Source organism: Desmodus rotundus, chromosome 12 (genome assembly GCF_022682495.2).
Source record: "Desmodus rotundus isolate HL8 chromosome 12, HLdesRot8A.1, whole genome shotgun sequence".
Lineage (NCBI taxonomy): Eukaryota > Metazoa > Chordata > Mammalia > Chiroptera > Phyllostomidae > Desmodus > Desmodus rotundus.
The window spans coordinates 70,467,199-70,539,287 of NC_071398.1; the positions used below are offsets into that span (position 1 = coordinate 70,467,199).

The 72,089-nt window shown below is 43.2% G+C and overlaps 1 protein-coding gene and 1 pseudogene across 1 annotated transcript; both read left to right on the top strand.

The window, feature by feature from the left end:
* Positions 1 to 27,304: 27,304 nt before the first annotated feature.
* On the top strand, positions 27,305 to 33,010 carry CRNN (cornulin). The gene is made up of 3 exons (XM_045183154.3): positions 27,305 to 27,541; positions 29,638 to 29,788; positions 31,006 to 33,010. The coding sequence occupies exons 2-3, from the start codon at positions 29,651 to 29,653 to the stop codon at positions 32,671 to 32,673; spliced, it is 1,806 nt and encodes a 601-aa protein (XP_045039089.2). The 5' UTR covers positions 27,305 to 27,541; positions 29,638 to 29,650; the 3' UTR covers positions 32,674 to 33,010.
* A 19,975-nt stretch (positions 33,011 to 52,985) lies between these two features.
* Positions 52,986 to 53,318, top strand: LOC112315343 (large ribosomal subunit protein eL33 pseudogene; annotated as a pseudogene).
* Positions 53,319 to 72,089: the final 18,771 nt, after the last annotated feature.

A 72,089-nucleotide genomic window follows, 5' to 3' on the forward strand; every position in this document is an offset into this window, starting at 1 on the left:
TGTACTACACACATCTCTACAGATCAAAGTGCAGTCTGTTTTCTATTTATTGTAGTCTGTTGCTTTCCTTCCTCCCTCCCTTTCTCTCTTTCTCTCTCTCTCTCTTTCTTTCTAAAATTACTGAGCACCTTATCATGCCCCAGTTCCTGTGTGGTCATTAGGAGTCTGAGGTAAATGATGCTAATTCTCTTCCCTCAGGTGGCTGATACACTGGGGGTGATGGACACAATAACCACAGTCAGTAGAAGTGTCACAGGGGCCACGGAGAACAGGGTGGGGGATGGAAGAGTAAAGGTGGTTTCTGAGAATGTGATTTTAGAAGTTGTGAGAGTCGAACAGGAGATGAAGGACCTCTTAGGGGTAGAGAATATTGTTCCTAATACATACCAACACAAGCAATGACAAAGGGACATTAGCATGGTATTAATATAAAGGTAATAGACATATAAAATACTTTGGGAACCCTGGAAAGGGAAGAATTAATTTGCTAGAGTCACCTGTAGGAAGGTTCAAGGCCATTTCCAGATTGACCTGGACACTGAGTGTCACTTGGTGAAACGTGGTTTGCACAGAGAACCAGCAGGTGGCACCCTCCCTTCTCCACAGTCAGCAGCCTGGCTAGGAAGCTCCCTCCCAAATTATACCACCCGAAAAGGAGCCAAATACAGGTGCCTGCCTGGGCCACCCCCCCAGTCTCCCCCCACACACACACACATGCCTCTGCATATACCCAAAGTATTCTGAAGCTATTCTGTACCCACAACCCAGAAATCAGGAAAATGGCAACAGCAGCCATGGTGAAAAAAAGCACTGTATTTGCTTTCATTTTACAGAAAAATATAGCTTCTGTGCTTTCTGTTTCAGAGAATAAAGAAATGTCTGCTGAGTGCTGAGAAAAGAGAGAACTAGAAACAGTAGGAGCACAACTAGGGGTACAGGGAAGCAGACTAAGTGTGGTGAGAAGCCCAGCATGGAGAGCCTGCGATGCCTCCCTCGGGCTCCTCTGTGACCACAGAGCCACCAGGAGAGGCTGGCCTGGAGCACGGTGGTGACACAGGCAGGGACTGCTCACCCACAGAAGAGGCAAGCATAGAGAAAGGCCATAGGCACAGAGGAGAGAACAAGGGCCACAGCCAGGACACCCGACTTACCAGCCCTATAACCATGGACAAGTCATCCACTCTCACTGAGCCTCCCTCCAATTCTCAACATATATATCGGCTCATAATGCCCCCTCCCAGAGGAGTTGACAAGATCAGCATGTGGAAGTGCTTTCTGGGGCCCAGCATGGAACAGCCATGCAGTAAATGGTGGTGTCTGAGCTGCATTACTTCCCCCCTCTCTTCCTCCCGCCAAGTCACACCGGCCTCCTTGCTGTGTCTGGAATGGGTCAGTTACTGTCTCATCTCAGGGCCTGTGCCCCAGCTTCTTCCACTGCCTAGAATGTTCTTACCCAAGATATCTCCTTGGCTCTTTCCTTAACCTCATTCGAGTATTCAGCTTCTCAACAGAGCAGATCTGACTGGTCCATTTAAATTCCCACTTACCCTTCATACCCTCCAGCCCCACCCCATGCACTCCCAGTCCTCCTAATTCTGCTCTATTTTTATAGGTGATGCCCCCTTCTAACAATTTATATCATTTACTTATTTATTAGGTTTATTGTTTACTGCCTATCCCCCCACACCCACTTTTCCACCCCCACTTTTATCTATTTTGCCCACTGCTGTATCTGTGCGGCCAACAGCATGGACGGGGAACTAGTAGAAGCGGAATGATATTTCCTGGTCCATGGATGAATGCATGCATGAAGGACCTTCCATCTCTGAGTACCAAGTCTCCTCATCTGTCAAACAGGGAAGACTGGTGCCAAGGAGAAAGGGGGCCCCTTGTAGAAAGCCCAGTGGGAAGGCAAGCACTGCACCAGGGCAGACTGGTTTCCAGGTGGCTGTCAACAGTGTTCGGAAGGAAAGGGTGGAGGGCTATCCCAGACACATACCTGGGGCCCAAGGTTCATCTCCTGTGCAGAGAGGCACAGACTTGCTGGGGTTTGGCTCTGGGGAGAAATGTCAGAGGGTGAGGGCTCAAGCAGGGCCAGGCATCTTTGGGGGTTGGTACTTTCTGAGCCTCCCTATACTCTGGGGAATCTCCCTATACTCAGAAATCAATAGAGATGGTTCCCTGCCTTGGAGGTGCCCATAGTCGACCCTGTCTTTTGGACGGGGGCAAATCTGGATTTGAAAGCCAGCTCCAACACCAGAGTTACGAGTTTTGATCTTAAACACATCACATAATCTCTCTGAACCTGAGATTACACCTCTGTCAGATAGAGATAATAGTGGCCACCAATCTAGAATACTGCTTACACAAAGTGTGCATTTGAAAAAAGTGTTTCCCTTCCCCTTCCACCTTGAAGCTCTGGAATTGGTCTCTAATAATTCCATTTTCCTGAGACAGAGCCATGCATTTCAGAACTTTCTCTGAAGAGGGCGCCAGAGCACCAAGGAATCCTACATCACTGGCTGACACTGGACTGGACAGTGCAGTTTGTGGGCAAGATAAGCCAGCCAAGATTCTTTGGGGTCCAGACCTCTTTCTCTGCTGTGGACCCAAGCCACCCCATCCCATGTCAGCCTGATGCCCATGGGCTGCCCGGCAGCTCCCCCTTCCCAGCGCCATCCAGTCAAAATGCCAATTGTATAACCGTTGTCCTGGGTAAGTGACAAAATGGTTGGACAAATCCAATTGTTCTGACATTTAGGTATATCCACTCCCAGGTAACATATGTGGATTTTCACAGGGGCTTTTTGAAGATGTATTTGGAAACACAGGGGCATTCCAGATGCCAAAATCAAGTGCTACTTGTTCAGATCTGTGCTTCATGGGGAAGACTGAGGGTTTAGTGCTTTCTCTCAGTAAGTACACATTAAACAAATGAAATTGCTTATAAACCACCATTTTTTTAATCCTCACACGAGGATATGCTTAACAATTTTAGAGAGAGAGAAAGGGGGAGAGAGAGAGAAACATTGGTTGCCTCGAGTGAGCTTCCCAACCGGGGATCAAACCTGCAACCTAGTATGTGCCCTCACCCAGGATCGAACCTACAACCTTTGGAGCTTGTGACGGCACTTCAACCAACTGAGTCACCCAGTCAGAGCTAAGCTACCATTATTTACCTACAAAGTAACAATTTCATGTGATCTGAATTAATATTTCACCCCTTCGCCTCCTATACTTTTAGGTTCTTGCCTTGGTTACACCTCACCCTATGGGGCATCTCCCTGGTGGGGCAACTACTGTGATGGGATGAGCCCCACCGGGCATCTCCAGAGTGGAGGGTGTATACCTCAGATGCAGCAGGACCTCATCCCGCCAGGGGCATGAGGGTGCCAGTGTCTCCCACACCAGATATCCTATGGGCCCTCTCTCAGGCTCCCAGCAAACTTCCTTGCCCCCAGCCCCAGACTCTGGAGGGCAAGGCCCACAGAACAACTTTCTTAAACCCACTGAGTCTAATTGTCTTCAACTGTGAAAGGTAAAAGGACGATGCCCACCACATATGGTTGTCACTAGGAACACATGGGGTAATGATTGTAGAAAGCCGAGGACTGGGCCTGGCAGATGACAGACATGGTCTAAAAAAACAACGTCTTCAAAGCAACCTAATTGTCCTGTCCACCCTTCCCTAAAGTCCATTTCACTGTCCCCGCAATTTACCATCTTGTCAAATGCGGTCGAGTCCTGCTCTCCAGGCATTCTGTAACGATTGCCTTTAAAGGCAAGAAGCCTGGGATCGCTGGGGCACGGGACAGGGCTAGGCCTGGGGACTGAATCTGCCTCACCAGATTGTCCCACTCTGTCCTGAAGCCCTGGGATCGGCCCTTCTGCACAACCAGGGTAGTGACTGTGATTCCAGATGCCTGTGACAGTGCGAGCACCCCCACATTTCCTTTTAGTAACAAAAATGCCTCATACTTTATTTCCAATGGGGACAGAGACTCCATGCACATCTCCTGCTCTGCAGATGGGGACCCCCCCTCAGAGGAGCTGTGGTTCCTCTTCCTCTTTGAGCACGTCCCTCTAGGTAGGATGGCTGGAGAAGAAGCCCTGATCAGAATGAACGACCCGGAGGAAGCGGGGCTAGTCCCTAAGAAAATAGATCTGCGTGAAGGTTAGATGAAGAGGCTCTGTGGAGGGGAGCCCAGAGGTTTTAGCCCTGGAGGGCAGGGAGGTGGTCAGGCTGGGATGCAGGGTGCTGGGAATCAGCCCTGGGGACAGGCAGCTCCCCTCTCCTGCCACCACACCGCTCTCTGTCTGTTGTTAGCATCTCACCTCCACCTCTCACTTCTCCAGCTCAGAAAAGTCTGTCAAGGCCTCTGTAAGTAGAGAGGGACCCACGCTGGCCCTGGAGGGATTAGAAATGACTGATGAACATCAGAGAAGGTGCTCAGCCTCACCAGAGACAGAAGCCAGTGTCTCGGGAGGGTTTTCAGTGAGGACACTGCATGTTTACTCAATTTGAAATTATAAAGTGATATGTAATTCTAGTTACAATTTTAGATTTTGATTTTGAAAAAGACCAGATAATAGTAAAGCTAACAAAAGTTAAAAAATGGAGACTTCCTCTTCCAATGAGAATGGAGTTACAGGGATGGATTTATCTTCCCACCTGAAACAACGACAAAATCTGACAAAATATATCAAACAGTTGTCGAAACACTGGATCTCAAGCAATAAAGGAACACGATCTGTGAGAGATGAGAAGCAAAGGCAGGGAGCCCAGCGTTACCCCAGCTGAGAGCCATGAGAGGGTTTCCAGGCTGTGGCACAGGGCGGGCAACGAGGCAGAGCCCACGCTGGCTCTGATTTGAGGAAATGGAGCCGGGCCCTGAAAGACCAAGGTTGTTGGAGTGTGCAGGACAGGAGAGGAGATCTGCTCAGAATTAGGGCTTTTTTGTGTGACTTAAGATACTGAAAGACACGGCCATCCCACTGGCCTGCCCTTCAGGGATGACCAACTCCCTAGGCCAGGTAGGACAGGGCCCTCAAACAGCAACAGAGGCATCCCTCAAGGACAAGTTATTAGGCCACCTGGGCCCTTATCCAGGTTTTCCCACTAATTTGCTGCAAAACTTTGGGGGCCTCAGATCCCTCCTTTGTGATGTGAAGAGTGAAACTAGCGGATGCCTGCGGGCCCTCCATGTCCCACACTCCGTAATCCCTTGGTCCTACCCTATTCTGAGCCAGCTGGGCCTCTCCGTGTCTGCTCTGGTGAAGCCTCCAGTGGTTAGGAAAAGCGGAGCTTTGGGGTTTGAGAGAGAAGGTTTTGAGAAATCAGAACCTGAAAATCAAGCTCAAGTCGTTCCAGTGCTTGTCAGCCGCCGCCCCCAACCCATGTGCAACCACCACTGTGCAAAGCACTTATATAATTCTCTCATGAAAAGCACTTTATATAATTCTCTCATTTCATTCTCCATTCCCACCCCCAATGCAAGGAGAGAGAAATAATTATCCCAGCTCTACGGATGAAGAAACCTGAGAGCCGAAGGTGTTAAGAGGTCGGCCTAAAAGCCAATGACTAATAAGAGGTGGGGCTGGCATCTGAGCCCAAGGCCATGCCCTGGCACCTGCTGCCATGCTCAGGGCCTCCCAGGTTCCCGAGGGCCACCAGGAGCTCTGCCCTGACCCTCCCAAAAAGGCCCTCTGCCTGCTGTGTGCTCCTCAGAACCCTCCTTTTGCCTGTGCAGAAGCTAATTCAAAAGGTTTTTAATGTGTAGAGCCTCTCACACCTGCCTGATTCTGTTCCTGTAAGAAAGCCCCTCTAAGAAGAACATGAACATGGCTTAATGATAGTTCTACCTCTTATACTGGGCCAGAAGCTCGGAGTTCACATATAACTTCCAAGTAGGATCTTAGCTCTTCATAGCAAATGTTCAAAATAGAAATGAATTTTTAAAAATATGCATTTTATAGTTCTGGATATTTCAGCACAGTTTAAGTAACTTGGTCATCACAATCACATAACCAAGAGTCCACTAAGACGACCCATAACTTTAATTTCCCAATTCCAGTCGCGTGCTCGCTATCACACCTCTTTTCTTCTAAGTCACTTTCCATCTCCAAAGCACCTGTGGTAAGTACTGTGTATATGAGGAGGTGTGTGCGTGTGTTTATTATGTTTTTGATAAGAAGAAAATGACAAGAAGAAATGCTCAACCTAAGACCAGCTGGTTGCGGTGGTGGCAGGTGGCACTATCAGCAAGTAAGGCCCTTCCTTGCCTACTGAGACCAACTCCCAGTGTCCAGGGCTTTCAGAGTCCACCACCCACCCTCGCCCTGCCCGCCTCCTCCCAGGAACTGAGCTGGGCCATCTCCTCTGTGCTCACTGAGCAGGACAGGGCTCTGCTCTGTATACAAGGTCTTCCATTCAACCACCCCAGGGCAGCCCTGTCCCAGCCCTGGAGCACTGGAGAGGGGCCAGGGAGTAGCAGGTGGGCCCCTTACACTCTCCTCATCTTTAATGATCGCAAGATAGGATTATCTCTCAGCTGCCTGGGCCTAATTAACACCTGCTTAGAGTTTCGGTTGCTAAATCAGGATGCTCCTCCCTAGCTGGTAAGGAAGTCTGTTCCAACTTGCTGCAGAGGATGGGATTGAGGTCAGTGCAGGGGCAAGGGTCCCTCCTGTTTGAAATCTTCTAACATCTTGGCACTAGATCAGGAGCAAGCCAGGCTTTAACTCCATAACAGCCCTGTTTGGAAACCCTGTCCTCCTGCATCCCTGCCTGGACCAGGAAGGGAGGCCCACCCAGCTCACCCAGTCCTCAGGGTCTCCAAACCCAAAGTGTTTCTCCAAAACCCTCTCCCACGAGTACACTTCCCTTCTCTCCAGTCATAAGAATCTCTACGACTTGAACCCAGGACTGCAAATTCAATATCCAAGGCTAGAACCTTCCCAGGTTGAACTCAGCACCTTGGGTCATGCTTCAGCTTTACAATCCCACCCCCATTTCCACCTCCTCCCCAAATTGACACCATTTGGAATCACACCAGAATTCATCTGAAGGAATAAACAAGTAAATAAACAAGATTATTACAGCATGTGATCATCAGAAGAAAACAAGCGGAACAATGTGGGAAGACTGACGGCCAGGGTGGGGCGGTGCTGCCTTGGCCACCGCAGACCGAGAAAGACCACTGGCTGGAGCAGCCCCTGCACATTCTGCAGACGGCGAGCGTTCCCAGCCACCTGCCTCCACCCACCTCGGCACTGCCTCCCTTCCTCCCTGCCTGTCCTCCACAGCTCTTGTAACTCTTTGATATGCTCTATTTATTCTTTTGCTTGCTGTTAGTGTACCCAACTATAACACAAGCTCCATGGGGGTGGGCAGTTTGTATGTTTCACTCACTGCTATATCCCTAACACCCAGAACAGTGCCCGGCACACAGCAAGTGCTCAACAAATACATGCTGGATAACCTAAGTGGCCTGCATTTCCCCCTGGCTACGTGAGCGTGAGCCAATGGCCCAAGAGGAACCAAATTCCACTCCCCCTGCCCCATGCCCGGCCATTCTCAGAAAAGGCTTGGGGAGAGTCATCTTTCTGATCTTCCCAAACAGAGAGGAGGGACACGGTTCTGCCACAGGCCGTGCTGCAGGAGCAATGACCCCACCTGGAGAGATGTCCAGAAGCCAGGACCCAAGCTTCTGAAGAGCTTACTGTCATTTTGCTCAGACCCCAAACCTAGAAGTCACCATTGATTTTCCCCTTTTCCTTAATCCACACACATCAAGTCCTCTTCAGCTAATCACCAAATACATTTTGAAGCTGCCCACCTTGTCTCTGTCTCCTTTTCCACTGCCTTAGTCCAAGCCACCCCACTCTCTGCCTGGACCACTGCAGTAGCCTCCCAGCTGGCCTCTCTGCCCTTCCTCTTAGCTATCCCAGATCAAGCTCATACAGCATCCACTTGTTTTAAAATGTACAATGAGAGTAACTTCTCTCTGCTTAGAACCCATCAGTGGCTTTTCTTTGCTCTTAGGGTTACCAGACACACCGAACATCATCTCCTACCTTGCTAGCCCTCTCTCCTCACTACACTCAGGCCCCACTTGCCTCTTCTCTCTTTTTCAAATGTACCAGGTTTCCCATTTGTTTTGAAGTTTTCCTCCTCCTATAATGCTCTTTCTCACCCTTTAGGCCTCCATTCACATGCTCCCTTCTTGGGGAGACCTGCAGGGCCTGGCTACCTGAAGTAGCATCCCTTCAACGTTTGGTATCGCCCACCACATTTACTCCCTTCCTAATCCTACCACTCTCTGTAGTGACCGTGCCTGTTAGTGTGTTTCTGCCTTCCCCACTAGTGGCAGCTCCATGAGGTAGGGGTCTTTGTCTCTTTCCTTCACCTCCCTTCTCTGCGTGCCTCGCATGTGTAGGTGCTTAATGAGTATTCTTGTGAAGGAATGGATAGAGGAGCTTCTACTCATTCACATCCTCTCAATCTTTCCCCACGGCCTTGGGGCTTGAGACTTGTCAACACACACACGCGCACACACATTCCCACACACTCAAGGTTGCACTGACTCTGGTGACAACTTTGCCATAATGCTCAGCCTTTTACATGCCTTTGCCACTTTTGATATCCCCTACATTGGAAACCTCCTCCTCCCTCAAAAGACTGGATTCCTCCATGTGCTTGTGAGCCTCTGGGACTTTGCTTTTCTCTCAAACCAGGTTGCTCTGCCGGTTCTTCTGTACCAGTTGAACCCTCACCCAAGGTTCAAACATTATTTCTTTGAAGTGTTTGCAGATCCTTGGCATCTCATCCTTTTTTCTAGGTGCCCACAGATTATCTCACAGTAAGCCAGACACTCACTATGCTGTGTTTTGTTGTCGTGGTGGTTGGTGTTTTTCTGTGCTTCTGCCTCCCAGGTAGACTGTGGCACCTTCTCAAGGACAGGTATCTGTCTTATTCACTACTTTATTCTGAAGCCTGACCAGCAAATCTACATAGCAGGTGCTCAGTATATGCGAGTGGGACTGCTTGGGGGGCCTGGCCCCTTATCACCCGATCTCTCAGCTCTGTGACTCTCTCTGGCCCCTTTAATGACGACCGCCCCTGTGACCTCCTAAATGTAACCACTTCATGAGTTTCCACTTACAAACCACTCCTGATATTTCTCCACACTCTCTCCACAGACATGTCAGGGTTTAAAGTAGCTCTTCAAACCCCGGCACACAGGAAGCCCTACCACACCGGGTCTCCCATAACCCTGAGGCCAGCCTTGTCATTGTCTTCTCCTGCCTACGCCTGGCCAGGAAGCAGCAGTGGACAGACTTTATTCTTTAAAGGGTCTCTGAAGAACCATTCTGGCACTCAGCACATACATCCAATGCAACAGAAATGGGGTACAGGAGGACACAACCTCAGCAAGTGACTGCTTGGGACTATTGGGACTGGTGCTCTTTGGGAGGCATCCTCCAAAACTAGGAAAGATTGAACGGAAGGGAATTCAGTCCAGGGGGCCCCTCTGCCTCCTCAGCCTGTGGAGCTGGACTTCAGAGAGTGACTGCAATGAGGACAGGGTTTCTGTAAAAGCATTACCAAGTCACACGAGCAGAAGACAACAGCAAACCCTCTACATTCAATGTAGCCACCAAGGACTTAGGACCATTCTCCTATAGCGCTGTTCTCAGCGCTATGTAACAGCTCTGCAGGGGTGAGCTCAGGGATGAGCCAAGCAGGGATGGTCCCAGGGTAACTACACTTAGGCCACTGAACTGCCACCCACAGCACAACATTAGCTCTTTCATGTTCGCCCTGAGCCTGAGCGGGTACTTCACTAAGCCTGAGTTCTTCATTAAAAGGTATAGCAACACCTGTATTTTTAACCCTCCACCCCCGCCCCAATGAATGGCCTAAGCCAGTTGGCAAGCTTTAAGGGAAAAAGCACAGACTTTGCAGCGAAATAGATCCAAGTTTGAATCATGACACCCCCATTTGTGGACTTTACTTAACAAATACTTATCAAAGTAATTCCCTGTGCCAGGGAATTGCACCAGGCCCTGGGGAGAAAGAAGAAAACAGAACAGACATGGACGATAGACAAACTACTTTAAATTTGTGGACCTCTGCTTTTTCATTTAAAATGGGATAATGGCTACCCCTTAGAGATGGTAGGAGGGTTTTTATAAGATAATATGTATAATTGTGGAGCTATTTATACTATCATCATTTTAATTAATTCAGCAACACGACAGCAATATGTGTGGAAAGTAATGCAATTATTGAAACCCTTGAACTCAATATTTATGCCAAGAAATGTATCCTAAAGAAAAGCCCAAATGTAAAGACACATGTAAAGGAGAGAGATAGGAAGAAAATAAAGCACCTACTAAGTCTACACATTTTGCCAGGCCCTGGATGAAATACCTAACACTTGTTAAGTCATGAAAATGATCGAAGGAAAAACAAAGCAATACAAGTAACCTAAATATTCATAATGAATGGAATACTTTACAGTCATTTAGAGTAATTATAGACTATGTAGCAACATAGAAAATGCACGAGGCATCATGTTAGGTAAGGAAAGTAGGTTACAGGGGCAGGAATGTGGGTGGAGGCCGCAGCTGTGTGCGGTTCCCACAGGTGAGCACAGCCACACAAAACAACAAGCCCCACTCTGAATGGTGAATTTATGGAGACATTTGTCAAACTGGCAGAGCTGTTTTATTGTTCGTTATATTATTTTTATAGGTGTACTTTTCTTAAGGTGCTCTACGTGCAGGTTCTGTCACTCCTCCTCCATGGCCCCCCCGTCAATTTTGAGAGATAAAGCATTGTCATACTTGAAAGTGCAGATAAGTAGCAAATCTTTAAAGAAGTATCAGTTGCATTCAATTTATTGCTGTTTTCTGAAAAAATAAATGGAAGCATTACCTCCTTATGCTCAGCCTTTCTCGGTCGTTCATGGCAAGCCTTCAGAAACTAAGGACGTTTGCTGTGGCAGCGTCCACCAGCAAGCACCCCAACTGCTGCAGGACCTCACGTCCCTGGGATGGCTGTAAGCACGGCCTGACTTCCCATGCATCTTCTGTCCACATATTCTACCAACCACCTGCTAACCCATTTGGTGACATACTATCTGTTCATGCTTATATCCCACCCTTGTGTTTATCCATTTGTCCATCCACCCTTCCTTGGAAGGGCATCATCAGAAAACTCCCCTCTTGGAATTAGGAATTTATAAAAACGTCCTGAATGTTCAGTGGACTATTAGTATGAAAAGTCATGGGCCAGGGCTCCCAAATGGGGTCAGTGATGCAACCGGACAGGACCCAGGAGACACGCTTCTCATCTTCTCCCAGTCCCTGGGGGGCTGTTCAACAGCTGGTTCAGCAACTGGGCAGGATCCCAAGGCCCATCCTAGGAGCAAAGGGCCTCAGGAATCAGGTTACATCTGTCACCAGGGACCTCCCTGTAGCAGTAGCACCCAGCTCACTGGCTGGAGCAGGATCTTCTAGGCATTTCAAACATTCACCACCTAAATGTGTCACGTACTAGCCCTGCAGGTGGGGTGGGAGAGGCTGTGCAGCATGCACTTGTCAAGCTGCCAGCTGAAAACCTGTTTTAATCAATCAAATAATGGGCTCTTGTTACGTAAGTCTGGATTGTGACCTTCTCAATCAAGCATTAATTGGGGTTTATGAGGACAATGTATTGTAGCCTGGACTTCCTGACCCTGTGTCCGACTGCTTAGAGTCCTACCTTAATCCCTAATGTGGTTAGAGGGGAAAACTGAGCCAGGGTCTGCTGGGTGACCAGGACGTGTTCACAGAACAAGTGGATGGACCGAGCATTTTCTGGGGTGTGTTCGATGTGCAGTGCAGTGCCAAGTGCTGGGGATGCAGCACAAACCAAGCACACCCCCTGCCTATGAGGAGCACACGAGTTCAGTGGAGAAAACAGACCCTGAAATGGAGACAGTCAGTGCGTAGGGGCCACGACCACGGTAAGGACAGGGCGCAGTGAGAGGCCAGAGAAGGAGCAGCCACATCACTCTGGAAAACCTGTCTGGGCCTCAGGGAAGGAGGTACTGGAAGGGGGACTGGCCAACACAAGCAGACATGGCTGTTCTTTGCTCAATAAACCAGTAAACCCGGGACAAAGTGAGGGGGGGAGAGGGAGAAGGCCCTCCGCACGTTCAGGGCCACTGGTTGCTCACACAGGCTGTGGAAGCAGCAGCCAGCCTCTTTAACAGTGCAGCTCAGATTTCAAAATGCAAGCCACAGAAGGGCCTTCTGGGGCTCCTGGAACACACTTAATGCCGTCATACCTCCGGGTCACTGCTCTTATTCTTCATTTTGTCTAGAATACCTTTTCTTTTCTCCACCTAGCCCCCAAACCCCCCAACTTACTGCATGGCACTGCCTCTCCAAGGCCCAACTCTCAGGTCTCCTCTTTTAGGAAGCCTCCCTGGAGTGACTCCTCCTCAGAGCCATCCCCCTCTGCTCTGCCAGTGTTTTGTGTCTAACTCCAGCACCCCACTAGTCAGGGGGCGATCCAGGATGTTTGTGGGTCCTGTCTCCAACAGCCTTCACCTTTACATCCCCAGGAGCCCACACAGTGCCTGGCACATAGTAGGTACTCAACATCTGGTTGTTGAGAGACTCATACTCAGGTGATCCAGAAGCACCCTCCAAAGCCATTTCCTGCAGGGTTGAGCTGGTTGTCACGGCAGGAAACTTAGAAAAAACAAGACTGTGGAATTCAGACAACTCCCCAACCACTATGCCACAGGGTACCACATGCCTTGTTACCTAATGTTTACCAGCAGCCTGGAGCTCCCTGGGCACCAGGCAATGACAGCCGCTCCACAAGTATTGACTGAGCACTCACTGTACACAAGGCACCATAGCATCAGGACCCTTTAGTGACTGGGAGGAGGAGTGGGAGGAACTCATAAGTCATCAAAGATAAGGTTGTTTACTTTTTAATTTACCAAAAAGACAATCTAATTTATACTGTCCTCTCTATACTTCTTCCCCGATTTTCCCATAATGGGTCCATCTTACTTGTGTAGCTAGATTTTCATTTAAAAGAAATTTTTAAGACGATCCGAGTGGGCATAGCGAAGGTTTAGTTAGGCACATAGTCACTGATTAAGATTATTGATAGATTACAAACAAGATCTAACTTGCTATATGCCTAATTAGTCATCATCATGAATGGAGAAGCAAGGAGATGTTGAGTGTGTGTGGAAAGGAGAGGGGCTGGTGGGGGCATTGGGAGGTAGAGCGAGCAGGATCTCTGAGGGGTGCTGTCATCGTCAGTGACATCAGCACAGACCCCATGTTGCCAGGCTTCTTCCCAAGTTGCTCCTCTTTCCCTGACTCAGTTTACCAACTTTCTGTCTTGAACCCTAAAGCTTGGGCTCCAAGAGATATTCTGTCTCGTTAGTGATCCTGCCCTGCATGGGGACAAATGAGTCTGCCTTCTTGTATTAAAAAAAGAGGCGGATGTATACTGTTTTCAAAGGGACCTTGCTTTGGGAAACCAAGAGGAAAGCAAAACAAAAGCGCCCAGTTAGGAAGTGGTGGAAGTGGAAAGCCCAAGCGCAGAGTCCTTACCCTGCAGCATTTGAAGATGCAGATTGGCTTGGTGGCACCTGCAACCTGGAACTCTGCCTTCTTACTCTCAGCAAGGGGCTGCTACCTGCCTCCTTTTGGTAAAGGTGCTGGTCCCACACCTTTACCAACATGGCTCAGGCAGGTGAGAAGAAAACATTTGTGCTGTTTCTCACCCCAGGCTCTGAATGGAAGGCAGTTCTACCCACCTGCCAGCATCCTCAGAGGCCCCTTGCTTTCTCTTCCTAATTGGTGCCTGCCAGCAGGTGCGCTGGCTGAATTCTCTCTTCTCCGGTGATCTTATCATGAGATATGTCAGCCCTCACTCCCCTGGTGTTGCCTGCTCTTAGGGCCCCATCTAGTTGCTGGTGCATTTCTCTGATCTTGGGTCCTCCTTTCCAGCTGCTGGTTAGCAAGCCAAGCAGTCGCTGACTGGGTCTGTCATTGACCAGCCTGCGGGTACCCTTTGGTCCCTCCTCCCCAAGGCCCCTGCTGTCTGGTGCTGACCCTGCCTGGCTCCTGTGCAGAACTTGCTGGACCTTGTCTCACTGGCAAACCCCTCCTGAAGCTCGGCAGCCATCTGCTCACACCCTGGGCTGCACTGGGGCTTCTCACCTCCAACCTCACTCTCTACCTCAGGGTCTCCCAGGCACAGGTCTCTGTCATTCAGTTTTGCCCAGATCCTGTACACTTCATGCTTACTTCTGCCTGGCTGGCTCCTATTGTTCCTGAAATGAAACTCAGTGACTGCCCAACCCAGCCTCTCAAAGTCTGAAAAGCCCTGTTTGAATCCCAGCTCTGCCATTTGAACCTCCCCTGGATAAGCCACATCTGTAAAATAGGGAAAATTATAATAATTAACTCAAAGCATCAAATGAGAGTCAGTGCAGGGGAAATTGGCCCTGAAACTACAACTTGGTGCAGTTGTTTTTGTTTGTTTCTTTGGCCTCTGGCTGCAGGCTAAATGGTAACTTCTTGATTGTCTTCACCATCCGAAAGGCGTTCTCTTTCTGGTTCTGGATGGCGAGACTCTCTGAAGTCTGGCTTCTGTGCCAGCTTTTTGGTTTTCCATCTTTCTTGCCTATCCCTCGTTCACAGTTAGCTCCTAGTAGCAGCCTTCCTGCTATACACCCAACTCAACACTAGGTGGCAGCCTGACCACAGGCCGTGGCTAAATTAGCCCAGCCTTCCAATTTGGCTGGGCCCCAAGGCCTAATCCACTGTGTTACCCCAGCGCCAGGCAAGTCTCATGATCTGCCCTACTTCACAGCTGCAGCAGTTGGCAGCACAGACTCAAGGAAAGCTTCCTGCTACTAAATACAGGCTGAAGGCTGAAGCCATGGAGACAGAGGAGGTTCTGGCTAGGTCCCAAGTCAGCGCTTCTGCCAGCTGAGGCTACCTTTGCAAGACAAAGGTCCAACACAGCCCTTGGTGGAGTGTGGAAGGAGCCTGGGTGGTGATAGAGTAGCTTGGCATGGCAGCCTCTCAGGCCAGCAGGCTGCTTTACTCACAGGACCTGGAGCTCCCTGTGGCCCCTGAGTCCCAGAGGCTCCTCTGGGACCCCACTGAGCCTAGAGGCACAGGCTTGCTATGCTCAACCTTTCTCTCTACTGAGTCCTTCTCCTCAACATAGCAGCATGATCAGGCCTTTCCTATCCAAAAACCATCTGCTCTCTCCCTTCACCAGCTGTCTCTTGCTTGGTCTTGCCTTTTTAGCCAAACTTACTGAAAGAGTTCCCCTCACCCTCTCTCCCCTCATCACTCCTCCCACTCACTCCTCCACCCACTGTATTCTGATTTCTCTTCCTGTCCTTCAACATCTGCTGTGTCTGGGGCCACCCTGCTCCCACGGCAAACCCCAGGGCCTTTCAGCCTTCCTCTTACTGCGTCTCATGACCGAGGCCATGCTGTGCCCTCTCCCTGGCACCACTTTCTGTTTTTCTCCAACCCTTTAACTTAACCTTGATCTACTTCATACATTCCACTCAAATTAAACACTCTTAACTCTTTTTTAAAAAATATACGTTTATTAATATCACTTCTCGGCCTTTTGGCTAAGATCAAGTGTAAAAAATGTGTTTATTGATTTTAGAGACAGAGGAAGGGAGAGAGAGAAACATCGATCAGTTGCCTCCCATATGTACCCCAACCAGGGATTGAACCCATAACCCAGGCATGTGCCCTGACTGGGAATTGAACCCCCAACCTTTTGGTGTATAGGACGATGCTCCAACCAAATGAGCCACCCAGCCAGGGTAACACTCTGTACCTGGGACACACATCCAGAAGATTTCCAAATCTCTACCTTAGGGCCTGACAGCCCCTCTGCTCTGGTGCCCCCTCTCCAGGTGACTCCTCATGCCCAAGATATAACTCATCTCCATCCCCAGACCTGATGCTCACCTGTCCCTCCTGCTGTTTTCTGTCTCCATGAAGAGCATCACCAGCAGCCCAGTGGCCAAAACAGATCATTAGAAGTCATCACTGATTCCTCCCTATACCTGCCCACCCATATCCAATTGCTAGCCATGTCCTGTCACTTCTACCCCCTCAGTACCTCTGAAACCTCTTCTGTCGCCAGTCCTCCTGCCCCCTTCAACCCCGCCCCCTAGACCAGATCCTCATCTTCTTTTTCCTGAACAACTGCAACAGCCTTCTAATCTGTCTCCCTGCTTTTAGGCCTGCCTGCGCCCACCGCCACCACTGCATTCTGCTCACTGAAGTCAGTTTCCGACAACTCTCTTACCACACTGCCTTTTAAAGTCCTAGCCATCCCTCAAGCTCTGTGAAGCTCCCCAAAGCCACGCACCCCCAGTCTGAATTAACCATTATTTTCCCCATCCTTCTGTAGAACGTTGCTCATATTTCTTTTACAACGCTGGTCTCATTTTCTCTTTCACTGGCAGGGCTGTCTTTGTCTATGTCCTGGACAAGGTTACCAATGCCTGGCAGGGAGGAACTAGGTTTAACCCCTGTCTGCATACCCCATCCTATTGTTATAGCTTTGCATTCTAGGCATTTGATAAATGCCCACTGAATTGACTACAAATTTAAAAGCACGGCAAAACACTATACGGACAACGAAGTGCATAAATTCAGAGTAAATGAAGAAAATAGGAGTGATCACATGGGTGGAAGACTTCCTGGAGGAGGTGTGGCTGGTGGAGGCTATGCAAGGAGGGGCTGAAGGAAGCCTGACTGACAACTTCAGGGAGGAAAAGACAAGGTTCTCCTCCTCCCTTGCCAACTTTTCTTCCTCATCCAATATATAGTGGCAGGATGGTACACTGGTTAGAAATGAGGGCTCTCAGGACAGACTGCCTACAAGTTTACCTTAGTGTGGTTGCTTAATAGCTTTATAATTTTGGGCCGGCCACTTCACCCATCTGGTCTCAGTTCCCTTCCCTGTAAAATAAGGATAATAAAAGCACCTACCTCACTGGATTTTGTGAAGATGAAGAGTTAATCTATGTAAAACTCTTACTAAGTGCCAATGGCTAATCTTAATGCTTTATACAGATTAACTCATTTAATCCTCACACAGCTCAGTGATATTGGCACTAATATTATTTTTATTTTTTCAGGGGAAGAAATGAGCCTCAGAGAGCATGAGGTGAGGAACTGCATATCTACCCCCGAAATGTCAAACCTTCTCCAAACATGACAAGCATGGACTTGCCCACCCCAAACCACCCAAGTCTCCCTTGACGAAGCAGAACCACAGTCATAGTTCAGCATAACAACACTTTGCCTTTGTTATCATTCATAACCATCTGCTGCACACTTCCACTTTGGACCCTCACTACATCTTGGAAAGAGCAATCGATCACCACCCGTTTTTCAGCTGAGCCCTGAGGCCCAGGGCTCCAGTCAGAGCGCCCTGCTAGTGGAGCAGCCTCCAGCAGAGGGGTGAGCCACGGGCATCCGGCACTTGGCAGCAGCCCCACCCCTCCTCTTCCTCACACCCCCTCCAGGGGCTCAACAACTTGTTCTTCAGATGCACTCACACCAGCCTCGGCCCAGAGCCCTGCTGTGGCTGCAGGAGCCTTGCTCATACCATCCAGAAGGTCAGGGACTTTACAGAAAAGCAACCAAGACTCCAGCGTCCAGAGATGACAGGAAAGAAAAAGGGCACCATCACCAGAAGATAAAGGAAAAAAGTGTTCAAAAAGTAATTTGCAAAAGAAAAGAGCTTAGTTTGGAAGATTGCAATTTTCCATCTCTAAAAAAAATGGACAAAGGAAATAAACCAAAAACGTATATGTAAAATGCAAACAGCCAATACACACACCGAGAAAAAAATGTTCTCCTCGCAATGTATGGAGGTCAGCACCCAGGCACCGTGGAATCAAGTGGGGACTTGTAAGGACGATAAAATGTTATCGGTGGCTTTGCAGGGGCTCAGCATTCATGGGTGTGTAAACCGAACTGCCTTTGGGGAGAACCATTTATTCTCTGGCGTGTGAGGGCATTCATGCTATTGGTGTTCTTTGACTCTGCAATTTCATTTCTAGATATTTATTGAGGAAAAATTGATAAATAGGCATAAAATATATGTTTAAGAATATTTCTGTTGTATGTTTAATAAAAGAAGAGGCAGTCTAAATAGCAAAGAGGGAGATGATTAAATAAATAATGGCAACTTCTGTGGAATTCTTTGCTATGTAATGACCTTGAAAGAGGTAATTGTGAAAATCAGGGAAAAATGGTATACTATGTATAAAGTAATCCCTGTATTATAGAAAAATATCTGTATACAGGGACACTATAATGAAGTGACTAAAAACCCACACTCCAAAGCCAGAGAGCTTCTTTTTCTATTTTCCAATTTTGTCCACTTGAGACATGGATTGTGTTTGTAGGGATTGGGAAAACAGTGGGATAAGGGACATAAAATTAGGGAGAGACTGGGTGTTGCAGGTGCCTAGAACTCCTCGCTCTGATCCTCATCAAACATGGACTCTGTGCCTCAAACTGTCCATCTGTGACCTTGGGCAAGTCACTTAACTTCTCTCCCTTGTTTTTCTCATCTGAATGTAGAAATGATAATGGTACCTCCCTCACTGATGTAGGAGAATTAAATGAGTTCATAAATGCAACATAGTAAGTTACATAGTCATACGTGTTAGCCATTATGATCATTACTTGTGTACACACGTGGAAAAATGACTAGAAGAATAAACAAGCTAATGATTGTTTCTGTACATGGTATTATAGTAATGTTTATTCTTCCTTTTGATATTGTAATTTTATAAATGTTATTTTATGTAGCTGTAGTACTTTTAATGAGAAAATATATATATCTTAATTAAAATTAAAGAAATCTGGAGCAGACTTCTTGGGGGAAAAAGACAAGAAATAAAAGTCCAGACCAAGACACAAAGGGCCGATGACTGACTAAGAAATGGAGGGTGGGAGGGAGAGGAAGATGTGACTATGGGAGAAAGGCACAGAGAGATGGAACATCGGTGGCTTTGGAGATGGAGGACAGGGACCATGAGAAAAGGACCAGCCAGCTTCTAGAAGCTGGAAGGGGCAAGGAAACAGATTTCCTCTTGAGTCTCTGGAATGGGACACAGGCTTGCTGGGACCTGGATTTTAGCCCAGTGAGATGCCTTTCAGACTTCTGACCTCCAGAGCATAAAAACAGTGAGTCGCAAAGAAGGTCCCAGACACAGGTATTCTGCCACCGTATCGAGCACTTATGGAACGAGTTCAAAGCCATTAGGTTAACTCAGAGTTTCCACCATTGGGCTTGTAGACGATGACCTGCACTCTGGGGGGCGGGCAGACCTGCCATTGTAGCACGCAGGGTCCCCAGGGCAGAAGGAACACTCGGAAATTGGAGGCTCCTTTCTTCAAGGGTTTTCACCCTTCTTTGGCTCTCCCCTCCAACCCAGCCTCACCTTCCTGTGAACCCTGAAGGCAGCCCTGTAGGGAGAGGCTCACCATTTGACTGACGCAAGACTCTCTGGCGTGAAATCACCCCTCTGGTCCATCCTGTAGAGTGAAGAAATCAGACACCGTATCCAAGTATCAAAATTAGTATCAACAATGAAGGGCAGATACATATAATTTGCCTCCAGATGTAATGTCCTCAGAAGATCTCATCACTTATATAATATTCTGGTAGGCAATGTATAACCTGAATCCAATCATGAAGAAACATCAGAAAAACTCAAAAAGGAGGAACCTTCTATCTTTAAAAAAGGGGTAGGGCTGTATTCCTATAAAATGCCACAGTTGTAAAAGACAATGAACAGGTGAGGAACTAAAAAAAAATTGGGACAACTGTAATAGAATAAGCAATACAAAATTAAAGCAGGAAAAAGAAAGAGCAAGGAACGGTTCCAGACTAAAGGAGACTAAAGCCATGGCAACTCAAGGCGATGTGGGGTCCTGGACAGGACACTATAGTAGAGGGGAAAACCTTATACAGGGTACTGTGCTATTTAACAAATTAGAATGCAGGAAAAAAAAGAAATTGGTGGTGGGGGGTGCCCTAGACTATAAAAAGCCAGAACTGGGGAAACCAAAACAGAGTACCCAGGTGTGTGATGGTTGATGTGTCAGCTTGGCTAGGCCATGGTGCCCAGTTGCTTGGTCAAACATCAGTCTAGGTGTTACTGTGAGGATATTTTTTAGGTGTGATTAACATTTAAATCAACAGACTTCGAATAAAGCAGATTACTCTCCATCCTCTGGGTGGGCCTCCTCTAATCAGCTGATGGCCTTAAGAGAAAAAGACTGAGATTCCCCAAGGAAGATGGAATTCTCCCTTCAGACTGCTTTCAGACTCAAGATTACAACATCAAGTCTTGCCGGCATTTCCAGCCTGCTGACCTGCCCTGTGAATTTTAGACTTGCTAGTCCCACATTTTCTTAAAATAAACTCTCTATTGGTTGTTTCTCTGGGGAACCCTAATATGAAGAAATTGGTAGGAATGATTCCAACACGTGCAGTGGTTCATTTCCACAGCCTGCCCGGAAGTGGTGAGCTAGCCTGCAGTTATTAGTGCTTATCACCTCTTTTCTACCTGTACGGACACGTTATCACTATGCTCATAAAAACGGATCAGGTGATTGTTGGTGCCTTGGAGTATGTAAGAACACAGTCTTCCTCATTTAAGAAACAAATGAAACCATCTGTCACCGTGCCAAGTTATTACAATATTATTGACTATGTTTCCTGTGTTGTACGCTATATTCCTGTGGCTTATTTATTTTATAACTAGAAGTGTGTACCCCTTACCAGACTTATTGTGGTGATCATATCGTAGGTATATAAATGTCAAATCACTATGTTGTATGCCTGAAACTAATATACTTTGATTTTTAAAAAAATTTTTTAAAGAAACAAAAGAAAAACAACTTTGTGGTGGAGCAGAGCTGGCTCTTCCTCTGTTGGAATCTTGGAGGCTTCACCTGACTCTTCGCTCTGTGAAGGCCCCGCCCCCTGCTCACGACTCGATCCTTAGTAAAACTTTTGGGGCTTTGTTTAACTCAGTTTTTAGGAATGAGACAGCAAAAAGTCTTATTAAGAATGATGGAACCCATATTATTGTACAAATGATTTGAACTTTGATAAAAAACACTAACTCAATAAAAATTACATCCTCAACAAATTACAAAGCAATTTCCAAAGTGCTTCAGGGTGACGTGGAACTCCGCCTCCCTGCAGAATGGGTGAACCTCCCAGGTGTGGTCCTCTCCAGATTTCCTTCTTGAACTCTGCTGGTTCTGTGCCACCTATTAATCTCCTCTTTGTCAACATACCTCCAAGTAGTCACACCTTTGTACCACAAGCTTTTTAAAAAATTACAGAGAATTTTCTAGCTTTCCATTTGCAATTGCTCAAATCCCAAAATTTCCATCAACTGTAATTTAATCTACTTCTGGTTCCGTCTAGCTACTAAACAGAAAACACATATTGAAACTTAAAGAGGTTTGTTTTCTACAGATGAGCACACACAAAACACACAGAGATAATTTCACTGTGTTCCATTCTAGAAACCGTTGACGACCTCCCTGGTGCCGCGGGAGCCTCTGGCTTGTCCTTTTAACCACATCAAGTTCTCTTGTGTAAAGACAGTGAGTCCAACCTTGAGCAGCTTATGTTCATTTATCATCAGTGTTCTTGACCCCTCTTCATAACTGACATCAGCCATCCATTATCTACTGAGAGCCCACTTTACAGTGACCAGGAAAGCTGTTTAGGACTCATTATTTTATTTACTCTACACGCCATCCATGAAAGAAGAGAGCTACATAAGCTCCATTTTCAGAGAAGAGGCCAAGGCTCAGCAATGTTGGGGATCTGTCCTAAGTCACTGAGTTCACATGAGGTAGAGCCAGGATGTGTCTTGGAATCAGTTGGCCTGTGAAGCCCTCGGTTTCCATTTTAACAGCAGCAGCAGCCGAAGCAGCAACAAAGGGGCCCTGCCTGTGCAAAGACAGGCTAAGGAGAGAGAGAGAGTCAGAAGCAAGAAGAGTAGCCCCAAGTGCTTGCTGGTGACAGCAAAATTCGTCTATCGTCTATGATCCCAGATGATGCCTCAGGCCACAATGCCCCGGCCTCAGGAAGGTGCTTTTGAAAATTTTCCCTCCTCTGGGGCCACCCTGACATGCCAATGTTCCTCAATGTAATAGTCCACCTAAATCCTTGTTCCCACACAGCTCAGGGGAGTGAAAGGGGGCTGTATGCTGACAACAAACACTTATTCATGATCATTCAGGCTCCCTCAGCCCACCATGGAGGCAAATGTGTATAGTAAGAAGTCCTCTGTGCCAGGAGTTAAACAACTGTAGCTTCAGTCTTAACTCCACTCAAAACTATGGGACATTGGACATGTCATTTCACCCCTTTGAAAGGCAAGTGGCTCCTGTGAAGGAGAAATAATAGAACTTTTCAGGGTGTTGGTGAGAAGTTACCAGACATGGGAAGTCCCCTTAGCCACGTGGCTGGCACACAATCTGAGCAGGGAGTGGTCACTGAGATGAGGCAGAGCCTCAGGTCCTTCGCCGTAACTGAGCTGGTTGATTACACTGCACTGACAGGGTCTCTTCCAGACCTCACAGTCTCATCGCCACCTCCTCAGCGGTGTCTTCTAGTTTCCGTGGTCAGGACATCCATTTCACCTGAAATGTACTCCGAGGTCCTCAGTGAAGGTTTAGCTGGTAGACCCTGGCTTCTGTGACTGCTTCTTGGAGCCGCCCACTGCCACCATCCAGCCTTCCAGCCCTTGCCCATGACCAGCTTCCCTCGGTGGCCAGGGACTCAGACCCAGTAGTCAGGCCACACTGGTATGCATGGAGAAAGGTCATTTCTCTCCTGTCCACTGCTGCCACTTCCTCAGCAGATATTTGGAGGGGTGGGGGTAATGGGGGGGAGCACATTCACGTGCCTGTGCTACTTAGGATTCCTTATGCAGCAGTGGGTGGCAGGCGCGTGGATTCATGTGACCCTTACAATAATCACGCAGACCACCAAGCATCTGAGTCTTCCAGAGCAGGAATCAGGGAGAGAAAGCAGGTTCTTGGCTCCCAGGTGGGAGGCATCACTGCCCCCGAGAGCCCCACAGAAGTTCTGCATGCGGATAACTAGGGGCAAGATCACTGCAAGGCTGGGTCTACCTTTTGGCACCACACAGTTGTGTGAATTAAATATTACATTCCTTCTGTACCATAGATAACTGCAATTTTAATTTGGATTGATCTGCAAACCACAGCTCCTCACATTAGCTTTATATTCATTTGTTCTGAAAGAGTTAACGGCGTATAAAAAATACAAAGGTAATTGAATGAAGTCTGTGGTAAATCCTTTTGTGGAGAAATAAACATACCTTTGTTAGTGAATAAGCCCCCACTGTTTTTTTCTCATTTCTACTTTTAGATTTTTCAAGATGTGTCTCGTATTTATTATTTATAGATTAGTGGTTTTTTAAAGGTAGAATGAGTGACCCTTTTGAAATTCTTTTTGTATACATTCATTCTCTCTGTATTCAAATGAACAGCTCACTGCCACTACCTTAAGTAATGACAACAGCAGTAACACGCTACACAGTTCAGTGTCCTTCAGTCTAAGTCGCACTTACACATCCAGTGTGTATTTTAACCTCATAATAACCACGGGTCCTAAGCAGCGTCTATCACTATGTCACAGATAAGAGACCCGAGACTCAGAGGGATTAAGGAATTCACTCAAAGTCCTGCAGCCAGTGAAGTGGTGAATTGTGTTGGTCCCTGTCCACTGCTGGGGAAAGAACTGAGCCTGTGTGCCTTCTTGGCTTCCTAGCATCAAGGTCGTCTAAAGACAATGAGGGCACATTTACCGAAAGTCCATGACCCCTAGAATGACCTCAGAGGCGCACAGCAAACTGCACCTGCACCTCACCCCCTTCCCGTTAAATAAGGACTGTAGTCCAAGCCCCATGAGTAACAACTCCCTACTCACTGGCTTTCACCCTTGCACACCCTTGGTGGTGTTCCTTTTGTCACTCAGTGTGCTCAGAACACAATGTCATCATCTCTTAATCCAGGCTTCCTGCCTGGGAGGGAGAGGTGCTCTGATCCACGGAGGAGGAAATAGTTGAAAGCAGACCGACCCTGGTGGAGACGAGCACAGGCAAGTTTGTGGGGTTTGCAGGGAGATGGCACAGATCCCGTGTGCACTGACTAATGCTGCAGAGGAGCTTTCCCGTTTGGTCCTGGGAGCCCCCTTAGCCTTGGATGCCGAACTATCCCACTCTGTCCTCGTGAACACAAGGATGAAGCCCAGTACCCCTAGCGGGATGGACAAGGGTCCAGTCATGGTGTGCGGACACTTCCCCAGCCCTCAGAGTTTCAGAGGAAAGCTGTGTTCTCTGGAAGAATGGGCAGGGCTTCCCCCAAGTCCTCACACATTCACTACAAACCAGCCTTATTTCAAAGCGGGACATAATCAAGAAAGAATGGATAAGCAAACAGATAAGCCATGATGAGGATGACAGAGGAAAATAAATGCTGTGAAAAATGCCCTAACAAAAGACTGCTAAGGGCAGGCTACGACATTAACGAGAGATCTCATCTGGTTGGGATAATCTGAAAATATGTTATGGCATCAGTGGTGTTTCAGTTGTCCTTATTGGAGGGAGGAGGTGGGAAAAGGGCCCCAGGGGACAAAAAGACAGCATGAGCTGGGGTTCTGTAGGAATGGTAGGTCCATACTTTTGAGTGGAGATGATGATAGAAAAAGGGCATAGTGGGAAATGTACGTTCCCTTTACATTTAAGCCAACTAACCTTTGGTCCCACCCAAACTTTGTGAAGCAGGAAAAGGAAAAACTCCCCCTGCCCCCACTGCTCTTGCCATGATATTCCTTTTTTCCCCAAGACAGGAAGGAGGTTGGACCCTTCCAGTTTGCTTGCTCTAAGAGCTCCGCCAACGGATTGGATGCTTAGACCTGGGAAATTTCAGGCTCACTTCAAAATGGCAGCTTCCAGCTTTCCTGGCCAAACCAAGGAGACCAGTGATAATAATAATAATGTTAGTCACATGCTCCCTGCCTGGATGGGGACTCAGAGAAACAGCGGGCCAACCCAACCTGCCAGGTTGGAGATTAGGCTCAGAATGTCTAATAGATATTCACTAAGTCACCGGAAATTGTCAACAAGGATGTGTCTGGTATCTGCCTAATCCTTCCTGACATTTCTAGGGCTGAACTTGAGTATCTGGGCTTCTGCGATGCTCTGACCAGGGCCCAGGTAGGGTAGGGTAGGTTTGGGAGAGGAGGCTCCAATAGGGCACAAAGAACATAAGGAGGCCCAGAACTGTCCCCTGTTCCCTTTCTCTCTAAGAGCCATGCCTGTGCCCAGTTCCTCAGTCAGGATGTGCAGGCCGTGAGCGGACAGGTAAATTGTCTCATCAGCCAAAGAACTCCAGGCACAGCTCTCTGGCTTTCCGACTTGATTTTGTTCTTTTCTAAGTGTGAAACCCAGGATTATGGAATTTTCCCACCTCTGCTTTTTCGGGGGGAGACTTGAATGGTCACCCTCTAACCCCTCCTCACTGTCAGACTCCTGTCCCACATGACCATTCTGTGTGTCTGGGTGTCTGGTGAGCAGCCAATTTTATTTAACATTTTACAAAAATTCTGTCTTTCATTATTAGAAAAGTATTTTGGGTGTGCATGTCCTGTTCTCCTGATAAGACTGATTTCCTAGAAAGCACAATCTTATTCTTTATTAGTAGCCCACCCCATGTAGCAAATACCAGCTGTTAGATATTTGCAGAAATAAATCAAGTAGAGGTCAGCGATGAATTTCCCAGTAAGTGGGTAAGAAGAAATCAAAGTGCAAAAATGAGTTTGTTTCTTTGAGATATTCCTGTTCACCCCATGGCAGAGTGAGCAGAGAGGATAAGAGTTTGATTCAACTTCTGACAGGGTCCCTGGCCTCTGTCTGCTTAAAGTTACTATTTATAACAAATCAAAGCCAACTTTACAAACTAACAGATTTACACAGTCATTTGGAGACTGCCAGTCCCAATCTCCCCCACCTCCTCATCTCCCTTAGCTGCAACCACTCTCTCCAGTGAATCTCCCTCTGCCCAATACACACAGACACCTCTCCCTGCTTCTGTGGAACCACAGCTATGTACAGCCCCAAGCACGTGGAAAGACACAGGCTTTGGAGGCAGGCAGACCTAAGTTCAAATTCAGCTCTTGTACTTTTCTAGGTGTGTGGCCTTGGGTAGTTTACTTAACCTCTCTGTATCTCAGTTTCTTCATTTGTAAATTGATTGTAACGATACCTACCGCATAGTTAAAGCACCTGGCTTCCCTAACTTACTTTCCCTTAATTTCCAAACTTTTCTGGAAGTTCTAAGCTCATAACTCACAGCTGGATGGTCCCTTCTCCATCCCTTCTCCATCGTGTGGCTACTTCTCTGAGGATTTCTCAATGTCCCACCTCACGGGGCCCAGCCGTCCCATCCACTCCTCAGGACTCTCCTGAGCATCCAACAAAAGGAGATGGTATCGAAACTCAAGTCAAGTGATAATTACCGTCATTGTTACCCTCTGGGGGACTCTCTTGGGGACTCAGACTTTGTGAAAATGCACTTGTTCAACTCTGTGTCCCTCAGGTCTTAGCCCTCTGTCTGAAATGAAGCAGGATCTCCACAAATAGTTGCTAGTCAACCAATTCAGTTTCCTGTCTTTGCAATGAAGGGTTGCACAGAATCATCTTAAGCTTCTACCAGCTGTAAAAAGCTATCTACCCATAGGAAGGGGTGAAGGAGGAGGAAGTATTAACCTTCTTTTTTAAAATCAAATATGAGACCCAACTACAGAGAAATGACATTGGACCCCTTGTGTGTCTCATAAACTGGGTGTAAAAGGCAATTCCAAAACAAGAATTCCAAGAATGTTTTAAGTAATGACAACATAACCGGAAAAACATGTATAGCCTCCCAAAGCAATGGCTTTGAAAAGGATAACCCTCGACAGATGAGTAAGTCCTCCAATATTGGTGTATAAAACAAACAAAACGCCGCGTGACTCTGCAGTCACACAGAGACAAAGCATGTTCACGGGGAGCCCCACCCGCTGAGCACTGCTGAGCCCATCACAAGGGAGAGCCACCTGTCATGAGGAGACAGACCCAGGGAGAGAAGAGGACAGAGAAAGGGCTCCACGTGTGGTAGGATGGGCCAGATAATGAGCCCAACACATCAACGAGTCAGCAGGTGAAACAGCAGGGAGGTGGGGCTCCGCTGAGTCCGGGGTGCATCAAGCCTTTCCGTGGGGCGGGACTTCTTGTCCAAAAGCTAGCGCTAACCTCTGCTAAATCCCCTATAAAAGACTCCTGCCCTGCTGACCTGGCACTGCACACCCTGCTTAGCAGCCACTTGCCTCATCCAGCCTGTGCATTAGGTAAGTCCCCTCCTGAGGAACCTCTTTCTCACTCTCAGTGTCTTGGTGATCTGTGCTCATAAAACCAGGGCTGTGGGCGGAAAGTGTGCGCTCCGACTAGGCCTCGGGCAGACCAGCGCACGTGGGAGAGGGCACACTCCTCCCCTGTACTGGCAGGGCAACGGACCTCCCACAGGCCTTCCTGGATCAGCCAAGGAAGTCTCTTGGCAACGCTCAAGATTTGTGAGACTAGAATTAGGGTACTTCTGCCAACACAGACAACGGGGTTGAACCTTCTCAGCGAGCAAGAAGCGATATTGAGTCAAGATGAGTTTGTGGATTTATTCTAAGGGATCTGAAGTGTAATTAAAATGTCTTATTATTTTACTGCTTATACATCAGTGATTAAGGTCTGCCACATGGTTAAAAACAAAATCAAAAACAAAAACAGGATCTTTTCATGTCTCTGTTGAGGTACAATATTCCTTTCATACATACATATGTGTGTGTGTGTATATTTTTAGATTTTAATTATTTATTTTTAGAGATGGGGAAGGGAGGGAGAAAGGGAGAGAGAGAAACACTGATATGAGAGAGAAACATCAGCCAGTTACCTCTCTCATACATGCCCTGACCAGGAACGGAACCCGCAATCAGGCATGTACCCAGGACTTTCACTTTGCAGACCAACGCCCAACCAACTGAGCCACACCCGCCAGGGCTGAGGTGCAATGTTCTGGTTTTGATGTATAAGGAAAGTAAAGTCTGCCTGAAATTTCTGGCTATTGGATTGTAGATAGGACACTTCCTGAAGAGCCACCAGGTCTGCTTCCTTCCTTCACTCTCTTGCTTCTCCAGCCAGGCCCTCCTCTTCCTGCACCCTCTCCTTTCTAATGCCATGGTGGCCCCCCGCCCCCACCCCACAGCCTTCCATCTCCCCCTGCATTTGAAAGCTGACATCTGACACCATCTCTTCCCTGTGGTCTCCCTGAGGCTTCTGCACGTCCAGGTCTCTTCCTCTCTTGCTCATCCAGCCTCACCCAGGACTCACTTCAACCTGCTCCCAGCCCCCTGGCTGATGAGAAAAAAAATCACTTCCTTCAATTGAGAACCCTTCCTCACAGGTCACCAGGGTTCCAGGCTTGAAGGAACCACATACCTCGGGTCCTAATGCTGAGGACAATGCTCACATTCAGAGAAACCTGGACTCTCAGAACTGGCAGACCTCTCACCCAGGCAGAACGCCCCTTTCCTCATTGGTCCCAATAGATGGTGGCCCAGCCTCTTCCTAAACACTTTCCTGAAAGGTAGCAAGGAAGGGTAGAGTTGGGCCCCTGGGTTCCTGCTTGGCCCCCACCTGAGGTAGGAGTTGACTCACACAGGTCCTTACTACCCGTTGCTGTTCCCAGCAGGACTCTAACACGGAGTGGCAGGCAAAGGTAGACTGGATAGACCATCCCTAGGGCAGGGTCCAAAAAACCATTGCATTTGGGTTCAGGAGATACAGGTTGTAGGAGTCCTTGTTTCCTTACAAGCTGTATTGTATGGCCTTGGGCAAATCACCCAAGTCTGAGTCTGCTCCCTCCTCACCTATAAATAGATGTAGATAATAATAATTATAAGAGATGATGCATATGAAAGTGATTTGTGAGCAGTAGAGTATATACAGATGCATGCATGCGTATGTGTATATATGTGAATATAAGATATGTGTACAATAATATCATAATGATATTTAATAGTTAGCATTTTGTGCAACCCAGAATCTGGCTAGTGCATTAAATGAATTATCTCTTTTAATCTTCGGAATAACCCTCTGAAGTAAATACTAGTATTGCCTTCATTTCACAGTGAGTAGATTGAAGCCTGGAGAGGCAAAGCACCCTGCCCTGGCTCACCTGATGGGCAGGTGGCAGGCTGACTCACGAGCCTGCCTCTGATCACAATGTGCCCCACTGTCCCCTCCATAAATACGTTATAAAGGAAAGGAAGACAACAGAGAGACCAGGAGCAGAGCCAAAAATGCAGGAAAAGGACTTAGAAGCAGGAGTGCTCCCTAGGAGGAACCCTCTCAGGTTGATTATGGAGCCCCTGGGGGGCTTTTCTTCTTTCTCCAGCTGGACTCCCAAGATGCCTCAGTTACTGCGAAACATTAATGGGATCATTGACGCCTTTCAACGCTATGCCAGGATGGAGGGCAACTGCTCAGTGCTCACCCGGGGGGAGTTGAAAAGGCTCCTGGAGCAAGAATTTGCTGATGTCATTGTGGTATGATGTGCTCAGCCAGGCGGGGAGGAGGCAAAGGGGAGAGAGAAACAGTCTGCCAGCAGACCAGCTTTGCCTCAGGAATCCGAGAAAGCAGCTGCTAGATCCAGGCCTGCAGGTCCTCCTGGAGGCTGTGCAGACAGGGAAACAGGAAGGAGCAAGGAACAGTCACTGGTCCTTAGAGAAAACGCCTTGACTTCAGTTGATTCTAATTGAGAGACAAGGTTAAAGGACTCTAATGGGACAGCTCTGGGAGAAACACAGCCTTTGACTATTCTAGAAACAAAAGTAACTGTTACTTTTGCTGCTGTTTAAATCTGATATGGTAGCCATTGACTCTATCAGAGATTTCTTTTCCTGTTAATAAACATTCCTGAGAAGCGCAGCTCTGGGCCATGTACAAAGCAGTTGCTCAAAAACATGAGCTGAGTGCTCACATCGATGGGGAGAAAATGCAGACAATTGTAACTGAATAAAAATAAATAAATAAATTTTTTTAAAAAAGAAAAAAGTTTATATGTGACAGTGCTTTGGAAATTAAAATTTCAAAAAAAAAAAAAGAAAAAAGAAACGAGGTTTTGGAGAGCATGTCGTTTACAGGCCCCGTCGGGGAGGCTCACTCTGGCAAAACAGACCCAGGGCCTTGAGGCATTTATCCTGCCTCTTCCTGCTAAAGGAACCAGGATGGTTCAGGTCTTGGGGACAGGAGTGTGTGGGCCCATCCGGCTGCTGCTTCTCCATGCTCAGGGGAACCTGTGGTCCTTCAGGACACCTACCCACCCTATGTTGGGAAAATGTCTGAGCCTCAGTGAGGAGCTCACAGAATGCCCCTGGGGCCAGAAGTACCCGCTGTGCTTCTCTTGGCGCTGGGCTCTCTGGTAAGACTATGGTGTCAGTGGTGGGGCCAGAGCCCAAGGGTGACCTACAAGTGCCATAATTTATTCATTCTTCATTCAGTTCGCCCATGGGCCAGAAATGGTGCCAGACACAGAGGATATAAAATAAAAGGAGCTTTCTATCATGAGGGAGAGAGACAGGACTAAAATATGACAGTGATTTTGTGTTTGTGTTGCCATAACAGTGTGGGGAGGCAAGGAGGGGGCCAGAGCGTGTGGGCTCCAAGCTTGGGGCTGGGATCCTGGAAGCGGAGTGGACCAGCCTAACCACATCCTCCTTGGGGGGGTGGGGGGGCTGCTGACTTTGCCTCATCTTCTCCTCAGAAACCCCACGACCCAGCCACTGTGGATGAAGTCCTGAGCCTGCTGGATGAAGACCACACGGGGACTATAGAATTCAAGGAATTCTTAGTCTTAGTGTTTAAAGTTGCACAGGCCTGTTTCAAGACATTGAGTGAGAGTCCTGAGGGAATGTGTGGACCTCAAGAATCTGGAAGCTTCCCCCCTGGGGCCTCACCAGAGAGGGGAGAAGGAGAGAGAAGTGTCACAGAAGTGGGAAGCACTGGGGAAAGCCAGCATCAGGAGGGGAGCAGTGGTAGACAGAGCAGGCAGGCTGCCAGAGGGCAGGGCGGGACTGGGACACAGACCCAGGGTCAGGACATCATCTCTTCTCAGGTCAGTCACCATGACAGGCAGTATGAGTCTCAGAGAGAAGACAAAGAGAGCCAGCAAACACAAGCGAGGGGGAATGTGGAGCCAACCCAGGGAGAGGGAGAAGATCAGAGCCCCCCAGCCAGAGAAAGGGTGTCAGAGAGGCAGTCACAGACTGGGGAACAGACCAGAGACCACCGGGCAAGTGAGACTGTTACTGGAACCGTAACTGAGACCCAGACCAGTGCCACCGAGACTGAGGGGCAGGACAGGAGACAGCCAACAGGAAACACCAGCACCCAGCCACAGGAGTCCACCCACAGCCAGAGCAGGGGGACTGAGACCCGCAGTCAAGACAGGAGCCAGACAAGCCCCACTGTTACAGGAGGACATGTTCAGACACAGGGAAGTGCCACCGAGACTGTAGAGCAGGACAGGAGCCAGCCAACAGGAAACACCAGCACCCAGCCACAGGAGTCCACCCACAGCCAGACCAGCAGGACTGAGACCCACAGTCAAGACAGGAGCCAGACAAGCCCCACTGTTACAGGAGGACATGTTCAGACACAGGGAAGTGCCACCGAGACTGTGGAGCAGGACAGGAGCCAGCCAACAGGAAACACCAGCACCCAGCCACAGGAGTCCACCCACGGGCAGACCAGGGGGACTGAGACCTGCAGTCAAGACAGGAGCCAGACAAGCCCCACTGTTACAGGAGGACATGTTCAGACACAGGGAAGTGCCACCGAGACTGTGGAGCAGGACAGGAGCCAGCCAACAGGAAACACCAGCACCCAGCCACAGGAGTCCACCCACGGGCAGACCGGGGGGACTGAGACCCGCAGTCAAGACAGGAGCCAGACAAGCCCCACTGTTACAGGAGGACATGTTCAGACACAGTCAGGGTCACATATCCAGACCATGAATCAGGACAGGAGCCAGACTCCAAGCCACATAGGGGCTAGAGAACAGGGACAGACCCAGATGCAGCCAAGCAGTGGTCAAAGATGCACACAAGTGAGCAGCTATGAGGCAGAAGAGACCACATGGGGAGGACAGGCCCAGACTGGGACAAGCACTCTGACAGGCAGACAGGACTACAGCAGCACTCACCCAAGGGGCAGCGTGACGGGAGGACAGGGGGAGAGAGAGCCCTTGGTGGTTAAGCAGGAGGAGTGGGCTGATGACCACAAAAGGGAGACAGTGATCCGAAGGCAGGCCCAGGGCAGCCTGCACACCAGTGAGCCTTCAGTGCAGGGCCCGGAGGCAGCCCAGCCAGAGGGGAGGCAAGGCTTCACAGCCAGGGAGCTGTACTCCTACTTCAAAAGCAACAAGCCATGAGTGTCCCAGCCATGGACTCCAGCTCCAGAAGAAGACAGCTGGAGAGACATTGGTTTGGCCTGCCCTGGCCAGTCCAGCTGGCATGTCCCTGGACATCAGAGCTTAATCTCTGTAAGGTCTTTCTCAGTGAGATCATTTCTGCAAGGTGCTTTCTATCCTAAACTCTCTCTCTTGCCTGCTTTGCTGTGCAGACCCTCTCAAAAGCAAAAGACACAGAGCAAGTCATCCCTTTCCTGAATGCTCCTCAGCTTATGGAGTTTTTCAGAGCTACTTTTCTCTCTGCCATCTGTCCACTGCCCCATCTATCGTGGTGTATCAATAAAACCTGTCTAGGCAACTGGGCTCCGTGTCCGTTCAATCACTATTGACGTGATAGGCTAAGGGCCATGGGACAGTGATGATGAACTGGATGTAGTCCCTGGCCTTGAAGAGCATCTAGTTGGGAAAATATGGCATGAGATTCCAAGAGTTAGAAGGAGTGAAAGAGAAGAGATATCATACTTTTATACTTGGCGGAGATGTATCAGGGAAGGTTTCAAGCAGAAGGGGCATCTTTGTAACGTCCTTGAAGGACAAGTAGGGTTTAGGTCAGTCAAGCTATTCTCAGTCTTTCATGACCTCTTAGTCTCTGTTCACCTGTAAGGTCACAAAAGAAGAGTGACTTAAGGTTACCGATAAGTGGAAGAAGGCCACAGGGAGTGTGCAGGGAACAGGAAAGGTGTGAGTTACCAGGAACTGAGCCAGGAGCCAGAGCCTCTGAGCTTCCCTCACCCACCTCCTCATCCATGTCAGCCCTGACCTGTCATGATGTCTCACCCTCTGCATATGAACAAGTTGTGGAGTAGAACTTCTCAACTCCGGTTTATTATAAGAACCACCCTGGGAGTAGTTTTTAAAATACAGATTTATAAACCTAACCCTACAGATGCTGAGCCCCAAGGTTTGAGTGGAGCCTATGCAAATTGTAAGGGGACTTCTGCTTCTGACAGTAAATACTCTGAAGGGTCTCCCACAACAAAATAACTGGATTCTGCATAACACATATTTTTCATTGCACTGTTGGTTTACAGGAAGTAAGGGAAATGTCCACTGCGAAATTAGAATGTATTAGGCTGGATAACAACCCCTAAAGTGTCCAAGGAACCTGTGGATAGGTTACCTTATGTGGCAAAAGGGACTTGGAAAATGAGTAAGTCAAGGGGCTTGAGGGTGAGATTATTCTGGATTATTCTGAGTCTCTACACAGACCTATGACTATGGGCCCGATGCAGTCACAAGGGTCCCTGTAAGAAAGGAGATGGGATGATGGGACCAGGGCTTTAAACACTGCACGATGAGCCAAGGAAGGCAGATGGCCTCTTGAAGCTTGAAAAGGCAAGAAAACAAAATTTCTCCTAGAGCTTCCAAAAGGAACTAGCCCTTCCAACATCTGATTTTTAGACTCCTGACCTCCAGGGAAGCAAGGAAATAAATTTTTGCTGTTTTAAGCCGTTAAATTTACAATTTGTTACAGTAGCAATAGAAGACTAATACACAAAACAAAAACCCAGAGTGAGAGCCAGAATAATAAGGGGGAAGCATGTGTGAAAGCAAAGGCTGCCCTTCTGTTGACAAAGCAATTTTATATCCATCCAAACTGACCTTTAGGTATACAGACCAAAGAGAAACAGCAAAGAACTTGCAAGGACTCAGGGACTGTTGTTCCCATAATCCCTCCCTGGGCAATCTAGAAGAATGAGCATCAGAACAAATGAACAAAAGAAACCAAACCAGAATCATAGGAAAAACATTTGTCACACAGTATGATAAGGAGTATTTCAATATATTTCACTGTAGTACTTAGACTAAATAATCGTGATAAAGATGAAAGGATAGCATTTAACATTACATGCTTTGAAAATTCAAATACAATACAGCTGACAAAAAACTGGAGGGAGAAGGGGTAAGCATGTGGAAAGTTGAGTCAGTCCACTGATTGTCTTACATAAGCATATATTTCTAAGTAAAAACTGGGAATAAAAGGATATCATTTCAATTAGATACTGAGAAAGGAAGTGAGGAGGGTAAAAAGTTTCTCAAAATTTCATTATTATTTAGAATAGGGGATGACTAGACAATATATTTTAAAGGAAGGGAATGCATAAAGTAGTTATCATAAAAGTAATATTAGAATAAAAATACAAGCCTTTCTCAATATCAAAAGATATTCTATAAAAAAAGCAAATAAAACAGACAGCCTAGTGAATGATGTTATTTATGTTGAAGACAGATATTTGCTTAAATGTAACAGAAGACTGTGGCAGGCTGAGGTCAAACATATTATTTGTATTATTAATGTAAAAAGTTTAATTCACTATTAAAAGAACAAGCTTTCATATTAGCTTATGTAAATCTATGATCTTTACAAGAGATTAAGAAAGTTATTTTGAAAGTAGCAAATGGATATATAGCAGGAAAATACAGAATAAAACAAAATTTAAAAAATTTAAAATTTAAACCAAGTTAAAAAAATCAAAATTTAAAAAGTGTTATGATCCCACACAAGGTAGAATCAGTTCCAAAAAGCATTAAACAAGACCAAGAAGGACACTTTAATATGCCAAAGACTATAATTTCACAATGAGGATATAACAATTTTTTAAAGATTTTATTTATTTATTTTTAGAGAGAGGGGAAAGGAGAGAGAAACAGAGGGAGAGATACATTGGTTGCTTCTCGCACATCCCCAACTGGGGACCTGGCTTGCAACCCAGGCATGTACCCTGACTGGGAATCAAACCGGTGACCCTTTGACTCACAGGCTGGCACTTAATCTACTGAGCCACACCAGTCAGGGCAGATACAACAATTTTTTAATATCGATACATTCAATAATGTAGCACAGCTCTCGCAAAGCAAAAACTACAGGAAATGCAAGGACAAATTTTTTTATTTTAATTAATTTTTATTAAATATTTTATTGTTTATGCTATTACAGTTGTCCCAATCTTTCCCCCTTTGGCCCCCTCCACCCAGCCCACCCCCAGTCCCATAGTCAATCCCCACATGGTTGTCCATGTCCATGGGTCATTCATATATGTTCTTTGACTAATCCCTTCACCTTCTTTCAACAAACCCCTACCTCCCACCTTTCCTCTTATAGCTGTCAGTCTATTCTATGTTTCTATGCCTCTGGTTCTATTTTGCTCATTAGTTTATTTTATTCATGAGACTGTCTTACAAATGAGATCATATGGTATTTGTCTTTCACCAACTGGCTTATCTCACTTAGCATAATATTTTCCAGTCCATCCATGCTGCCATAAAAGGTAAGAATTCCTTCTTTTTTACTGCTTTATAGTATTCCACTGTGTAAATGTACCACCACCTTCTTATCCACTCATCTGCTGATGTGCACTTAGGCTCTTTCTAGTGCTTGGCTATTATAAATAGCATGTCTATGAACATAGATGTGCATAAATTCTTTTGAATTGGTGTTTTGGGGTGCTTAGGATATATTCCCAACAGTGGAATTGCTGGGTCAAAAGCCAGTTCCATTTTTAATTTTTTGAGGAAATTCCATACAGTTTTCAACAGTGGCTGCACCAGTGTGCATTCCCACCAACAGTGTACTAGGGTTCCCTTTTCTCCACATCCTCACCAGCACTTGTTGTTTGTTGATTTACTAATGAGAGCCATTTTGGCAGGTATGAAGTGGTATCTCATTGTGGCTTTAATTTTCATCTCTCTGATGTCTAGTGATGTTGAGCATTTTTTTTTATACATCTCTGGGCCCTCTGTATGTCCTCCTTGGAGAAGTGTCTATTCGGGTCCTTTGTCCATTTTTTAATTGGATTGTTTGTCTTCCTGGTGTATAGTGTGTAAGTTCTTTATATATTTTGGAGATTAAACCCTTTTCTGATGCTTCATGGGCAAATATTTTCTCCCGTATAGTCAGTTTGCTTTACATTTTCATGATGGTTTTTTTTAATCTGTGCAGAAGCTTTTTAATTTAATGTAGTCCCATTTGTTTATTTTTTTCCTTTGTTTCCCTTGCCCAAGGAGATATATTGGCAAAAATATTGCTATGCAAGATATCTGAAATTTTACTGCCTATTTTTCTTCTAGGATGTTTATGGTATCATGATATATATTTGTCTTTTATCCAAATTGAGTTTATTCTGGTATATGGTGTAAGATGGTGGTCTAGTTTCATTTCTTTGCATGTACCAGTCCACTCTCCCAACACCATTTATTGAAGAGACTATCTTTACTCCATTGCGTTCTCTGGCCTCCTTTGTCAAATATTAGTTGACCATAAATACATGGGTTTATTTCTGGGCTCTCTATTCTGTTCCATTGATCTATGTGTCTGTTCTTATGCCAGTACCAGACTGTTTTGATTACAATGGCCTGTAGTATTTTTTGGTATCAGGTATTCTGATCCCTCCAAATTTGTTCTTTTTTTTCTCAAGATTGCTTAGGTTATTTGGGGTCTTTTTTGGTTTCATATAAAGTTTTGGAATATTTGTTCTAAATCTGTAAAATATGCCATTGGTATTTTAATAGGAATTGTGTTGAATCTATAGATAGCTTTGGGTAGTATGAACATTTTCATGATGTCAATTCTTCCAATCCATAAAACAGTATACACTTCCACTTATTTGTATCATCCTCAGTGCCTTTCTTCAGTGTCCTACAGTTTTCTGAGTGGAGGTCTTTTACCACCTTGGTTAAATTTATTCCTAGTACTTTATTTTTTGTTGTTGCAATAGTAAATGGGATTGTTTTCTTAGTTTCTCTTTCTGATACTTCATTATTGGTGTATAAAAATAGCATTGATTTCTGAATATTGACTTTGTATCACTCTACTTTGTTGAATTCATTTATTAGGTCAAGTAGTTTGTTGGTGGAGCCTATAGGATTTTCTATGTACAATAAGTGTCTGTGAATAATGACAGTTTTACTTCCTCCTTCCCAATTTGGACACCTTTTATTGCTTCCTCTTGTCTGATCACTGTGGCTAGTACTTCCAGTAATGTGTTGAACAAAAGTGGTGAAAGTGAATACCCCAGTGTTGTTCCTGATTTTAAGAGAAACACTGTTAGTTTTTGCCCATTGAGTATGATGCTGGCACTGGGTTTGTCATATATGGCCTTTATTAAATTGAGGTATGCTCTCTTTACTCCCTCTTTGCTGAGTGTTTTTATTATAAATGGGTGAGGGATTTTATCAAATGCTTTTTCTGCATCTATCAATATGATCATGTGGCTTTTGTCTCCTATTTTGTTTATGTGATATATCACTAATTTTCAAATATTGTACCATCCTTGCATCTCTCAAATGAATCCCACTTGATCATGGTGTATGATCTTTTTAATGTATTGCTGGATCCAGTTTGATAATATTTTGTTGAGGATTTTAGCATCTATGTTCATCAGAGATATTGGCCTATAGTTTTCTTTCTTTGTTGTGTCTTTACCTGGTTTTGGAATTAGGATAAAACTGGCCTCAAAAAAAAAAGAGTTTGGAAGTCTTTCTTCCTCTTGAAATTTTTGGAATAGTTTGAGAAGAATAGGTGTTAGTTCTTCGTTAAATGATTGTTAATATTCACCTGTGAAGCCATCTGATCCAGGACTTGTGTTTGCTGGGAGTTTTTTTATTACTGCTTCCATCCCACTAGTTGTTATCAGTCTATTCAGGTTTTCTGCTTCTTCCTGATTCAGTTTTGGAAGATTGTATGTTTCTAGAAATTTTTCCATTTTACCCAGGTTGTCCAATTTCTTGGCATATAGTTTTCCATAATAATTTCTTACAATCCTTTGTATTTCTGTGTTATCAGGTGTTACTTCTCCTCTTTCATTGCTGGTTTTATTTATGTGGGGTTCTCTCCTTTCTTATTGATAAGTCTGGTTAAAGGTTTATCAATTTTGTTTATTTCTTCAAAGAACCAGCTCCTGGATTCATTGATCTTCTGAGTTGATTTTTTTAGTCTCTCTCTCATTTATTTCTGCTCTGATCTTGGTTAATTCCTTCCTTCTACTCACTCTGGGCATTGTTTGTTGTTGCTTTTCTAGTTCTTTTAGGTGTAAGGTTAGGTTGTTTGTTTCAGATTTTTCTATCTTCTTTATGTGGGCCTGTAATGCTATGAACTTTCCTCTAAGGACTGCTTTCACTGTGTCCCATAGGGTTTGGGTTGTTGTGTGTTTATTTTCATTTGTTTCCAGGTATTTTTTTTATTTCCTTATTGATCTCATTGTTAATTCATTCATTATTTAATAACATGTTATTTAGCCCCCATGTATTTGAATATTTTGAGTTTTTTTCTCATCTATGGCCATACCACCCTGAACGTGCCTAATCTCGTCTGAGTTTTTTTCTCAAGGTTGATTTCTAGTTTCAAGCCATTGTGATCCAAGAAAATGCTCGATATAACTTCAATTTTCTTGAGTTTGTTAAGGCTTAGTTTGTGTCCTATGATGTGGTCTATCTTTGAGAATGGTCCATGTGCACTTGAGAAGAATGTATATTCTGCTTCTTTGGGATAAAATGTTCTGTAATGGAACTACTATAAAGGACACATGGACAAAACCAAGGGGGAGGGTGGAGGTGGGGGAGGGAGGTGGATTCACCTGGGGTGGGGTGGAGGGATGGGGAGAAAAGGCATACAACTGTAATTGAATAACAATAAAAATTTTTTTAAAAAATAAATAAATAAAAATTAAAAAATAAAATGTTCTGTAATTATCAATTAAATCCATTTGATCTAGTGTGTCATTTAATGCCACTATATCCTTGTTGATTTTTTGTCTGGAAGATCTGTCCATTGTTGACAGTGCGGCATTAAAATCCCATACAATGACTGTATTGCTGTCTCTCTGTTCCTTAAAGCCTTCCAAGATTTTCTTTATATGTTTGGGTTCTCCTATATTGGGTGCAAGCACATTTTTCCAGGATAATATCCTCTTCTTAAACTGATCCCTTTAGCAGTATGTAGTGACCTTCCTTGTCCCTTGTTATGGCCTTCGTTTTAAAGTCTATTTTGACAGATACAAATATTGGTACCACAGCTTTTTTTTGTCTCCATTTGCATAGAATATTTTTTCCATCACTTCACTTTCAGCCGGTGTCTGTCTTTTGTTTCTGAGGTGGGTTTCTTCTAGACAGCATATATGTGGATCATGTTTTTCTATGCATTCCACCACCCTTTGTCTTTTGATTGAAGTGTTTAGCTTCTTTAAATTTAAGGTTATTATTGATAGGTACTTATTCATTGTCATTTTTCCCTTTGTACCTGTGTTTCTCTCTCTACTTCTTCTTAAAGCAGTCCCTTTAGCATTTCTTGTAATGCTGGTCTGGTGTAAATGTACTCTTTTAGCCTTTTTTTTTTTTTTTTTTGGTCTGGGAAGCTCTTTATTTCATCTTCCATTTTAAATCAAAGTTTTGCTGGATACAATAGTCTTGGTTGCAGGCCCTTGATTTTTATTATTTAGAATACCTATGCCAATCACTTCTGACCTGTAGTGTTTCTGTTGAGAAATCTGCTGAGAGCTTTATTAGATCTCCCTTGTACATAACTAAGTGTTTCTCTCTTGCTGCCTTTAAGATTCTCTCTTTGTCTTTAAATTTTGCCATTTTAATCGTGATGTGTATTGGTGTGGGTTGCTTTGGGTGCATCTTGACTGGGACTCTCTGTGCTTCCTGAACTTGTGTGACTCTTTTCTTCATCAGATTAGGAAAGTTCTCTGTCATTATTTCTTCAAACAGGTTTTCTATCCCTTGCTCCCTTTCTTCTTATTCTGGTATCCCTGTGATGCAAATATTGTTACATTTCATAGTTGAAGGACAAATGTTTTAAAAACATAGTAATAATCAGGTACTTTCAGTTCAAGACAGTAAGTGTAGAAAAAAAATTCAATAACAAAATTAGGAAGATATAATATAAATAACTTTATATTATAACCCACCAATATTCTAACTCAACAATAAAAACTGCACCTTTTACACATGGATTATTTCATATTAGGCCATAAAGAAAACCTCAATGCTTTATTCAAAAATAGATATTATACAAATAGCATTCTTAGACATATGTAATATCAACAAGTATTGTCAAGTCTCTGCTGCCATTGTTTTGGGAAATTAACAACAAACACACACTCCATTAAACAACTCTTGGATAAGATTCATCTCTTGAGATGAATACAAAAGGAAATTGCAGAACCTTTATGAAATAAGAACAATTAAACTAAATACAAGGGTGGACAAAAGAAGGTTAATAATAATAATAATAAATACAAGAATAAACTCTGTTGCACATACTTGCAACTGCAAACCTACTTTTGCCCGCCCTCTCTATATAAGGATCTATAGAGCACGACTACATGAATACCCAAAGGAAAATGCATATCCTCAACTAACGTTAACAAAATTAAAATAAATGATAAATGTGCAAATTGAAAAGCTAGAAAAATACCATGAAGAAAAAATACATAAGGAAGAATTTTTAAAGGTGTGAGAAGACATTAATGACTAAGAAAATAGAAAAGCAGTACAATAAGCAAATAAGAAAATAAATAAATAACCTATTTTGGAATCAACAAAGTAGAAAACCAATAACCAAGTTAATTTTTTAAAAAGTAAGAAAGCTGTGGGTAGAAAACACAAATACTAAAAATAAGAAATAACAAGGGGCAAAAGATATAAACAGATAGTTGACAAAAGAAATACAAAGATCTTTAGCCCTGGCTGGTGTGACTCAGTGGATTGAGCATGGGCCTACAAACCAAAGGGTTGCCAGTTCGATTCCCAGTCAGGGCATATGCTTGGGTTGCGGGCCAGGTCCCCTATCCCAAGTAGGGGCCACATGGCAGGCAACTACACATTGATGTTTCTCTCCCTCTCTTTCTCCCACCCTTCCCCTCTCTAAAATAAGTAAAATATTTTTTTTAAAAAATACAAAGATCTTTAAATATATGAAAAGGTGCTAAGATTGCTCATAATAATAGAAAAACAAATTAAAACTACATTGAGATACCATTTCTTTATATCAGCTTGGCAAAAATCTAAAAGTGTGAGAACAGACTTTATTGATGAGACTGTGGAGAAGGGGCACTCCCATACTTTTCTGGTGGGAATGCAAAATGATGCAGACTCAGTGGAGGGGAATTTGGCAAAATCCATCATTATTACATCCGCGTTTTTTGTTCCTGCTGAGTCCCCAGTGTCTCTCTTTGTGTTTCTCTGTCATGTTTTCAAAATTCCCACACTATTTCAAACTTTTTCATTATTATAATTGTCATGGTGACCTGTGATCAGTGATCTCTGATGTCACTATTGTAGGGCACCATGAACAACGCCATGTGAGATTGAAAACTTAATTAATAAATATGAGTGTTCTGACTGTTCCACCTACCAGCTGTTCTCTTGTCTCTCTCCCTCTCTTTGGGCCTCCTTATTTCCTGAGACACAACAATATTGAAATTAATGATTAATTCTACAATGGCCTCTAAGCGTTCAAGTGAAAGGAAGAGTTATCAACAGCTAGAAATGATCAGGCTTAGTGAGGAAGGCATATTGAAAGTGGAGACAGGCTGAAAGCTAAGCCTCTTGTACCCAATGGTAGCCAAGTTGTAAATGCAAAGGCAAGTTCTTGAAGGAAATTAAAAGTGTTGCTCCAGTGAATACAAAAATGATATGAAAACAAAACAGCCTTATCACCAATATAAAGAAAGTTCCAGTGGTCTGGGTAGAAGATGAAACCAGCCACAACATTCCCTCAAGACAAAGCCTAATCCAGAGCAAGGCCCTAACTCTCTCCGATTCTATGAAGACTGAGAGAGGTGAAGAAGGTTTACAGAAAGAAGCTATCTCTGTAACATAAAAGGACAAGGTGAAGCAGCATATGCTGATGTAGGAACTGCAGCAGCTTATCCAGAAGATCTAGCTAAGATAATTAATGAAGGTGGCTACACTAAACAACAGATTTCCAATTTATATAAAACAACTTATACTGGAAGAAGTTCACATTTGGACTTTCATAGCTAGACATGAGAAGTCAATGCTTGGCTTCAAAGCTTCAAAGAACAGGTTGACTCTCTTATTAGGGGTTAATGCAGCTGATTACTTTATGTTGAAGCCAATGCTCACCTACTGTTCCAAAAATCCTAGGGCCCTGAAGAATTATGCTAAAGCTACACTGCCTGTGCTCTGTAAATGGAAAAACAAAACCTGGATGACAGCACATCTGTTTACAACATGGTTTACTGAATATTTTAAATCCACTGCTCAGAAAAAAGATTTCTTTCAAAATATTACTGCTCATTGACAATGTGATATTCAGTAAAACTAATGTTGTTTTCATGCCTGATAACATAACAATCATTCTGTAACCCCTGCACCAAGAAGTAATTTTGACTTTAAAGTCTTATTATTTGAGAAATACACTTCATACAGCTACAGCTGTCATAGACAGTGATTCTTCTGATGGATCTGGGCAAAGTAAGTTGAAAACCATCTGAAAAGGATTCACAATTCTATATGCCATTAAGAAAACATCTAACTAAAAAGCATTTGCACAGCAAAAGAAACCATCAACAAAATGAAAAGGAAACCCACTGTCTAGGAGAACGTATTTGCCAATGGTACATCTGATAAGGGGTTAATTTCCAAAATATTTAAAGAACTTATACAACTCAACACCAGGAAGACAAACAACTCATTTAAAAATGGGCAAAGGACCTGAATAAACACTTCTCTAAAGAGGGCATACAAATGGCTGATAGACATATAATAAAATGCTCAACATCACTAATTATCAGAGAGATGCCAATTAAAACTATAATGAGATATCACTTCACACCTGCCAGAATGGCTACTATCAATAAATCAACAAACAACAAGGGCTGGCAACGATGTGGAGAAAGGGCAAACCTAGTGCACTGTTGGTAGGAATGCCATCTGGAGATGCCACTGTGGAAAACTGCATGGCATTCCTCAAAAAACTAAAAATGAAACTGCCATTTGACCCAGCAATCCCACTTCTGGGAATATATCCAAAGAATCTGGAAACACCAATCAGAAAGAATATATACACCCCTATGTTCATATTAGTGTTTTTTACAATAGCCAAGATCTGGAAACAGCCCAAGTGCCCATCAATAGATGAACGGATAAAAAAGCTGTGGTAAATTTACACAATGGAATACTACACAGCAGAGAGAAGGAATTCCTACCCTTTGTGACAGCATTGACGGAACTGGAGAACATTACGCTAGGTGAAATAAGCCAGTCAGAGAAAGACAAATACCATATGATCTCACCTATAAAGGTTGATTGGAACCAAATCAACCAAACAATCAAATGAGCAAAATGGAACCAGAGACTTGGAAATAAAAAACAAACTGACAGTGATGGTGGGGAGGGAGATAATGGGGGAAAGAAAGGGAAGGGGCAAGCAAAGGAACATGAGTAGAGGACTCATAGGCATGGACAATGGAGAGGATTGACTGTGGGAGTGGGGGGATGGGGCAGGGATGAGCAATGGGGAAAAAGGCAGGAAAACTGTAACTGAACAACAATAAAAAAATTGTGGTACATTTAGCCAATGGAGTACTAAGCAACTATAAAAAAGAAGGAACTCTTACCCTTTGCAATAGCATGAACGGACCTGGAGAATATTATGCTGAGTGAAATAGGCCAGTCAGAGACAGACAAATACCATATGATCTTACTCATATGGGGAATCTAATGAAGAAAACAAACTGACAAACAAATAAAATCAGAGTCATGGATACATGGAATGGACTGACAGATCTCAGAGGGAAGGAGGAGGAGGGGACTGGAAGAGATTAACTAGAGAACATACATGCATATATGCATAGCCCATGGACACAGACAACAATGCTGTGAAGGTGGGTGGTGGGAGTTTGGTGGATGGGGGCAAAGTGGGGGATAGGAGACATCTGTGATAGTGTCACTGATAAAAAAGGAACATGACTTGGTGTGGTGGGTGGTGAACACATAATACAATATACAGGTGATGTATTATAGAATTATATGTTTTATAGAATATGCACCTGAATCCTACATAATTTTATTAACCAATGTCACCCCAATAAATTCAATAAGAAAAGAAGAATGTCTACAAAAGAGAAAAAAGAAGATTTGTGATTCATGGAAAGAGGTCAATATATCAACATTAACAGAACGTTGGAAGTTGATTCCAACCAGCATGGATGACTGTGAGGGGTTCAAGACTTCAGTGGAGGAAGTAACTGCAGATGTGGTGGAAATAACAAGAGAACTGGCATTATGAGTGGAGCCTGTAGTGTGACCGAAGTGCTGCAATCTCCCGATAAAACTTTAACTGGTGAGGAGTTGCTTCCTACAGATGAGCAAAGTTGTTTCTGGAGATGGAAGCTGTTCCTGGTGAAGATGCCATGAACATTGTTAAAACAAAAACAAAGAATTTGGAATATTACATATATTTAGTTAATAAATTTAGTTAGTAAAGCAGTGGTTTGAGAGAATTGACTCCAATTTTGGAAGAAGTTTTGTGGGTAAATGCTATCAAACATCACACGCTACAGAAAAATCACTGGTGAGAGTCGATCGATGCAGCAAGCTTCACTTTTGTCTCATTTTAAGAAATTTCCACAGCCACCCCAACCTTCAGCAGTTGCCACCCTGATCAGTCAGGAGCCATCAGTATCGAGGCAAAACCCTCCACAAGTAAAATGATTACACAGCTTACTGAAGGCTCAGGTGATGGCTAGCAATTTTTTTTTAGCAATAAAGTAATTTTTAATTAAGGTATGTACATTTTTTTAGACATAAGGATACTTCACACTTAACAGACTAAAGTACAGTGTAAACATAACTTTTATATGCACTGGGAAACCAAAACAATTGTGTGACTTGCTTTATTGCAGTATTCACTTTATTGCGTGTTCTGGAACAGAGCCCACAATTTCTGGAGGTGTGCCTGTATAGTGAGTGCACTGCTGGAGTAAATCTCCTTTTGCTGGAATGGGTGGGATTTGGTATCAGAAGCAGGGGCGGGCTCAGTAGTGTGACATTGGGCCAGCAGCACCTGGAGGAAGTGGCCCTGAAATCTCAGGAGCAACCCAACCCAGGCTGCTCTGAGCCATGGGACTGATAGTGGGTATGTGTTGTGTGTTTGTTTTCAGGGTGCCCTTCACAGAGCCTCTCCCACTAACCAATGAGTTCTTTGCATCTGGTTTGGGGCAGGCCTTGCCTTGAACCCCCTGTAGATCTAGACCTCTTGCCAGGGCTTTGGCTCTACAGGGTGCAGATGGCCCTCTGGGTGTCCGCTGATCTCACCTGGCAAGTTCCTTTCTTGAGCAGTCCCTGTGTAGAAGCAGGGAGGAAAACACCCTTGGCTCTCCCTTCTCAAGACAGAAAACAGCAGTCTGTATACTTCTCCTAGGGTCCTGGGACCAGGCTCTGGGCCACCCTTGTCCCAGCCACTCATAAGAACACTGTAGACTCATCATCCCCCAGGACTGATTTAGACCAATGGACGCTGTGTGGAGTGTTCTCAGTGCTCCCAATCTATACTGAGCTACAAGTAATAAATGGTGGTTCTCTTCTCCACATTGCGGGGAAGTAGGCTACGTTTGGAGTGGAGGAGGCATATTCTATTCTTACATATTTCCATTTAACAGAGAGGATAGAAAAAAGAAGCCCAATGGCTTTGACCCTTAGTCTGCTTAAGTGGTGAGTGGCTTGCTGATCCGCAAGGCCCAGTAACTGTGGAGGGGCTGAGGATTGGGGTGTTGAAATAGACAAGGCCGCCCTGGCTGGTGTGATTCAGTGGACTGAGCACTGGCCTGCCAACTGCAGGCCAGGCCCCCTGCTGGGGGCGTGTAAGAGGCAACCAATCGATGTGTCTTTTGCACACTGATGTTCTTCTCCCTCTCTTTCTCCATCCCTTCACCTCTTTCTAAAACTAAATAAATAAATAAATAAAATATATTTTTTAAAAAGAGAGAGAGACAAGGCTAAACTCTCAAGGCAGCACACCTCTCCCCCACCATGGCTGAATGGGGCACTGAATCTTATTCCTACAGCCCTAAACGGATCTCCAGGGGATGAGGCTCATTTCCTGGAGCTATAGCGGGGAGCGGAAGCAGTTTTGAGGCCCACAGATCTGGGTGAAACGTGGAAAGGACACTTGTTCTAGTTTATCCGGGGATTCTCTGAAAAAGGGCTGACATAACAAAAATAAAAGGGAGCCAACTCTAAGAGGAATGCCTGTTGGAGAGGTGTCCTGGGAGCCAACATAGTGATGCATGACATTGGAAGCCTCCACTCCCCTTCCTAGAAAAGAAAGTAAATCAGACAGCTGGGTGCTGCTCTGGACCCAGATTCTACATGGGCTTTGTGTAATCCTGTACTGAATAGGCAGGGACTCAGTCAAAGCATGTTCTTAAATGCAATAAATAAAGAAAAACAAATTTTTTTAACTAAAAAAATCTAGTTTCAGCCCTGGCTGCTGTGGCTCAGTGGATTGAGTACCGGCCCGCGAATCAAACAGTTGCCAATTTGATTCCTGGTCAGGGCACATTCCTGGGTTGTGAGCCAGGTCCCCAATTGGGGTCCCGTGAGAGGCAGCCATACATTGATGTTTCTCTCTCTCTTCCTCCATCCCTTCCCCTCTCTCTAAAAATAAATTAACAAAATCTTTTAAATAATCTAATTTTAACCATTATATGTTTATTATAAAGAAACTATAAAAAATACAAGCAAACAGACAAATAGAAAAAACACCAATACTCTTGCCCCAAAACAACTATTGTTATTTAATCCCTTCTTGACCCTCTTCTATAAGTGAATTACCATATAAATATATATGAAAATGTATGTGATGATTACATGTGCCAATTTATACGCAAGTTATACCTAAAAATATCTATTTGCAAACATATAAATTATACTTCCATGAAAATTACATTTTCCATGTATATATACATAAACATCATACAAAAATATATGATTGCAGAATAGTTTCCATGGGCTCTTTTCAGTGATTTAGATCATCCCATGTCGGTTGCATTTGATGGTCGAGACCAAGTGTAGGGAGCAAGGTTGTCAGGGTTCAAACATCAGCTGTGCACCTTACATGAAATGTGCCCTTGATCCAGGTACCTGTATTAGCTATCGCACCTGTAACATGGAGAAAATAATGGTATTTCCTCACAGTAGTTATAAGAATAGATAAATTCATACATATAAAATTATATGTATGCCTGGCACATTGCACAATAAATGTTTAAAAAATTGTTAATTGAGTAAAGCGTTCTTTAAGGTCGGCCATTTATAAAGCAAAGGATGTTTGAATTAGGTGGAGACACAAATGGTACTAATCAGCCAGCCTGACCTTGACACAAGATTCTCAAGGGCTGGGATTTCTTCCTATGAGAGTAATTGTAGCTGTTAGCAGCTGCTCTGAACCATGGCTCAACAGTGGAGATTTCCATCTCAAAGAAAACCTAAGGACTGGGACCGAATGTCAGAGTATTATTTTAAATGTACCCACATAACATCAAGCCCCACTTCTCTCTCAAGCCCCTGTCCTGTCTATCATGGCAGGATCAGTTTCTCACTGGTCCCTCTCTCTCCCTCCAAGATTACTAGCCTGTCAACTAAGAAGAGGGTAGGGAGTGGATCTCTAATTGGCTTCTTTTTTCATAAGACTCTGGCAGAAGAATGGAGGGTGTGTGTGTGGTTGGGGAGGGCACAGCCATCATTAATGCCTCAACTATTGCATCTGAGTTAGGAATACTTAATAACCTAGAACAATCTGGGCCACAACCAGAAAAGTTAATTTTTTTGTTTTATAGTACGTTTTATCATATATCATGACATGCTCTTCATTTGGGTTCTTTTTTCTTCCAGGGGAAAGTCACCATCCACAGAGGTGAATTCCTTATATGCAGGCTGAAGTCTACCTCATCCCAAATAGAAATAATCACTAATAATAAAAATGAATTGTATGTTACATGTTTATTTATATATTACTATTACTTCACTGAGCACCAACTTTGTGTTGGGTATATTATAAAATGAACCAGACCTAATCTCTTCATCAAGGAGCTAACCAAAAATTAATAGGTATAGTGGAAAAGATATTGAAATGACCAAAGAATCCTAGCTCAGGGTACAAAAACTCACACCTCTGCTGTGGGTCTCCCTACACTAGCCTTAGCCATGGTATGATTCCATGTGGCTCTACTACAGATACCATTAATCCTGAAAACGGCTATTTGGGCCTCGTTCTCTGATGCAGAGAGAAATGCATTTATAATGAAACCCTGCTCACTATACCTGCAACCTCTCCCTCCCCAAACACCCTCTGTCATTTCATCAAGAAACTTTTCCACTGCCTGCCACTCACAACAAACACGTGGTTGCCATTATAAGACAGAGGACTAACATCCACTTCTATTTTCCATGATACACCAGCCAGGAACTCACTGCTCTAATTACCATCTATTTTGTGCTAATATCTGTAGCCATGGCTATTGCTGAAGTGTTTGTTTGTCCTATGAGTGGATGTTGTAAAATTTAATTACACTGCCTTACCAACAATCAATGAAAGGTTGTCACACCTTAACATAACACAGGTTATTACTTATCCCAAATTAAGCAGTGATGCCATAATTTGAGGTAAACCACAGATTTATGGTTTTCCACCCATGGCCTGCTTTCTCACTTAACTGGTTCTGACCTTCCACCTCCCTCCTAGAATTTTGCCATCAGATTAAGCTGCTGACTTCTCAGTACCCCCACCCTTCCAAAAGCACCTTCGCTGGGTGGACGTGGGGCCTGCAGTGACTCCGCTGTGATCTGTGGTATCTGTTGAAATAAATCAGATTGTTCAGATCCGTGGCATGCCACAAGAGCTAAACCCACACACCTTCAAAAAAAGGCACTGACTGTCCACAAATGGAGGCACCTTTCATTCCCCTTACACAGCTGAGCAATCCATACCTCTCCCTAGATCCATAACATTTGCCTATGCCAAGCTTTTCCCATTTTTTAGTTCTATTTTTTTATTAAATTCATTGGAGTGATATTGGTTAATAAAATGATATAGGTTTCAAGTGTACAATTCTATGATACATCATCTGTATATTGTATTGTGTGTTTACCACCCAAAGTTAAATCTTCTTTTGAAACCATATATTTCACCCCCTTTACCCTTTACTAACCCAAATCCCTTTTTCCTCTGGTAACAGCCACACTGTTGTCTACATCTATGAGTTTTTGTTTTGTATTTTTTTGTTAACTTGTTGCTTTTAGTTTTATATCCCACATAGTAGTGAAAGCAGACCATCTTAACTTTTTCTGTCTGATTTATTTCATTTAGCATGATATTCTCAAGATCTATCCATGCTGTCGCAAGTGGCAGTATTTCATCTTTTCTTATGGAAAGCATCTTCAATAAATGGTGCTGGGAAAATTGGAAAGCCACATGCAAAAGAATGAAACTAGACTGCTGTTTATCCCCATATACAAAAAATTAACTCAAAATGGATAAAGACCTAAACATATGACCTGAAACAATAAATTACATGAAAGAAAATATAGGTACTAAACTTACAGACCTTGGTCTTAAGGAAGATTTTATGAATTGAACCCAAAGGCAAGGGAAGTTAAGGCAAAAATAAATTAATGGGACTATATCAAACTAAAATGCTTCTGCACAGAGAAAGAAACTATCAATAAAACAAAGAGGCAACCAACCAAATAGGAGAAAATATTTGCAAACAACAGCTCTAACAAGGGGTTAATACTTAAAATATATAATAGCTAAAATAAATAACAACAAGAAACAAACAATCTAATTAAAAGATGGGCAGGGGACTTGAACAGACACTTCTTCCAAGAAGACATACAGCCCTGGCAAGGTGGTTCAGTTGGTTGGAGCATCGTCCTGTACACCAAAAGGCTGCAGGTTCAATTCCCAGTCAGGGCACATACCTAGACTGCAGGTTTGATCCTCAGGTGAAGCATGTATGGGAGGCAACTGATCAGTGTTTCTCACATTGATGTTTTTTTCTCTCTCTCTCTCCCTTCTTCTCTCTCTAAAATTAATAAATGTATCCTCCAGTGAGGATTAAAAAATCATTTAAAAATACAAAAAAAGAAGACATACAAATGTCAACAGATATATGAAAAGATGCTCAACTCATTAGCTATCAGGGAGCTGCAAATTAAAACTACAGTGTGATATCACCTCACATCTTTTAGAATGGCTATTATCAACAAGACAGGTAACAGTTCACTGCTAGTGGGAATGTAAACAAGTATAGTTTCTATGGAAAAAAAATATGGCAGTTCCTCAAATAATTAAGAATAGAGTTACCATACAACCCAGCAACCCGTCTTCTGGGTATCAATCCAAACAACTTGAAAACATTTATTTGCAAAGATATAGGCATCCCTATGCTCATTGCAACATTATCCATCCACGGTGGCCAAGACATGGAAACAACTGAAGTGTCCTTTGGTAGATGATTAGATACAGAAATGTGGTTTCCAGTTTTGACTTTGCAACTTTGCCCACCATCTCTGTCCCTTTTACATCTCAAGGTTTTGGTCTTCTCCCAAGAGCATCATGTGATGAAAGATGCCAAAGCCAGTGCCTGGAATCAGAGTGTCAGACAGGGCTAGGTTGCCTCCTGCCATTTGTGTGACTGGACGTGAGGCTTTTTCTGAGCTTAGTTTACCCACTGGAAAATGAGGATCATCATATCTCCCTTATAGAGCTGTTAGGAGATTTACAATGTATGTAAAGCAACTTTCCCATAGAGATGCTCAATAAATGTTGGTGCCTTGTGCCTTCTCTTCTCCCATCAGCACTATCCCACAACCTACCTCTTACTTTCTCATACAAGAAGCTGTCAGTTTCTGTCCTTTCCCTCTAGTAATGCTTCCCATATTCTCTTTCTAACCTATATACCCACAACCACAGCTTAATAAAGTTCTTGGGAATCCAGGACCAGAAATTAGTTGTTGGTGAGCTAGTTACCTGGAATGCCATGTTGCAAAAAGAATGAATTATTTTAAAATAAATGTTGGTGTAAGGTGGGCTAAACACTACTGGAGGGGTGGAAAAATGGAGCTAAATTTATGAAAATAAATAAATGAGTATATATTGAGAGCTTTAAAAATGTTCATAAATTTTGATTCAATAATTTTGCCTCTAGAAATATATATTAAAGAAAATAATCAGATTTCTTCAAATATTTGTGCATAGGATGTTCATTGTAGGGTAACACTAGTAAAAAATCGGAAACAATCAAAATATCCAAGAACAGGCCACTGAGACCAGACAGTCATTAATGAAGTCAGGTTTTAACAGAGATTATAATACATTGGAAAATGCTCACAATTTGATACAAAATTATGAGAATATCATTGATTTTAAAATATATAAAAAATAGGATTACTATATGACCCAGGATTCCCACTTCTAGGTACATACTTAAAGGGAGTGAAAGCAGGGACTCGAATAGACATTTGTGCACCTGTGTTCCCAGCACCATTATTCACAAGAGTCTAAAGGTGGAAGCAGCTCAAGTGTCCACACAAAGATGGATGATAAACAAAATATGGTATATCCACATACAGTGGAAAACTATTCAGCCAAAGAAAGGACCTCTGTCATGTGCTACAACGTGAATGAACCTTGAAGACATTTGCTAAGTGAAATAAGTCAGTCACAAAAGCACAAATAGTTAAGATTCCACTGTATGAGGTACCTAGAGTAGTCACGTTCACAGAGACAGAAAGTTGAATGGTGGTTGCCAGAGCTGAGAGGAGGGAGAAAGAGAGAGTTAATGTTTAAGGGGTAGAGTTTCACTTTGGGAACATGAAAAATTTCTGAAGATGGATGGTGATGACAGGTGCACAACAATGTAAACGTACTTAATGCCACAAACCGTGTACTTAAAAATGGTTAAAATGATAAATTTAATGTTGCTTATATTTTTCCATGATAAAAATATGTATTTTAGCCCTGGCTGGTGTGACTCAGTGGATTGAGTGCCTGCCTGCAAACCAAAGGGTTGCTGGTTCAATTCCCAGTCAGGGCACATGCCTGGGTTGTGGGCCAGGTCCCCGGTAGGGAGCACGCAAAAGGCAACCATGCATTGATGTTTCTTTCCCTTTCATTCTCCCTCACTTCCTGTCTCTAAAATAAACAAATAAAAAATGTTTAAAAAATATGTATTTTGGGTGAGTTGAATTTCTGCTGCTGAACTTTGAGGCCTGCCAGGAACAGGACTTCTACAACAACAAATATGTCTGGAAGGCTGTGATCCAAGGCCATTTTTGCTGGCTATAAACGGGGTCTCCGGAACCAGAGGGAGCACACAGCTCTTCTTAAAATTGAAGGTGTTTATGCTCGAGATGAAACTGAATTCTATCTAGGAAAGAGATGTGCTTATGTGTACAAAGCAAAGAACAACACAGTTACTCCTAGTGGTAAACCAAACAAAGCCAGAGTAATCTGGGGAAAGGTAACTCATGCTCATAGAAACAGTGGCATGGTTCATGCTAAATTCCGAAGCAATCTTCCTGCTAAGGCCATTGGACACAGAATCCATGTAATGCTGTACCCCTCCAGGATTTAAACTTATTGATAAATAAAAGCCCTGACTGTGTGGCTTGGTTGGGGGCCCTCTGGCAAAGGATTCTGGGTTGGGGGACATGGGTTGCATGTTCAGTCCCTGGTCAAGATGCAAAGGGGAGCCAACTAATGAATGTTTCTCTCACACATCTGTGGTTCTCATCTTCTTTTTCTCCCTCCCTCCCCTTCCAAATAAGTAAATAAAATCTATTTTAAAGAGTAAATAAAAAATATGTATTTTATATACATGCACATACATATATTTTTACAATACATATACATACAGATTAACACATACATATAAATGAAACACTGAAAGGCTATAAGCTGGATGTAAATGTAAGCAGTGAATTGTGAAGTCTAAATTGCAAAATTTTAAAAGAAATTTATTTTTTTCTTTAAGTTTTTCTGTGTCTTACAAATTTTCTCCTTTGTCACATATTACTTTTATAGTCAGGAAAAAAAGTGTGTTTCCGTAAGTGGGCTCTTTGCTTTGGTCAAGCAGGAGGCTGACCCTACAAGCAAATGCAGAGCAGGAATTTCTTCTTTCTAGGCCCTGCCCTGGGTCTTTACAAGGCAATTTCAAACTTACAGAGCTCATAAAGAGTATTTCACCCACACATGGGCATTTTTGGAGAGATTTTACAAGGTCTCTGCTAACCCCATAGAGCACAGGTGGCAAACACAAGGCCCGCAGGCTGAAGCCAGCCCTCCACCTTGTTTTATCCGGCTAGGGACCTTGTTTCTACCCTGAGGCAGTGCCAAGCTCTCGCTTAACTGCTAAGGAGTAGTTACATTTATACAGTCTTAAAATTACATCCGGCCCTTTGAAGGCAACTGTGAGGCTGATGGGGCCCCTGGTGAAAATGAGTTTGACACTCCCATTGTAGATGAATTTATAGCTGTTTTCTTGTTGGATGCCTCCAGATGGCCCCAGAAGCTATGTTGGGACCATTCTTGCTGACTTACAGCCAGGAGAGTCACGTTGAGGCTTTGAGTGGCAGCATCACAATCCAGTGGGCAAGGTGCCACAGCAGAAGTCAGCCACTGAATTTGGCAATGTGGCCAGAGGCCAGATTCTCCCCTTCTCTGGCCCTTCCTTTATTGATAATGACCCCTTTCTTCAAACCAAGCTCATGATTCACCTCCCCCATGGAGCCTTCCCTGACAAACTTTTCTCTTTAAGGGTCACCTCAGTAGTCATGGCTTCAAAAGCACCTTTGTAAAGTTGTAGTCAAGCTTTGTGTGTAAGTTTGTTAGTGATTTCCATGTGAGTCCTTAGCAGTGCTCACAGTGGACACAAAGTCTTACAGTCTTCACCTGCCCTTCCATTCCCAGCAGGGAACTCCACTCATGTGATTAAATGGGCTTCAGGCAACTCACAATCAGACCGTGTGTGTACTGAGCACTTCACTTGCTCTATTCAGAGGCCAAAATATGTTCCCCTTTGCTCTTAGAACAAATTGCAAACAGGGACTTTATTCTGATAGATCCAGAAGGCCCTACCCCATACTCCACCTTTGTTCTGCTTTGCCCCTGCTTTGTCCCCCTGGGTATACCTCATGCCTCACTGTATCAAGCTTCCAGAAATCCCCATGCTGTTAGGCAGGGGTCTTTGCATATGCTGGTCCTTCCTCCAGCTGCTGAACTTGACAACCTTCAAGACCCAGCTCATATAATAATAGCAAACGTGGCAAGTCCCTTAAAATGTGATCTAGAATATTCTAAGTGTTTTACCTATAATATTCTTTTTTTTTTTTTGCATACAACCAAATCCGAAACAGGTTTTTTCTATAGCCTAACTTCCTTAGTTTCCTGCTTATTTTCTTAACATAGTTCTTTACCCTTACAATTGATTCTATCAACCACTAGATAGCCTTCCTACTAAATACTATTCTTCCTATGTAAGCTATAATTGATGATTGCTACTGACAGCCAATAATCTTAGCTTATAAGACATTATCTAGCAAGCCCCACTGAGTGTCACTGAATTCCAGGCACTGTGCTGGTGTAAAGTGGTGGTCGGAATACTGTTACCGAACCCAGGTTCATGTGCCCAAAATCAAAACATCAGAGTTTGGAGTAAGGAAAGGTTTATTGATTGTGAAGGTGCCAACTCTCAAGATAGAAGACCTAATAGTGCCTCAGATTCACCTTGCTTGCTGGACTAGGTGAAGGGTTTTTAATGGTTTAGGGCACATGGTATGTGGAAGTGCTGGTGGGCAAGTTTTAATTGGAGGACCTTAGAACTTGGCCATTTACAGTAAAGGGGCATCAGCATTGGATCTTCCTGGACAATGGACCCTTTGCCTCTGAAAGGGTTCCAGTGTTCAAGTTCCGGTTACGTCTTAGTGCTTTGGTTGGCAGGAGTGGGCAGGGAGGTAGTGGGCACAAGGCTTTGATTCTGGGTGCAGCTGGAGGTCAAAGTTCTCTCCTCTACACATGCTTCTGCTGCATGACATGTGCTTTTTTTTGGGTCTGTTGTCTTTGAAAAGCAACTCAGTATCTTGTATGACCATTTTGAGCTGGTTCTGCCATTACAATATGAGGCTTTAATCCTGCTCTCAAGGAGCTCACATCTGTATAAAGAAAAATAAACAAGAAGGCAAGGTAATTAAAGGTACAATGTAATTATTTATAAAAGTACAATATAGTTCTGTGGAAACCCAATGGTGAATACAAAAAGGCTTCACAGAGGAGGTGACACCTAAAGAGGCAACACAGTGTCAGCGGTCTGAGCAGGCTCTGGAGCCAAAAGGCCTGGGTTTAAGTCCTGCTCCTGCCACACATTGGCTATGTAAACTAGGGAAGTTATTTTGTCTCTGGCCCTTAAATTCTTCATTTATAAAATGAATGACAAAAGAATGTCTGCTTAATAATCACCTCAGCTGTAAGCTCACCCCCCAGGGTTTGTCCCTGGAACATGCTCCCAGGCCAGGTTCCAGAACAACCTGCTTTTTCACCAACCTCATCTTGCTGTGAGAAACCACTGGTTTCAAGGCCAAGCCTCAGCATCAGTCACTAATTTATTGATCAGGCTCATCTTCTGGTTGGAAGGATCATTCTTTTAGTCCTGGACCTTGAATGTGTCTCAGCCCCTCCTTGCTGTTTCCAACTTAACCTGCACTTTTAAGGTTAGGATAACACTATTTCAGGCTTAGTTTTCTTATTGATTGAATAAAAACATCCCTTTGCTCCAAGTCCAAAATCCATTCCTCTGAACCTATTCTGAATTGTAATCTCCAAAGCCACCCAAACCCTGGGTATTAGCATTCTAGATTCTTCCAAAAACATTCCCTAAACTAAACAGCCTAGCATAGAAAACAAAACAAAACTCTTAGTCTTTTAGGGTCAGAGAAATCTGGGTTCAAGTCACAGCTCCACCTCTGGCTATGAGACTTCAGACAGGTTACTTGCTTTTTTAAGCCTTTAATATCTATTTCATAGAGTTATTTCAATGCCTAAATAAGGAAGATATATAACAAAATGATTTTAGTCCCTTCCTTAAATTTTTTCCTATTATTTTCTGTATTCCCATCTTGAAATCTCTTCTAATGCCCATATCTACAAACATTCAAAATGCTACCTGTGCCCTAGTTTCACTACTTTCAAATTCTTCTTCCAAAAGTCCTATCTCCCAGGATTTGCACTCCTGAAGTTCTGGTGTTACATCCTTAGATATACTTTGTATAAAAAGTTATGTTTGGGGGAGAATCAAGATGGTGGCGTAGGTAGACACACTGCACCTCCTCGCACAACCAGAACTGACAGAAAATCAAACAGCAAGGAAGTCCAACACCAAGGAAATAAAAAATGAACATTCATCCAGACCGGTAGGAGGGGCGGAGACAGGCAGCCAGGGAGGAGAGGACTCCCGTGGCTGTGGCGGGACCGAGACTGGCGGAGTGTGGGACAAACGGGGCAGGCAGTCTGACCACTAGCAGACCCTGCGGCCCCACATTCGCGCACAGATAAGCCGAGAGGGCCGGACTCAGAGTGGCGGAGAACGGGGCAGGCAGAGCAGCGGGTAGCACCCCGCGGCCCCACATTTCGCACACAGATAAACCGGACAAACGGCGGGGAGTGAAGCAGACCACGCAACCCAGGCAAACCTCTGATTGAAAACGCCCCTGGGGGTTGGGGCAGCAGCAGGAGAGACTCCCAGCCTCACAGGAGAGGTCGTTGGAGAGACCTACAGGGGCCTAGGGTGTGCACAAGCCCACCCACTTGGGAACCAGCACCAGAGGGGCCCAGTTTGATTGTGGGTATCGGAGTGGAAGATTGAAATCCGGTGGAGTGGAGCGGGCGCCATTGCTCCCTCTTGGCCCCTCCCCCACGTACAATGTCACAGCGCAGCGACCAGCATTACCCTGCCCCCGTGAACACCTAAGGCTCCTCCCCTTTAAGTAACAGACACGCCAAGGCAAAAAAAAAATGGCCCAAATGACAGAACACTTCAAAGCTCCAGAATAAATATAACTAAGCGAGGAAGAATCAAGGGAAGATGATACTACCAAAGGAATAAAATAAAGCTTTAATAACCAACCTTAAACAATGGAGATCTACAAACTGCCTGACAAAGAATTGAAAATAATAATCTGAAGGATGCTCAGTGATCTACAAGAGAATACAGCTAGGCAACCAAATAAAATCAGTAAAGCAATACATGAACAAATGAGAAATTCATTGAAAATACTAAAACCATAAAAGAGAACCAAGCAGAAATTCTGAAGCTGAAGAACTCAATGATTGAACTGAAATATTCAATAGAAAGTGCAAACAGCAGGCTTGATCAAGTGGAAGTAATAATCAGCAAGCTTGAAGATAAGACATTTGAAATTACCCAGTCAGAGGAACAAAAAGAAAAAATAATGAAAAAGAGTGAAGAAATCTATAGACTTTATGGGATACCATTAAATTAATCAATATACACATTTTGAGAGCCCCAAAAGGAGAAGAGCAAAAGAAAGGGGCAAAAGGCTTATTTAAAGAAATAATGGTTGAAAACTCCCCAAATCTACAGAGTGAAATGAGCATCCCAAATCCTGAAGCCCAAAAGATCTCAAATAGGTTTAATCTAAAGAGGTCTGCACTATAGCTCATTATAATTAAATGATCAAAAGTGAAAGACAAAGAGAATTATGAAAGAAGCAAGAGAAAATCCACTTGTCACATACAAGGGAACCCCCATAAGACTATCATCAGATTTCTCAGCAGAAACTTTACAGGCCCAGAAAGAGGAATAATATATTCAAAATGGTGAAGAAAATGCTGCCAACCAAAAATAGTATACTCCACAAAATTTTCCTTTAAAAATGAAGGAAAAATAAACACTTTCTCAGAGAAACAAAAACTGAGCTTTTTACCACTATACATACATACCTTACTAAAGGTGCGAAAGGGAGCTCTTCAGGCTGAAACAAAAGAATGCTAAACAGCAACATGCAAGCATATGAAGGTATAAATCTCACTAGAAAGATAAGTATATAGACAAAAACAGAACATAAAACTTTAAGGGTAATTTTGTGGGGAAGATGGCGGTGAAATAGGTGGGAGCGGAGTCCACTTCCCCTCAGCACCAGTGAAACACCTAGCTGATCTGAGGAACAGAGCGAAGAGCCAACGGTATTCCAGCATATATGAAGATCAGAGACCAAAGATGGACGACACTGAAAGATCTGACGGTGAGACAATAAAACCTGGAGCGCTGAAAAGACCAGAGTTAGACCATAACTCTGTTAGAACCATAAACGTCAGCTCAAGACCAGTGAGCACAGGAGATTAAGGAGATGGCACCACTGAATCCTATTGGCATTTTACCATAGAAATTCATACCATAAACCCAGGGAGTCAGAACAGATCAATTTAAGAAGCAGAGGCTAACAAGAAGAGTCTCACAAACAATGGGAAGACAAAGAAACAATCCCCAAATGAAAGGAAAGGAGGAAGCCTCAGAAAGAAAGCTAACTGAAAAAGAGGCAAGTCAACTATCAACTGAGTTCAAAGCAATGGTTATCAGGAAGCTCAATAGGCTCACAGAGAACTACCAGAAACTACAGGGAAACTACAGTGAACTCACTGCAAACTATATCAACATGAAAAAGGAAATAGCAACTATCAACAAGGGCCAAGAGGAAATGAAGAATACAATTTCGGAACTGAAGAACACAGTAGAAGGAATCAAAAGCAGACTTGATGAAGCAGAGGATTGGATCAGTGAGCTGGATGACAAAGTAGAAAAAAACACCCAGAAAGAGCAAGAAAAGGAAAAGAGGCTCAGAAAGAATGAAGAGGGATTAAGGGAAATGCAGGACAACATGAAACATAATAATATCCGTATAATGGGAATACCAGAAGGAAAAGAAGAAGAGCAAGGAATAGAAAACCTGTTTGAAAAAGTAATGATGGAAAATTTCCCTAATGTGATGAGAGAAAAAGCCACCAAAATCCAGGAAACACAGAGAGTCCCAAACAAGAGGAACCCAAAGAGGCCCACTGCAAGACACATCATAATTAAAATGGCAAAATTCCAAGACAAAGAGAGGATCTTAAAGGCAGCAAGGGAGAAAAAGGAAGTAACATACAAGGGAGCCCCAATAAGGTTAGCAACTGACTTCTCAATGGAAATGCTCCAAGCCAGAAGAGAATGGCAAAAAATATTCCAAGTAATGAGAACCAGAGGCCTGCAACCAAGACTACTTTACCCAGCAAGGCTCTCAATCAAGATAGAAGACCAAATAAAGAGTTTCCCAGACAAAAGAAGTCTAAAAGAATATACCTCCATCAAACCAGCTCTGCAAGAGATGCTAAAGGGACTACTATAAGGAAAGGAAGGAAAAGAGAAAGAGAAAGGAACACAGGTAGAAAAAAAATGGCAATGAATAACTACCTATCGATAATAACCTTAAATGTAAATGGATTAAATGCTCCAATCAAAAGACATAGAATAGCTGAATGGATAAGAAAACATGACCCACACATATGCTGCCTACAAGAGGCCCATCTCAGGACCAAAGACCTACACAGACTGAAAGTGAAGGGCTGGAAACAAATTTTCCAAGCCATTGGACAGGAAAAAAAAGCAAGGGTAGCAATACTCATATCAGACAAAATAGACTTCAAAAGAAGGGCCATAAAGAGAGACCCAGAAGGTCACTTCATAATACTCAAAGGAAGACTCCACCAAGAAGACATAAACATTGTAAATATATATGCACCCAACATAGGAGCACCCAAATACATTAAGAAAATCTTGGAGGACTTCAAGAAAGATATTGACAGCAACACAATTATAGTAGGGGACTTTTAACACCCCACTGTCAAAAATGGACAGGTCTTCCAAACAAAATATCAAGAAGGATATTGTGTCAGTTAACAATGCCCTAGATGAAATGGACTTAACTGATATATATAGAGCTTTTCATCCCAAAGAAGCAAAATACACATTCTTTTCAAATGCACATGGGACATTTCAAAGATAGACCACATGACAGGACACAAAGCAAGGCTCAACAAATTCAAGAAAATTGAAATGATATCAAACATTTTCTCTGACCATAAGGGACTGAAACTAGAAACAAATCTCAAGTAAAAAAACCCAAAACACTCAAAAACATGGAGATTGAATAGCATGCTATTAAACAATGAATGGGTCAAGAACGAGATTAGGGAAGAAATAAAAAACTTTCTGGAAACAAACAAAAATTAACTCACAACAACCCAAAACCTATGGACACAGCAAAGGCAGTCCTGAGAGGAAAGTTCATAGCAATACAGGCCTACTTTAAAAAGATAGAAACATTTCAAACAAACAACCTAACCCTACACCTACAAGAACTCGAGGAACAACAACAAAGACAGCCCAGAGCAAGCAGAAGGAAGGAAATAACCAAGATCAGAGCACAGTTATATGACATAGAGACTAAAAGCACAATTCTAAGGATCAATGAATCCAGGAGCTGGTTCTTTGAAAAGATAAACAAAATCGACAAACCTTTAAGTAGGCTCATCAAGAAAAAGAGAGAGGATCCAAATAAACACAATCAGAAATGAAAGAGCAGAGATTACAACTGATACCACAGAAATACAAAGGATTGTAAGAAATTACTATGAAGAACTGTATGCAAAGAAATTTGAAAACCTAGGTGAAATGGACACATTTCTAGAAAAAGATAATCTTCCAAAACTGAATGAAGAAGAAGCAGAAAACCTTTACAGACCAATAACAGCAGACAAAATTGAAGCAGTCATCAAAAAACTCCCAACACACAAAAGCCCTGGACCAGATGGTTTCACAGGAGAGTTCTACAAAGCATTTAAAGAAGAGCTAACCCCTATCCTTCACAGACTATTTGAAAAAATCCAAACTGATGGAAGACTCCCAAACTCTTTTTATGAAGCCAGCATCATCCTAATCCCAAAACCAGATAAAGACACAACGAAGAAAGAAAACTTCAGGCCAATATTGCTGATGAACATAGATAGTAAAATTCTCAACAAAATATTGGCAAACCACATCCAGCAATACATTAAAAAGATCATACACCATGAACAAGTGGGATTCATCCCAGGGATGCAAGGATGGTACAATATTCGCAAATCAGTAAACATAATACACCACATAAACAAAAGCAAAGACAAAAACCACTTGATCATATCAATAGATGTGGAAAAAGCATTTGATAAGATACAGCACCCATTTCTGATAAAAACACTCAGCAAAGTGGGAGTAGAGGGAGCATTCCTCAACACAATAAAGGCCATATATGAGAGACCTACAGCTAACATCATACTCAATGGACAAAAACTTAGAGCTTTCCCACTAAGATCAGGAACAAGACAAGGATGCCCTCTCTTACCACTCCTATTCAACATAGTATTGGAAGTCCTAGCCACACCAATCAGACAAGAAAAAGAAATAAAAGGCATCCAAATTGGAAAGGAGGAAATGAAACTGTCACTGTTTGCAGATGACATGATAGTGTACATGGAACATCCTATAGACTCCACCAAAAAACTACTTGACATAATAAATGAATTTGGCAAAACAGCAGGATACAAAGTCAATACTCAGAAATCAAAGGCATTCCTGTATACCAACAACGAAACTGCAGAAACAGAAATCAGGAAAAAAATCCCATTTGATAAAGCAACAAGAAAAATAAAGTACCTAGGAATAAACCTAACCAAGGAGGTAAAAGACCTGTACTCAGAAAACTACACAACACTGAAGAAAGAAATTAAGGAAGACACAAATGGAAGCATGTACCATGCTCATGGATTGGAAGAATTAACATCATCAAAATGGCCATACTACCCAAAGCAATTTATAGATTCAATGCAATCCCTATTAGAGTACCCATGACATATTTCACAGATATAGAACAAACATTGCAGAAATTCATATGGAACCATAAACGACCTCGAATAGCAGCAGCAATTTTGAGAAAGAAGAACAAAGCAGGAGGGATCACAATACCTGATTATCAAACGGTATTACAAGGCCACTGTAATCAAAACAGCCTGATACTGGCATAAAAACAGGCACATAGACCAATGGAACAGAACAGAGAGCCCAGAAATAAACCCAAGTCTCTACAGTCGGTTAATATTTGACAAAGGAGGCAGGAGCATAAAATGGAGCAAAAATAGCCTCTTTAACAAATGGTGTTGGGAGATCTGGACAGCTACATGCAAAAAAATGAAACTCAATCACCAACTTATGCCATACACAGAAATAAATTCAAGATGGATAAAAGACTTAAATATAAGTCATAACACCATAAAAGTCCCAGAGGAAAACATTGGCAGGAAAATCTCAGACATTCCACGCAGCAACATCCTCACAGACATGTCCCCTAAAGCAAGGGACATAAAGGAAAGAATAAACAAATGGGACCTCATCAAAATAAAAAGCTTCTGCATGCCTAAAGAAAACGGCACTAAAATACAAAGAGAACCAACAGTATGGGAAAACATATTTGCCAATGATACCTCAGACAAGGGCCTGATCTCCAAAATATATAAAGAACTCACACGACTCCACTCCAGGAAGACAAACAACCCAATTAAAAAATGGGCAAAGGACTTGAACAGACACTTCTCCAAGGAAGACATACAGAGGGCCCAGAGACATATGAAAAGATGCTCAGCATCACTAGCCATCAGAGAGATGCAAATTAAAACCACAATGAGGTACCATCTCACACCAGTCAGAGCGGCCAACATAAACAAATCCACAAACAAATGCTGGAGAGGATGCAGAGAAAAGGGAACCCTAGTGCACTGTTGGTGGGAATGCAGACTGGTGAGGCCACTGTGGAAAACAGTATGGAATTTCCACAGAAAACTAAAAATGGAACTCCCTTTGACCCAGCAATTCTGCTGCTGGGATTATACCCTAAGAACTCTGAAACACCAATCCAAAAGAACCTGTGCACCCCAATGTTCATAGCAGCACAATTTACAATAGCCAAGTACTGGAAGCAACCTAAGTGCCCATCAGCAAATGAGTGGATCCAAAAACTATGGTATATTTACACAATGGAATTCTACGCAGCAGAGAGAAAGAAGGAGCTTATACCCTTTGCAACAGCATGGATGCAACTGGAGAGCATTATGCTAAGTGAAATAAGCCAGGCAGTGAGGGACAAATACCATATGATCTCACCTTTAACTGGAACATAATCAATAGAAGAAAAAAGCAAACAATATATAACCAGAGACATTGAAGTTAAGAACAATCTAACAATGGTCAGGGGGGAGTGGGGAGGGGACAGTGAGGAGAGGGGATTACAGGAACTACTATAAAGGACACATGGACAAAATCAAGGGGGAGGTTGGAAGTGGGGGAGGGAGGTGGGTTCAGCTGGGATGGGGTGGAGGGATGGGGAGAAAAGGCATACAACTGTAATTGAATAACAATAAAAATTTTTTTTTAAAAAGCTGATGATGCCGAAAAACAAAAACAACTTTAAGGGTGGTTCATAAATTACTTTCTTAATTGCTGAAGTACAATTAACATTTAACATATTATATTAGTTTCATAACATAATGATTCAGTACTTGTATATATTACAAAATGATTACACAATAAGTCCAGTTAACAATCTTTTGATAGGAACTTTTAGCAACTTTCTCTCTTAGCAACTTTCAAATATGCAATATATTATTAACTATAGTCACCATGCTGTACATAATATCCCCATGACTTACCTATTTTTTAACTAGAAGTTTGTACCTTCTGACTCCCTTTACCAATTTCATCCTCTCCTGCACCTTCCACCTTAGGCAACCACCAATCTGTCCTCTGTACAATTAGCTTGGTTTTTGTTTTGTTTTGTATTTTTAAGATTCCACATGTAAGTAAGACCACACTCTATTTGTCTTTCTGTGACTCATTTCATTTAACATAATGCCCTCAAGGACCACCTATGTTGTTACAAATGGTAAGATTTTATTCCTTTTTTGTAGCTGAATAATATTCCATAAGGAATAATATTATATATACATTTATGTGTGTGTATATATAGCATATTTCATTTATTCATTCATCTATTGATATTTTGGTTATTGTAAATAATGGTCACTGAAGATGGAGGTGCATCTGTCTTTTCAAGTTAGTGTTTTCATTTTCTTTGGATAAATACCCAGAAGTGGAATTGCTGAATCATATGGTAGTTCTATTTTTATCTTTTTAAGGAACCTTAATACCATTTTCCACAGTGGTTTCACCAGTTTATATTCCCACTACACCCTTGCAAATACTTGTTATTTCTTGTCTTTTTTATAATAACCATTCTAACAGGTGTGAGATGGCATGTCATTAAGGTTTTGATTCGCATTTCCCTAATGATTGCTGATGATAAGCACCTTTTCATGTACCTATTGGCTATCTGTGCATCATATTTGGGAAAATGTCTATTAGATCTTCTACCAATGTTTTTAAATGGAGAGTTTGTTTTTTTGCTATTGAGTTGTATGAATTTGCCCTGGCTGATGTGGATCAGCTGGTTGGAGCATCATCTCGAGTTGTATGAAATTTATGTTCTAGTGTAAAATTAAAAGATAGGGCTATGAATAAAAACTATAATAACAAAAACTGGTTAAAGAATACACAATACAAAAAGAAAATTCTGACATCAATAATATAAAGAGTATGAGGGGGACAGTAAAAGCACAGAATTTTTGTAGGCAATTGAAGTTAGGCTTGTTATCAGCTCAAAAATGATTATAACAACAAGATATGTTACACAAGCCTCATAGTAACCACAAGGAAAAAAACCTATAGCACATATCAAAAATGTAAAGAGAAAAGAAAGTATATCACTATTAAAAATCATCAAATCACTAAAGAAGATAATCAAATTGATTAAGGTCAAAGTCATGGATATGAACGTCATAAAAAGTGTAAACATAAAGAAGACAGCTTCATTAACACATGGAATACAATCATTAAGGTGTGCATGAAGGAAAGAAGACAAAATCACACACAATGAGAATTGAAAAAATAACAGAATTAGAGGATAGTAATATATTACAGAAGCCAAGAGAGGAGACAGTATGAAAGATGAAACTGTCAAGTGTTCAAATACTACAAAGAACCAAGAAAATGTTAGGACTGAAAATGGACATTGAATTTACAAGTTATGATGACTTTGATTTTAATAGTACAGTAGAGTGTGGCAGAAAAGGAGTCAAAATCATACTGAACTGAATGTAGTAAATTAGAAGGAGAGGAAGGAGAGTCAAGGGGAGACTACCCTTTAATGAAGTTTCATTCTGCAGGAAAATAAATATAGTGAAATCAAGGAAGAAATTATTTTTAAGATGGCAGAGACCTGAACATGCTTTTATGCTAAGGATAAAAAGAAAATGTGTAGAGGAGAGAGAGAGAGAGGAAGAGAGGGAGAGAGAGGGAGGTTAACAGATGAAGTTTCAAGAGAATATGGGAAACCATGAGGTCCAGGATACCAAGGATTAGCCTTGAGACAGATCTGAGACTCTTTCCACTGCAAGAGAAAATGAGATTAGGAGGAGTGCAGAAAACAGTATGTTTCTAAAGGTGTCACAAGAAAGTAAGAGGGACTGCCGGACAAGATGGAGGCATAGGTAGACACACTGTGCCTCCTCACACAACCAAAAGGACAACAACAATTTAAAACAAAAAACAACCAGAACTGACAGAAAATCAAACTGTATGGAAGTCCAACAACCAAGGAGATAAAGAAGAAACATTCATCCAGACTGGTAGGAGGGGAGGAGACAGGCAGCCAGGTGGAGAGTACTCGCAGCAAGGCAGCAGCTGGTGGACCCAGTGAGGTGGCTGATTGTGGAGTGAGTTGGGCAAAGCTGCAGCTGGCCGGCAAGGCAGCAGCTGGTGGACCAGGTGACAGACCTCCCAACCCAGAGTTCCAGCACCGGGAAATAAAGCCTCAAACCACTGATTGAAAACACCTGTGGGGGTTGAGGCTGCAGCAGGAGAAACTCCCAGCCTCACAGGAGACTTCGCTGGAGAGACCCACAGGGTCCTAGAACATACACAAACCCACCCACTTGGGAATCAGCACCAGAAAGGCCCAATTTGACCGTGGGTAGCTGAGGGAGTGACTGAAAACTGGCAGAGAGTGGAGCGGGTGCCATTGCCCCCTCTCGGCCCCTCCCCCACGTACAGCATCACAGTGCAGCAACCAGCGTTACCCCGCCCTGGTGAATACCTAAGGCTCTGCCCATTTACACAACAGGCATGACAAGACAAAAAAAAAAACAATGGCCCAAATTAAAGAACAGATCAAAGCTCCAGAAAAAATACAACTAAGTGACAAAGAGATAGCCAACCTATCAGATGCATAGTTCAAAACACTGGTAATCAGGAAGCTCACAGAATTGGTTGAATTTGGCCACAAATTAGATGAAAAAATGAAGGCTATGCTAAGAGAAACAAAGGAAAATGTACAGGGAACCAATAGTAATGGGAAGGAAACTGGGACTCAAATCAATGGTGTGGACCAGAAGGAAGAAAGAAACATCCAACCAGAAAAGAATGAAGAAACAAGAACTCAGAAAAATGAGGAGAGGCTTAGGAACCTCCAGGACATCTTGAAATGTTCCAACATCCGAATTATAGGGGTACCAGAATGAGAAGAGGAAGAACAAAAAATTGAAAACTTATTTGAACAAATAATGAAGGAGAACTTCCCCAGTCTGGCAAAGGAAATAGATTCCAGGAAGTCCAGGAAGCTCAGAGAGTCCCAAAGAAGCTGGACCCAAGGAGGAACACACCAAGGCACATCATTATTACATTCCCCAAGATTACACAGAAGGAGAGAATCTTAGAAGCAGCAAGAGAAAAGGACACAGTTACCTACAAAAGAGTTCCCATAAGACTGTCAGCTGATTTCACAAAAGAGACCTTACAGTCAAGAAGGGGCTGGCAGGAAGTATTCCACGTCATGAAAGGCAAGGACCTACATCCAAGATTACTGTATCCAGCAAAGCTATTATTTAGAATGGAAGGTCAGATAAAGTGCTTCTCAGATAAGGTCAAGTTAAAGAAGTTCATCATCACCAAGCCCTTATATGAAATGTTAAAGGGATTTATCGAAGAAAAAGAAGATAAAAAATATGAACAGTAAAAACAACAGCAAACTCACAGTTACTAACAACCACACCTAAAACAAAAACAAAAGCAAACTAAGCAAACAACTAGAACAGGAACAGAACCACAGAAATGGAGATCACATGGAGGGTTATCAACAGGGGAGTGGGAGGGGGAGACAGGGAGGAAAGGTACAGAGAATAAGTAGCATAAATGGTAGGTAGAAAATAGAGAGGGGGAGGGTAAGAATAGTGTAGGAAATGTAGAAGCCAAAGAACTTATATGTATGACCCATGGACATGAACTATAAGGAAGGAATGTGGGAGGGAGCGCGTGTTCAGGGTGGAGTGGAGTGAAGGGGGAAATGGGACAACTGTAATAGCATAATCAATAAAATATATTAGAAAAAAAGAAAGTAAGAAACCATTATTTTCTCTAAAAGTGAAGAGTGAGGTTGGTGTTTGACTTACAGCTCAATAAAAGTGGTAATAATTTAGAACAGCTTCTGGGAGTGGAAAAACATGTTGTGTGAAGCCACAGTTGAATGACTTCCTCTGGGTATAGACAGTAGCTACACCCTATTTTGAATCTTATGATTGATTCAGAATAGGGATTCTGAGGAGCAATAGGGATTCTTATATCAGTGTGGTATGAGAATGCAGGTCAAAAAGTAGAGGATACTGGTGAACATTTGAATTTCTCTCTTCATCACTTGATCCTGGCATTCTTGGAGAGTTTATACTAGGTTTGCCTGCTACAAATCTGGCATTATCACCACCACCATGCCTTTCTAAGTCTGAAAATTACTTTTCCAGATTATCTTCCTATATAGTTCCAGGTTGCAATTTGCCAATGAAAGAGACTTGTGTGAAATTTGGAAGGTGGGAGCAAAGAGGAAGCCATTATTCCTAGGAGGTTGATGCAGCCAGACATGGCTTCTGCAGGTGTGTCAAACTCTTTTTCACTTGGGGCCACATAAGCTTCGAGGTTGCCTTCAAAGGGCCGAATGTAATTTCAACTCCTTAACAGTTAATGAGTAGTTACATTTACACAATCCTAAAATCATTTCTGCCCTTTGAAGGCAACTGCGAGGCTGATGTAGCCCCCAGTGAAAATGTGTTTGACACCCCTGTTCTAGAGCTTCCCCACAGTGAGTTTTTCTCCAGGCCTCTGGAGACATTCACTCTCTCAGCTTCTCCCACGATCACATAATCTCTAAGTCCTACATTAAATCTCTTATTCCCATAATACTCATAGCGGCTCTCTTTTTCTAATCAACGCCAGATGGGTAGAGTACAGTAGGCCTAGTGTTGACATAGCGGTCCCACCTTCTTTAAAAGGAAAAAAGAAAATCTAATTATTCTGACCTCCATTCAACTTTATTTTCCTTGGCAATGTTGTTTGGAAAAACAGCTGGGGGCACCTCAGACACCATTCTTGGAGCCTGTCACCCTAAAAAGCTTCCTGCATTCCTGAGAGCAGGCTTCTTTTTGGATGCCATCATTCCCACAATGCTCCTGCATAATTGGATGCTGTCTCCGCAAACAAACCCCCAGCATTCTTGGCAGTGCTCATTAATATGAGACCAGGCAATGGGTATGGGATTTGGACACATCATGGGGCTGACCCTGGATCCTCTTTAACATCTTCCTAAGTAGTGAATCATCATGGTCATACTCAGCCAGTTGTTTAGAGAACAAGAGGGCTCTTTACTACACCATTCATTACTACTGCATTCCTCAGGTAGCACAGGTTCCAAAGCCAGCTGTATACACAGCAGTTGGGAAATTACTAGGATGTGGCAGAGTTTAAAGGGCCAACTTGTGTAACGTAATAGATTAACTTCTCCTTAGTTCTGGGCACACAGTAAGTGCCTAATAACTTGAGTTGTACTGAACCTGGGTTTCTGAATCTTCTTTGGCAGCCAGCTCTGTTGCTCTCTCATTTGGAATACAGAGGCTGCCTACCATCGTGTAGACTCTGCAGCCAGACTGCCTAAAGTTAAATCCTGGTTTGATGTGGGGAAAGCTGATTACCTGCTCTATAACTCACCTGTAAAATAGAGATAATAATAGTGGAAACATTTGAGATCTTGCTCCCAGGCATATGTTCTCATTTTGGCTCACATAAACTCTTATAAAAATTCAAAAAAATAGAGATAATAATAGTAAAAATTAAAGAAATACTGCATTTAAATTGCTCAATGCATTCCTAGTACATAATAAACACATGGTAATAATTACTTTATTGGCTCTGCACTAAAATCCGCTTTCTCTTCCTAGTTGTATTCTTATTGCCATTCCATCTATTTTACTCCAAATGTGGAGCAAACAAATAAGGATGTTTCTGCCTCGGCTTGCCAGACATACTCTCTGTTTTCCTCTCCACCTGACATACAATACATATTATGAAATAGCTTTTTTATTTGTGCCTGGCCAAGTAGCCTAGTTTATACCACAAAACTTTCCTATCCAATCACTGTTTTATGATACAAAATTTTGTTGTCCCAACCTTTAACCTCATTTTCCATCCCTGCTTCTTGCTCACTCTACTCCAGCCACACCGTTTCTTGCTGTTTCTTAAATGCACAAAACAGCTCCTACTACAGAGAGATGTGTACCCTTGTTTTACTGCCTAGAAAATTCTTCTGCTGGGAACATGATTTGAGTCCTCACTACCTTCCTGCTTTTGCTCAAATTTCACCTCAGTTAGTCCTTCCCTGAACACCTCACATAAAATATACCCACCTCAGCTCCCAATCCTCCTTATTCTGCTTCATTTTCCCCCACAGTTCTTATCACTATCTGTCATTTCTTAATTGTGTATTTCTCTCCACTTCCATTCCTAATGGAATTGCTCTGCCCATACACATCACTGGGGAGGAAGAAATTTTACTCCATGCAGTAATAGAATATTGGGACAGGACTTGACACAGCTCTTCAGACTCCTCTAATTTCTCCTTTTCCAAGTCAAATATACCTTTTAAAAAGCGGTAGAATGGTTCAATCTTCCCAAACAAGGAAAAACAATATATCGTCGAGTATAGTCATTCTCTTATCTTTTGCCAATAGTTAAATAAGAGGCTAGAAGGACAGTGAAAAAAGGTGGTAAGTACTATGGAAAACAAACAAACAAAAAAACCTATTTGTATGTGTGTTTAAAATTATAGGAATAATGAATATTGGTAAGCAGACATCTAGAGTGGAGATATTGGACAAGTTTAGTTATGTCCAAATTGAAAACGGTAGCACATTGGGTTAGGCTGAATAAAGACTTCATTGTTGGCTCCCTAGAAATCCTGTCTTAGTGATATTTTTCACTCCTACTGAGCTAATCTCTTTACTGGAGATCATTCCATACCCAGTTAATCTCTCTGATGAAGAAATGACAAACCTTGTCCCAAAGCTCAGGGAAACTCAGACAAACATCATGAAGACACTTTCTGCATCTAATTTTGGAAATTCATATTTTTGGAGTCCAGAAAGTATGTCAATTAACCAAAAGATAACTTATTGAGTGTCTACACCACAATTGTCAACCGGTGTGCAGCAAGAATTTTTAAAACATGCAATATCTAACTATTTAGTCAGGGGCAACGATTTCATTTTCCTTAGATTGTCAAATTTTAAAAAATGACAACAGCTAACACAATAGCCCTCCAGTGTGAATGCCTTGTCTTGAACTATAATATATATAGGTCATATATTACAGTTGCATCTACCAAATGCATCTATCACATTGAATAATAAGATTATGTCTGATTGGTTAATACCTTTTTAAAATTATATTTTAATATAATTTTACTTATTATTTATATTTTATATAAACTTATTGTTTATATTTTAATATAATTTTACTTATAAACAAATTACTTATAATTTGTTTATGTTATTACAGTTGTCCCAATTTTACCCCTTTTGCCCCCTCCACCCAGCACCCCCCACTCTCTCAGGCCATCCCCACACTATTGTCCATGGGTCGTGCGTATCTGTACTTGACATTCCCGTGACTATTCTGTAAACTACCAATATGTATTTCTCAATCCCTTCACCTATTTCACCCATCCCCTTGACTCCCCCCTCCCATCTGGCAACCATCAAAACATTTTCTATATCTATGATTCTGTTTCTGTTCTGCATGTTTGTTTATTTTGTTTTTTAGATTCAATTGTTGATAGAT

Bases quoted from the DNA above. Each gene is read 5' to 3' on its own strand.
- CRNN (XM_045183154.3), top strand. From the start codon at position 29,651: ATGCCTCAGTTACTGCGAAACATTAATGGGATCATTGACGCCTTTCAA. The intron at 29,789-31,005 runs GTATGATGTGCT...TCTTCTCCTCAG, and splicing joins AATTTGCTGATGTCATTGTG to AAACCCCACGACCCAGCCAC.